Raw genomic sequence first — 72,089 nt, forward strand, 5'->3', positions numbered from 1 at the left:
ACAGAGGAGAACTTAGGGTACTTTCACACTTGCGTTAGAGGATTCCGGCAACGGAACTGCCTGCCGGATCCGGAAATCCATATGCAAACGGATAGCATTTGTTTACGGATCCGTCTGACAAATGCATTGAAATACCAGATCCGTCTCTCCGGTGCCATCCAGAAAAGCGGATCCGTTATTTATTTTCTCACATTTTTAAAGGTCTGTGCAGACCAGCAAACCAGATCCTTTTTTCTGGAACACTTGGTACTGGATCTGGCATTAATACATTTCAATGGAAATTAATGCTGGATACGGCATTCCGGCAAGTGTTCCAGAATTTTGGCCGGAGAGCGTTTTGGTGTCCGCCTCTAAAGTGGAATGGAGACGGAACGGAGGCAAACTGATGCATTCTGAGCGGATCCTTTTCCATTCAGAATGCATTAGGGCAAAACTGATCCGTTTTGGACCGCTTGTGAGAGCCCTGAACGGATCTCGCAAACGGAAAGCTAAAACGCCAGTGTGAGAAGGGATAAAACTGAAGCGTTTTTTTTTCCGGTATTGAGCCCCTTTGACGAAACTCAATACCGGAAAACTTTAACGCTAGTGTGAAAGTACCCTAAAGAGCTGCTGTCCCTATCAACCAACCAGACCGCAGCTCTCATTTCTCTTAGGCAGAGTGCAAAAATGAAAGCACAAATGGGATAGGTTCAGTCCCGTTTTTAAACTGCGCTCTTTTTTCGCTACCTTCCACTGTTTTATGTTATGATATATAAATGCACAGCTGCCATGTACAGTTCGCCTTCCCTAACACCCGAACTACATTTCCCATCGACCACCGGGCGCTTGTAAGCAATGAAACTGCTTCAGATTGGCTCCGGATGAACCGGCTCTGCTATTGGCTGTTGCTCGCACAGCGGCTTGTTTGGTTTTCAGTTGTACAGTGTGACAGAGGCGGCTGTGGACCCGCGGAGTGTGCAGCGAGCTGCGGTTCTGATCCAGTCCGGTGCGTATACAGCTTGTTACCTATTAGAAAGTGCCTATAAACCCAGCTGACTGTTGCTGCCTATGCAATATGTAGTTCAAGACATGACAGGTTGCTATGGGGAACTTTTTACATAGTAATGATAGGGTAAATGGTATAATGTTTCTTCTGAACCCCCTTCTTCTTAATGTCATTTCACCCCTGAAAAAAAATAACCTCATTCCATTCATATGGTGTGAAAAAAAATACTCCACCGCCAAAGGTATGGCAAAATATAGGTAGATATCTGCTGGGATTGGTGGCTACGGTTTATTAAAGGGCCCCTCTGATCTAGAACATCCATAGGACAGTTGACATGTCAGATCTGTGGGGAGGGTCCGGGGGCTGAGATCACGAGTCCTGTGCCCCCCGTTCTGTATAACAGGAAGCTGTATGGATCCATGAGAAATGTTCCAGGTTGGACATTTTCACATGTAGCAGGTTTCCTGTCTGGATTTGTGGGCGGAAAATCCACAGATTATTACAGTAGCTGCAAAGTGAATGGGATATTAAAAAAATTTCATCCGCACACGCTAAGGCCAGACCCTGATAAACGAGTTCAATGTGTCAGTATTATCCAATACATTCCCGAACTGTAAGGCCCCTTTCACACGGGCGAGAAAATCGCAGCATGTTCTATATTCTGCGTTTTTCACGCAGCCCCATTCACTTCTATGGGGCCAGGGCTGCGTGAAAAACGCATTGCATCCGCAAGCAAGTGCGGGTGCGATGCGTTTTTCACTGATGGTTGCTAAGGCCACTTTCACACGGGCGAGTATTCCGCGCGAATTGAACGCATTGCACCCGCACTGAATACCGACCCATTCATTTCTATGGGGCTGTTCACATGAGCGGTGATTTTCACGCATCACTTATGCGTTGCGTGAAAATCGCAGCATGCTGTATATTCTGCGTTTTTCACGCAACGCAGGCCCCATAGAAGTGAATTGGGTTGCGTGAAAATCGCAAGCAAGTGCGGATGCGGTGCGATTTTCACGCACGGTTGCTAGGAGACGATCGGGATGGAGACCCGATCGTTATTATTTTCCCTTATAACATGGTTATAATGGAAAATAATAGCATTCTGAATACAGAATGCATAGTAAAATAGCGCTGGAGGGGTTAAAAAAAAATAAAAAATTATTTAACTCACCTTAATCCACTTGATCGTGAAGCCGGCATCTCTTCTGTCTCCTTTGTTGAACAGGACCTGTGGTGAGCATTAATTACAGGAACAGGACCTGTGATGATGTCACTCCGGTCATCACATGATCTTTTACCATGGTGATGGATCATGTGATGACCGGAGTGACGTCGCCACAGGTCCTTTTCCTGTAATTAATGCTCACCACAGGTCCATTTCAACAAAGGAGACAGACGAGAAGCCGGGCTTCGCGATCAAGTGGACTAAGGTGAGTTAAATAATTTTTATTTATTTTTTTAACCCCTCCAGGGCTATTTTACTATGCATTCTGCATTCAGAATGCTATTATTTTCCCTTATAACCATGTTATAAGAGAAAATAATACAATCTACAGAACACCGATCCCAAGCCCGAACTTCTGTGAAGAAGTTTGGGTTTGAGTACCAAACATGCGTGATTTTTTTCACGCGAGTGCAAAACGCATTACAATGTTTTGCACTCGCGCGGAAAAATTGCGGGTGTTCCCGTAATGCACCCGCACATTTTCCTGCAACGCCCGTGTGAAAGGGGCCTAAAGCCCCTTTCACACGAGCGTGACAGATTAGGTCCGGATGCGTTCAGGGTGCGTTCAGTGAAACTCGCACCATTTGGCAAGCAAGTTCAGTCAGTTTTATCTGCGATTGCGTTTAGTTCAGTTTTTTCCACGCGGGTGCAATGCGTTTTGATGCGTTTTTCAGGCGCGTGATAAAAAGCTTAAGGTTTACAAACAACATCTCTTAGGCCTCTTTCACACGGGCGTTGCGGGAAAATGTGCGGGTGCGTTACGGGAACACCCGCGATTTTTCAGCGCGAGTGCAAAACATTGTAATGCGTTTTGCACTCGCGTGAGAAAAATCGCGTATGTTTGGTACCCAAACCCGAACTTCTTCACAGAAGTTCGGGCTTGGGATCGGTGTTCTGTAGATTGTATTATTTTCCCTTATAACATGGTTATAAGGGAAAATAATAGCATTCTGAATACAGAATGCATAGTAAAATAGCGCTGGAGGGGTTAAAATAAATAAATTATTTAACTCACTTTAGTCCACTTGATCGCGAAGCCCGGCTTCTCGTCTGTCTCCTTTGTTGAACAGGACCTGTGGTGAGCATTAATTACAGGAAAAGGACCTGTGGTGACGTCACTCTGGTCATCACATGATCCATCACCATGGTAAAAGATCATGTGATGACCGGAGTGACGTCATCACAGGTCCTGTTCCTGTAATTAATGCTCACCACAGGTCCTGTTCAACAAAGGAGACAGACGAGAAGCCGGGCTTCGCGATCAAGTGGACTAAGGTGAGTTAAATAATTTTTTATATTTTTTTTAACCCCTCCAGTGCTATTTTACTATGCATTCTGTATTCAGAATGCTATTATTTTCCCTTATAACCATATTATAAGGGAAAATAATAATGAACGGGTCTCCACCCCGATCGTCTCCTAGCAACCGTGCTTGAAAATCGCACCACATCCGCACTTGCTTGCGGATGCTTGCGATTTTCACGCAACCCTATTCACTTCTATGGGGCCTGCGTTGCGTGAAAAATGCAGAATATAGAGCATGCTGCGATTTTCACGCAACGCATAAGTGATGCGTGAAAATCACCGCTCATGTGAACAGCCCCATAGAAATGAATGGGTCGCTATTCAGTGCGGGTACAATGCGTTGAAAGTGGCCTTAGCAACCATCAGTGAAAAACGCATCGCACCCGCACTTGCTTGCGGATGCAATGCGTTTTTCACGCAGCCCTGGCCCCATAGAAGTGAATGGGGCTGCGTGAAAAACGCAGAATATAGAACATGCTGCGATTTTCACGCAACGCAGAACTGGTGCGTGAAAAACAACGCTCATGTACACAGACCCATTGAAATGAATGGGTCAGGATTCAGTGCGGGTGCTATGCATTCACGTCACGCATTGCACTCGCGTGGAAAACTCACTCGTGTGAAAGGGGCCTGAGGCACTATTTTGCAAGCACGTTCAGTCAGTTTTGTCTGCAATTGCGTTCAGTTCTTTTTTTTTTCTCGTTCATTCCATTGGGGGACACAGACCATGGGTATAGCTTAGAGATATTACTAGGAGGGACACTATGCAAAAAAAGAAGCTCCTCCTCCTCGGGCTATACCCCCAGGCACCTCCAGGAGAACTTCAGTCTTTGCTTAGTGTCCGTTCAAGGAGGTTGACATTTATTCTTCTCCTGTTTGTTATTTTTTTCTGGTTTCAGATGGGGACGCAGGTCAGCATTGCGCTTTCCTGGCCCCTGTGGAGGGTCTGCCACGGTCTTCTGAAGGTTCCTGGCTACCTCCCATTCCCCCACAGAAGAAAAGTGGATCCAGACTCGACATGTTAGCTCTGGCATCCCACCAGCTGCTGGGACACCTGCTGCCTACCCTCCACCAGAGCACTGCTCTCCTTGATTGGAGTCAGACGTCTGAAGAGGTGAATCCCTGCTGGTCTGGACATCGAGGGAGCATGCTGTGCAGATAAGTATTGCCTGCTTCAATCTCCCTCCTTTCCCCCCCCTCCCCCCACCCCTTCATGTCGTCTGTCTGGCGCTCTGTGACCTGAGGTGAGCTAGAGAAGGACCGGCTGGGGGCATTTTTTCCCGTTGGGAGGGGGCCTTTCTGGGGAGGGCTGGTGATTCCACTGATACCTGCCTGCAGCTCAGACTATGGCCGCATCGGCGGCAATCTTGGCACTGAAGGAGTGTATTTTATCTTATGGCCGCTGCGCTCTCTGCAGCTCCCGCCGGCCTGCTCCTCCCGATATTAACCCCCGCTGCGCCGTTTCTGGCGAAGGGGTGTATTTGAAATGCGCGCGCGCGCTTATTTCGCGCCGCAATGACGCGTCCAAGGGGGCGGAGCCTCGGCGTCCAGCTCTGTCTCTCCCTACGCCGGAGACTCTGCTGGATTGCGGCCGTGCAGCTCCTCAGTTCTCGGTGACCGGAGACTTCTGCTGTTGCCTGGGTGGTAGGAATTGCAGCAACCTGGTAGGAAATCTTTTTTGGAATACCATCATGCCTAAACCTGGGGCCCCTAAGCCTTCCAAGGCTTCCTCTCAGGCTCCACTGGAGTCATGTAAAATATGCCTTAGGCCTTTTTCTGTCACTGGTTCCTGTGACTCATGCCCTGCTCCCGGACAGGATCAGCCTCCTTCTCTTGCTCAGCCCGGTCCTCCCTCTGCCCCTGCGGATCCAGCGGTACCCGCCTGGGCCTCCGCCATGTCTAATGCGGCAGCTGATCTGGCCTTAGTTGCCAAGGCAGCCATGTCCTTCATGGAGCGCATGGCGGCTACTACTCCAGTGGCATCCACCACTCCATCCCCTCTCAGCGACTCTCACAGAGGGCGTCTGACTTCTAAAAGGCAGCGTGAGCGGCAGCATTCCTCCTCGGATGACTCCGCTTCTCCCCCTCGCCTTGAGGCATGCCCGGTTGACTCTCCCCCTCGCAGGGAGCGCAAATCCGATGGGGAATTGTCCGGATCGGACGAAGTCACGGAGCGGGAACCCCTGCCTAAGCTTTCCACCATGGTAACCGAGTTGGTGGCAGCTGTCCGTGACACTTTTAATATACAAGGGGATTCTCCTCCCTCCACTAGTCGGGAGTTCTCCCTTTTTCCACCCAAGAAACAGGAGTCCGCCGTGTTCCCTATTCACGAGGAATTCACTGCGGTCCTATCAAAAGCTTGGGATCGACCTAATCAAAAATTTTCGGCCACCAAGCGTATGGATACGCTTTATCCTTTTCCAGCTGACACAGTGGAAAAGTGGACTTCTTCCCCTAAGGTAGATCCTCCGGTGGCCAGGTTAGCCAAGAACACGGCCCTTCCCGTCCTAGACGGTTCCTCTCTGCAGGATGCGGTGGACAGACGTTGGGATTCGCTTTCCAAATCCATCTTCTCGCTGGCGGGCGCTTCCCTGCGACCGGCCTTTGCGTCGGCTTGGGTCGCCAGAGCCCTTACAACGTGGTTGCAGCGCCACCACCAGGATCTGTCAGAGCAGGACGCCTCTGCAGATACTCTGGATTTTATCATCCAGATGTCTCAAGCGTCTAAATATCTCTGTGAGGCTTCAATGGACATCGGCTCCCTCTTTGCCCGTATTTCGGCCCTCTCTGTCATTCAGCGCAGGGAGGTCTGGCTGAAGGTGTGGGATGCTGATGCCTCATCCAAGCGATCCCTCGCTAACCTTCCCTTTGAAGGGTCCAGGCTCTTTGGGGCTCAACTAGATGAATTCATTTCTGCCGCAACAGGGGGCAAGAGCACTCATCTACCCCAGCCCAGGACCAAGCGTCCCTTTCGGTCTCGGCCTTCAGGTTTCCGGGGCCAGTCCTTTCGTCGCTTCTCCACTGCCAGGACGCCGTCGTCCTCATCGGCAGGGGGGTCCCAGGACTCCCGCAAGAAGCCTTTCTTCAAGCCCCAGCCTTCTTGGCGGCCTCGGGCGCAGTCAGCCCGTCCTCCTGCTCCCAAGCAACCCTCCGCATGAAGGGGTGCCCCCACCCCTCGTGGTGGGGGGCCGTCTGCTCTCCTTTCAACAGGTCTGGAGGGCTCACGTTCAGGACGCCTGGGCTCTGGAAGTGGTGACGTCCGGCTACAAGTTGGAGTTCGCGTCCAGCCCGCCGGAACGTTTTTTCCCTTCTCGCGTTCCGGGGGATCCAGCCAGGGCCTCGGACCTCTTTTTTGCGGTCTCCTCTCTTCTGGACCGTGGTGTCATTTCCCCCGTTCCCCCAGAAGAGCAAGGGACAGGTTTTTACTCAAACCTGTTCGTTGTTCCAAAGAAAGAGGGGTCAGTGCGTCCAATCTTGGATCTAAAACTTCTCAACAAGTTTCTACGGGTGCGGAAGTTTCGCATGGAGTCCCTTCGCTCCGTTATTGCTTCTCTGCTTCCAGGAGAATTTCTCGCGTCTGTGGACATTCAAGACGCCTACTTGCACGTCCCTATTGCAGAGTCCCACCATCGCTTTCTGCGCTTTGCCATAGGGGGGCGTCATTACCAGTTCGTCGCCCTACCTTTTGGGTTGGCAACCGCCCCTCGAGTTTTTTACGAAGATTCTGGCGCCTCTCATGGCGCTTCTTCGCACCAGGGGCATCTCTTTGTTACCATACCTAGACGACATCTTGATAAAAGCTCCGTCTCTTCCACAGGCCGAGGACAGCATCCGAATCACGGTTCAATCCCTGGAACGGTTCGGATGGCTGATCAATCTCCCCAAGTCCTCTCTGCACCCCTCCCAGAGACTCTCGTTCCTGGGGATGATCTTGGACACCTCGATTTCTCGGGTGTTTCTTCCAGATTCCAAGGCTTCCCAGATTCGTCTGGCAATGGTGCTCCTTCTACGCTCTCCACGTCCCACCATTCGGGAGTGCATGCGGGTGCTGGGCCTTATGGTCTCCTCTTTCGAGGCGATTCCGTACGCCCAATTTCACACTCGTCCGCTACAACAGATGATCCTTGCCCTCTGGAACAAGAACCCTCGGGGTCTAGACACTCCTGTTCGTCTGTCCCGGCAAGTTCGAGCGTCTCTCCCTTGGTGGCAGTCTCCCCTGAACCTATCGTCAGGAAAGTCCTTCCTTCCGTTCTCCTGGACGATAGTCACCACCGACGCCAGCCTCATCGGTTGGGGAGGTGTTCTCCGGAACCTCACAGTTCAGGGTGTCTGGTCGACGGAGGAATCCCGTCTCCCGATAAACGTTTTGGAATTGAGGGCGATTTTCCACTCCCTCTCCCATTGGACTCCTCTCCTGGCGACTCGCCCGGTGCGGGTTCAGTCGGACAATGCCACGGCTGTGGCTTATGTCAACCATCAGGGCGGGACTCGCAGTCGGGCAGTAATGCGGGAAGTAGCGAGGATCCTCTTATGGGCGGAGTCTCATGTTCCAGTATTGTCGGCAGTGTACATCCCGGGAGTCGACAATTGGACGGCGGATTTTCTGAGTCGCACCAAGGTGGATCCGGGAGAGTGGTCTCTCCATCCGGAGGTGTTCGAGGACATCTGCCACCGATGGGGCCGTCCGGACGTAGATTTGATGGCTTCCCGGCTCAACCACAAGGTGCCGGTGTATCTTGCCCGCGCTCGAGACCCACGGGCGGACGGGGTGGACGCGCTGGTATTTCCATGGCAGCGGTTCAGCCTCCTTTACGTCTTCCCTCCGATTCCTCTGTTGCCGAAGGTGCTGCGCAAGATCGAGGCGGAGGGGATACCAACCATTCTCGTCGCTCCGGATTGGCCTCGTCGCGCCTGGTTCTCCAGCGTCGCTCGTATGTTGGCGGACGTCCCGTGGCCTCTGCCCGACAGAGAGGATCTCTTGTCTCAGGGGCCGCTCTTCCACCAGAATTCACGGCAGCTGCGTTTAACGGCGTGGCTGTTGAGACCGCCATCCTGAGGAAGAGAGGCTTCTCTGATGCGGTGGTAAGAACCATGATCAGGGCTCGAAAGCCGGCTTCTTCACGAATCTATTATCGCACCTGGAAGGCCTTCCTGGTGTTTTGTGAGAAATCGGGCTACTCGCCCCTACGTTTCTCTGTCCCAGTGGTGCTGTCTTTTCTCCAGTCCGGCCTCGACATGGGTCTGTCGCTCAGTTCTTTAAAGGGTCAGGTTTCTGCTTTGGCTATCTTTTTTCAGAGGTCCATTGCCTTTTTGAGACCTGTAAAAACCTTCCTGCAGGGGGTGGCGCATTCGGTTCCTCCGTATGTGCCTCCCTTGCCCCCCTGGGATCTCAACTTGGTTCTGCGCGCCCTTCAGGCGGCGCCTTTTGAACCTCTGAGGGAGATCTCTCTGGTTTTACTCACCTGGAAGGTAGTTTTTCTGGTGGCCATAACCTCCATCAGGCGAGTTTCGGAGCTGGCCGCACTTTCCTGCCGGGAACCTTTTCTGGTCTTTCACCAGGATAAGGTGGTGCTCAGACCGGTGCCTTCTTTTTTTGCCCAAGGTGGTTTCTCCCTTCCACCTTAACGAGGATCTTGTCCTGCCCTCTTTTTGTCCTTCTCCGGTGAACCCCAAGGAATGCGCTCTCCACTCCCTGGACGTCGTCAGGGCCCTGAAGGTGTACCTGGGGGCTACCGCTTCCTTCCGGCGTTCAGACTCTCTCTTTGTGATTCCTGAAGGGTCCCGTAAGGGCCTGGCGGCTTCCAAGGTCACCGTGGCGCGGTGGATCCGTTCCGCTATTGCTGCGGCATATCGCGCTCGCGGCCACGTTCCGCCGTCGCGGATTACCGCTCACTCCACAAGGGCAGTGGGTGCTTCCTGGGCTAGACGCAATCGCGCATCCGTTTCCCAGTTGTGTAAGGCGGCCACTTGGTCGTCCTTACATACTTTCACAAAGTTTTATCAGTTACACTCTCTGGCCTCGGCTGATGCTGCTCTTGGGCGCAGGGTATTGCAGGCTGTGGTTCCGGTTTGACTACTGGACGTTTATTCCTGGCGGTGTTGGATTTGTTCTTTTTTCCCACCCCATGGACTGCTTTGGGACGTCCCATGGTCTGTGTCCCCCAATGGAATGAACGAGAAAAGGAGATTTTTGTGAAACTCACCTGTAAAATCTTTTTCTCGTAATTTCCATTGGGGGACACAGCTCCCGCCCCCTTTTTTTGGTTTACGCCTTAGGGTGTGCTGTGTGATGGTTTCCATAATGTTTTGTTTCCGTTCTCCTTCTCCTACTGCTTTTGCAACGACTGAAGTTCTCCTGGAGGTGCCTGGGGGTATAGCCCGAGGAGGAGGAGCTTCTTTTTTTGCATAGTGTCCCTCCTAGTAATATCTCTAAGCTATACCCATGGTCTGTGTCCCCCAATGGAAATTACGAGAAAAAGATTTTACAGGTGAGTTTCACAAAAATCTCCTTTTTTCCTGTTTTGATGCAACCATCAGTGAAAAACGCATCGCACCCGCACTTGCTTGCGGGTGCAATGCGTTTTTCACGCAGCCCTATTCACTTCTTTGGGGCCAGGGCTGCGTGAAAAACACAGAATACAGGGAGTGCAGAATTATTAGGCAAGTTGTATTTTTGAGGATTAATTTTATTATTGAACAACAACCATGTTCTCAATGAACCCAAAAAACTCATTAATATCAAAGCTGAATATTTTTGGAAGTAGTTTTTAGTTTGTTTTTAGTTTTAGCTATTTTAGGGGGATATCTGTGTGTGCAGGTGACTATTACTGTGCATAATTATTAGGCAACTTAACAAAAAACAAATATATACCCATTTCAATTATTTATTTTTACCAGTGAAACCAATATAACATCTCAACATTCACAAATATACATTTCTGACATTCAAAAACAAAACAAAAACAAATCAGTGACCAATGTAGCCACCTTTCTTTGCAAGGACACTCAAAAGCCTGCCATCCATGGATTCTGTCAGTGTTTTGATCTGTTCACCATCAACATTGCGTGCAGCAGCAACCACAGCCTCCCAGACACTGTTCAGAGAGGTGTACTGTTTTCCCTCCTTGTAAATCTCACATTTGATGATGGACCACAGGTTCTCAATGGGGTTCAGATCAGGTGAACAAGGAGGCCATGTCATTAGATTTTCTTCTTTTATACCCTTTCTTGCCAGCCACGCTGTGGAGTACTTGGACGCGTGTGATGGAGCATTGTCCTGCATGAAAATCATGTTTTTCTTGAAGGATGCAGACTTCTTCCTGTACCACTGCTTGAAGAAGGTGTCTTCCAGAAACTGGCAGTAGGACTGGGAGTTGAGCTTGACTCCATCCTCAACCCGAAAAGGCCCCACAAGCTCATCTTTGATGATACCAGCCCAAACCAGTACTCCACCTCCACCTTGCTGGCGTCTGAGTCGGACTGGAGCTCTCTGCCCTTTACCAATCCATCCACGGGCCCATCCATCTGGCCCATCAAGACTCACTCTCATTTCATCAGTCCATAAAACCTTAGAAAAATCAGTCTTGAGATATTTCTTGGCCCAGTCTTGACGTTTCAGCTTGTGTGTCTTGTTCAGTGGTGGTCGTCTTTCAGCCTTTCTTACCTTGGCTATGTCTCTGAGTATTGCACACCTTGTGCTTTTGGGCACTCCAGTGATGTTGCAGCTCTGAAATATGGCCAAACTGGTGGCAAGTGGCATCTTGGCAGCTGCACGCTTGACTTTTCTCAGTTCATGGGCAGTTATTTTGCGCCTTGGTTTTTCCACACGCTTCTTGCGACCCTGTTGACTATTTTGAATGAAACGCTTGATTGTTCGATGATCACGCTTCAGAAGCTTTGCAATTTTAAGAGTGCTGCATCCCTCTGCAAGATATCTCACTATTTTTGACTTTTCTGAGCCTGTCAAGTCCTTCTTTTGACCCATTTTGCCAAAGGAAAGGAAGTTGCCTAATAATTATGCACACCTAATATAGGGTGTTGATGTCATTAGACCACACCCCTTCTCATTACAGAGATGCACATCACCTAATATGCTTAATTGGTAGTAGGCTTTCGAGCCTATACAGCTTGGAGTAAGACAACATGCATAAAGAGGATGATGTGGTCAAAATACTCATTTGCCTAATAATTCTGCACACAGTGTATAGAACATGCTGCGATTTTCACGCAACGCAATATTTCTTACGGACATATTGGAAAAGTATTTACTATGAGCTGTAAAATTTTGATAATTACCTCAGAAATATTCTAATCAAGCCTCAAAAAAATCACCGACACCTTCCTCTTTTTTTTTCACGGACACAGGAAAAAAGTTTCCCCTGTGGATAGGGGATAAATGTTACAACCGATTTGTCATTGAAAATCCCTTAAAAAATGAAATGATCCTCAGGCCTCATTCACATTTCTGTGTTTGTTTGAGGTTCATGGATAAATCCATTCGTGTTTCGTCTATGAAGATATCCATGTTTGGTCCATGTGTCTGTTTTTTTGTCCTCTGTATTCCACGGACACTGCTCAGCTGAGAAGTACTTTCTATAGAATACGTGAAACATTGAAGAACACAGATGCCATCCTTGACATGTCGGTGGCTTTTCATGGACCCATAGACTTCAGTGGACGTGTTTGGTCTGCATCAGGGACCAACGTTTTTTAGTAAAAAAATAAATATATATATATATATATATACACAGGAAAAATGGCGGCACTGGAACACAATCAAAGAAAAAGAGGGTGCACGTATCCAGGGGATTAGGCTTCTTACCCCAATATGTAATCCAGAAAAGTAGGCGGCACTCCGAGAAAGATGACAAGTGAACTTTATTCACCCAGGTGGTGCAACGTTTCGGTTCTTCACTAGAACCTTTTTCAAGCAAAGTAACAACTCAAAATCACAACATTATATACAGGTGAATTAATTAGCATGTTCAACATGTGACCACACTCCACCCAGTGGGTGTGTTACAAAACATGATCAGCCAATACCAACAGTGTATATATCCAAAAAGAAAAAAAGAGAAACTAAATGTACATACATTGAAGCATACATGAGAAAAATATATTTTGCATATAGAAATCATTAGTGATATACATATTTGTAGACAGTGTATCCATAATCACAAACTGTACCGATCAATTACAGAGTCGATCCGCCCAATAGTGCACTGTGATATGATAAACTATAAGGAGACATAGCAGAGAGGATGGGGAAACGATCGAAAAAACATACAAGAGGGACAAGAAGAAACCTGCCATGCCGTTGTTCCGCGTTGTTTGTATTCCACTGCGCAAACGCAGTATCGCACCATTCAGGGATATCCAGGCCGAGGACTTCTGATGTCATCAAAAACCGGCCGCAGCGTCATCTTACAGAGTCTCGCCCCACGCGCATGCTCAGTGGACACGGTCTGTTCCCGGCACCATCTTACTTGATGGAAACAGATCGCTGCGTCTATTAACTCAGTGTAATACATCCTAGCCACTTAATCAAAGGGTATGGGCAACCCAGAAAGAAGGGGACAGTCTAGAAACCAGAATGTCACCCATCATATCCACATGAAGTCATGCTGCGGTCACGATCTCGCGGTCCCTGCAAGAACGACATTGTGGTTACTGAGTGCCCTCATACCCAAGAGGGATCTCCTCTATTGGGCATACGGATGTCACAAAGTATAGACAGCAGCTAAATATCTTATAACTCAAGTTACCCCTGGTGCTTATCAGGATGCGCAAACGGCAAATAAAAACATTTTTGCAGGTGACTAAAAGGTAATGAAAATAACCATGAAGGACAAAAAATACGTCCCACATAACCCTCTTCTCTATAGTATGTTTCGATCACCCCGACCGTCTATGCCAATCCTCAAATGGTGAAGTGTGAGTGATCTATATGAAAAAAAGAAGAAAAAATAGTTAATTGTTAGGCGAGAAAAAAATATATATTTAAATTGAGTTAATTAACTCCCTTAGTGTATACACGAGACGCCTACTGACATCCGACCTGACTTCAGGGGCAAGCCAACCTATAAAACATCCCCAAAATTGTAATCTACATTTAAGCCATGAGGCTTCAAACTACCCAGCCTGTGAATCCAGCTCAGCTCTCTGTGTCTCAATGCCTTGGATCTATCCCCACCTCGCCTAGGTTGGGGAATCTGGTCCACTATCCAGCATTTCAGGTCGCCCTCCTTATGTTTGGCTTCCGTGAAATGCTTGGATACCGGTAGGTCTTTCCTTTTTTTTCTAATACTCAAACGGTGGTTATTAAGGCGAGTTTTCAATTCCGTTGTCGTCTCCCCTACATATAATAAATTGCATGGACAAGATAGTACATAGACAACGTAGCTGGAGTCACAGGTTAGGTGAAAAGGAATTTTGAAAGATTCTCCCGTCACAGGGTGTATAAAGACCTTCCCCTTACGAATGTATCTGCAGTTGACGCAGTTGAGGCAGGGATAACACCCCAGACCCAACTGCGCCAACGTAGTCTGTTTTAAGGATCCCTTTGAGCCTATATCTGCCTTCACCAACTGATCCTTCAAATTCCTGGATCTACGGTATGAGAGAAGAGGTGGGCGTTGGAATTCAGAAATGTCACTAAAACTAGTGCCTAGTAGGCCCCAATGTTTGTTCAAAATTTTATTGACCGAAGGACTATGTTCACCATATACCGAAATAAAAGGAATTCTGGCCACCTTGTGTGTAGTTTTACGTGGTGTTAAGAGGTCAACTCTATCCAAACTCTGTACTCTGTTGATGTGTTCTTTTAACAGCCGCTTAGGATAGCCCCTATCCTGAAATTTATGGGCCATGGAGCTCAAGGTCTCTTCTAGTTTAGTCTCATTAGATACTATACGTTTGGCTCTAAGAAACTGGGAGAAGGGCAATGATTGTATCATTTTCCTAGGATGAGAGCTGTTGAAACAGAGCAACGTATTCACATCAGTGGGTTTGGTGTACAGTTCGGTCTGCAGCACCCCTTCCTTGAACACCACTTTAGTGTCCAAGAACTGGATCTCAGTTGCGGAGTGAATGAGAGTAAACTGCAGATCCGAATCATGGCTATTAAGAAAGCCATGAAAATCGATCAACTCTATCTCAGAACCTGTCCATATGAGGAAGATGTCGTCGATGTATCTCCACCACCTCAGCACATGTCTGAAGTGGTGGGACAAATAGACGACATCTTCCTCATAACACCGCATAAAAATATTTGCGTAGGTGGGGGCCACATGGGACCCCATTGCCACACCCCGCTGTTGTAAATAAAATGTATCTCCAAATAAAAAGTAATTGTATTGCAGTACAATCCTGAGCAAATCTACAATGAACTCACTGGCCTGTGGGGTGTATGTAGATGTTCTCAGCATTTTTTCAACTGCCTGAATGCCCCTCTCGTGCACTATCGAAGTGTATAGTGACGTGACATCAAACGATGCCAATAGTATTGTGGGTATCTGTGTCAGGTCAATGTCATGAAGTTTAACAAGGAAATCTGATGTATCTTGTATGTAGGAAGAGCCACCAGTTGAGAAGTCACGTAAAACTTTATCCAAAAAAATTGCAATGCCACTAAAAATGGAGTCATTACCCGAGACAATCGGTCTTCCCGGGGGGTCGATGAGGGTCTTGTGAATCTTGGGCAGCACATAGATCACCGGGGTGACCGGATGTGCCACCTCAAGATAGTCACAAAGACCCTCATCGATGATGCCTGCCGTCATGGCTTCCCTCAGGCATCTATTTATAATACCAGTAATCATGAATTTGGGATCCGAGTCTAAGACTCTGTAGACATATGAATCCCCCAACTGGCGCATAATCTCACCTACATACTTCTCAGTGTCCATCAGTACGACTGCACCCCCCTTGTCCGCAGGCTTTAGGGTAAGGGTGGGATCAGTTCTGATGGACCTGAGAGCCTCGGCCTCGGCAGTGGTCAGATTGGGATGTCTGAAGTCAACATCACCCTGTAAGGATGACCTGAGTTCAGAGATACCCCGTCGGACCGCAGCAATGTATGCTTCCACTGCCGGTTCATTGATGATTGGTACAAAATTGCTCTTATGGAATAGTTTCAAAGACCCCATGGTGAACTCACTCAATTTGGGTCTAACTACCCCATCCTTATTGTGCGACCACACTGCTAATTTAATGCGACGGAAAAAGGAAAATAAATTACATTCCAACTCAAACCAATTAGTGCGTGAACTAGGACAGAATGAAAACCCCTTTGAAAGAACACTCACTTGAATGGGGGTTAGTTCTTTGGAGGATAGGTTGACTACAGTTACTTTCTCTTTACTATGTTGGTCTTGGATGTCGTGGGTCGAACCTTGTTGTTCCGTAATTTGCCTGCACCTCCTGTGTCCACGTCCACCCCTCCTGATGCGTCGCCGTGTTCCTCCGGTTTTCGTAGAGTTGAGTCTAAAAAAGACTGTTTTTCATTAAATACGTTGCTCTGTTTCAACAGCTCTCATCCTAGGAAAATGATACAATCATTGCCCTTCTCCCAGTTTCTTAGAGCCAAACGTATAGTATCTAATGAGACTAAACTAGAAGAGACCTTGAGCTCCATGGCCCATAAATTTCAGGATAGGGGCTATCCTAAGCGGCTGTTAAAAGAACACATCAACAGAGTACAGAGTTTGGATAGAGTTGACCTCTTAACACCACGTAAAACTACACACAAGGTGGCCAGAATTCCTTTTATTTCGGTATATGGTGAACATAGTCCTTCGGTCAATAAAATTTTGAACAAACATTGGGGCCTACTAGGCACTAGTTTTAGTGACATTTCTGAATTCCAACGCCCACCTCTTCTCTCATACCGTAGATCCAGGAATTTGAAGGATCAGTTGGTGAAGGCAGATATAGGCTCAAAGGGATCCTTAAAACAGACTACGTTGGCGCAGTTGGGTCTGGGGTGTTATCCCTGCCTCAACTGCGTCAACTGCAGATACATTCGTAAGGGGAAGGTCTTTATACACCCTGTGACGGGAGAATCTTTCAAAATTCCTTTTCACCTAACCTGTGACTCCAGCTACGTTGTCTATGTACTATCTTGTCCATGCAATTTATTATATGTAGGGGAGACGACAACGGAATTGAAAACTCGCCTTAATAACCACCGTTTGAGTATTAGAAAAAAAAGGAAAGACCTACCGGTATCCAAGCATTTCACGGAAGCCAAACATAAGGAGGGCGACCTGAAATGCTGGATAGTGGACCAGATTCCCCAACCTAGGCGAGGTGGGGATAGATCCAAGGCATTGAGACACAGAGAGCTGAGCTGGATTCACAGGCTGGGTAGTTTGAAGCCTCATGGCTTAAATGTAGATTACAATTTTGGGGATGTTTTATAGGTTGGCTTGCCCCTGAAGTCAGGTCGGATGTCAGTAGGCGTCTCGTGTATACACTAAGGGAGTTAATTAACTCAATTTAAATATATATTTTTTTCTCGCCTAACAATTAACTATTTTTTCTTCTTTTTTTCATATAGATCACTCACACTTCACCATTTGAGGATTGGCATAGACGGTCGGGGTGATCGAAACATACTATAGAGAAGAGGGTTATGTGGGACGTATTTTTTGTCCTTCATGGTTATTTTCATTACCTTTTAGTCACCTGCAAAAATGTTTTTATTTGCCGTTTGCGCATCCTGATAAGCACCAGGGGTAACTTGAGTTATAAGATATTTAGCTGCTGTCTATACTTTGTGACATCCGTATGCCCAATAGAGGAGATCCCTCTTGGGTATGAGGGCACTCAGTAACCACAATGTCGTTCTTGCAGGGACCGCGAGATCGTGACCGCAGCATGACTTCATGTGGATATGATGGGTGACATTCTGGTTTCTAGACTGTCCCCTTCTTTCTGGGTTGCCCATACCCTTTGATTAAGTGGCTAGGATGTATTACACTGAGTTAATAGACGCAGCGATCTGTTTCCATCAAGTAAGATGGTGCCGGGAACAGACCGTGTCCACTGAGCATGCGCGTGGGGCGAGACTCTGTAAGATGACGCTGCGGCCGGTTTTTGATGACATCAGAAGTCCTCGGCCTGGATATCCCTGAATGGTGCGATACTGCGTTTGCGCAGTGGAATACAAACAACGCGGAACAACGGCATGGCAGGTTTCTTCTTGTCCCTCTTGTATGTTTTTTCGATCGTTTCCCCATCCTCTCTGCTATGTCTCCTTATAGTTTATCATATCACAGTGCACTATTGGGCGGATCGACTCTGTAATTGATCGGTACAGTTTGTGATTATGGATACACTGTCTACAAATATGTATATCACTAATGATTTCTATATGCAAAATATATTTTTCTCATGTATGCTTCAATGTATGTACATTTAGTTTCTCTTTTTTTCTTTTTGGATATATACACTGTTGGTATTGGCTGATCATGTTTTGTAACACACCCACTGGGTGGAGTGTGGTCACATGTTGAACATGCTAATTAATTCACCTGTATATAATGTTGTGATTTTGAGTTGTTACTTTGCTTGAAAAAGGTTCTAGTGAAGAACCGAAACGTTGCACCACCTGGGTGAATAAAGTTCACTTGTCATCTTTCTCGGAGTGCCGCCTACTTTTCTGGATTATATATATATATATATATATATATATTCTTGTGTGAACAAATACATTAAAGATAATGGGTATGTGCACATGGAAAATGCGGACAGCACATGGAAAATGCGGACAGCACATGTCGGTGAAAATCAGAAATTTGAACAAGGCCTTAATCCACATCATATGTCATATAACTGTTTATTAATGGTGGTGTTTTCTTTTTCTTTCCCAGATCCATTTAATTTGTGCATATTGCAAACATGGCACTGTCACCACCCAGAGACCACCGAGAAAGCAGGTGAGCCACAGGGATGCAACACAGTTCTTTGGATGTATGCCATAATGTGATATAATATTTCTTTGCTCCCCCATTTCTTTTTGTCACACCTTTAAAGGGGTCTAATTGTATTATGTAGTGCAGGTAAGTAAGGATGGTGCCTGATATAGATGAGGGGACAGGGTGCAGGGCTGTGCACTATGGACAACTCTCTGTCAGTGTGCTACAACAAGCATTACACCAGCAGTGGTTCCACCAAACCATGTTCAGCTCATCATCACTGGGGAACATTTCATTTCTAAAGAGTAATCCACTTAATGTGACAGTGACGTCGCTTGCCTTCAAAAATGGGATGATGGCAGCAGCTGACACTATGGTGGATAATAGAGCACCACAAATTTGACTTGGAGGAGGCCTCTCTGGTTTCACTTCTCCTCTCCTTCTCAGGTACCAAGCCCCCCACACTCCAGACTCCTCTGTATCCTACAGCTTTACCCCTCAGCCAGTTGACTCCACCCCTCTGCCGCCAATTAACGAGCGCCTGGCATACCTGCGTCCGTCCCGCGAGCTGCTGGAGTATTACCGCCGGAAGATTGCAGAATTTGATGAAGAGCATGAAGATCTAGTGAAGAGGCTGGAACAGTACAAAGCTACTTATGAAGAGCAGGTGAATTAGCGGGTTTGGTCACAACAAGGATGGGATGTGATGAGCTCATGTCAGCCATTCTTGATGTATACAGTGTCATTAATGGGGTGTTCCCACCTTAGGTGTATTTCCATCATATGTACGTTCTGCAAATTATAGAACATGTCCTATTCTGGTCTGTATTGTGGACAAGAATAGTAATTACTAGTTATGGGAGTAAGAAAAATGCAGATTGCATGTGGCAGGTTCCCATATTTTGTGAATCAGTGGTTTGTCGACCGCAGTACTGATACGGTTGTGTGCATGAGCCCTAACTGAGAATCCCTTGGAACAGTGGCCCCCAACCTTTCTTATCATGATACCCACATTCAAAACAGAGGGATGGTTGCAAGCCACACTTAAAGGGGTTATCCAGTTTCAAGAAACCCACCCCCCACTTGTGCTGGGTTGTTGGGGGACAAGCCTCCATCGCGGGTGACGATAGGGAGGCCCTGCCTGCGATTGGCTGCTCCCGCCAACACTGGATGTTTTCATCCGTGTGCAGGGAGAAGCAGCAGCGGCGATGAGGAGAGCGGGTTAAGTATATTACCGGTGAGGGGCCCGGCACGTGTGGGGTGGGGGGGGGGGGGGGGTTTCTTGAAATTAGATAACCCCTTTAACACAGAGATTGTAGAAACCATGAACCAACAGGAAACGTTTAAAAATAACAGTGAACAGTTCAGTGTGACCCAGTGCTTCATGTCTTCTGCTGGTCTTTCAAAATCTGGATTAGGGCTCATGCACATGAACGTATTTTCTTTCCGTGTCTGTTCTGTTTTTTTTTCGTTTTTTTTTTTTTTCGTATTTCCGTTCCGCAAAAAAATAGAATATGTCCTATTATTGGACAAGTATAGTAAAGTTCTATTTAGAGGTCAACTGTTCCGTTCCGCAAAATACGGAATGCACACAGACGTCATCCGTATTTTTTCCAGATCAGTTTTTTGCGGACCGCAAAATACATACGGTCGTGTGCATGAGCCCTTATGGTTAGTGACAACCATATGCATGCTGTCAATTGGGTTCTATATTTAGACTTCAGTATTTTCATGGCTGAAAATCTAGATTCCCTCTGTAGTGCCCCCAGTAGTTATAATGTCACCTATAGTGCCCCAGTAGTTATAATGCCCCCTATAGAGCTCCTAGGAGCTATAATTCCGCCTATAGTGCCCTTAGCAGTTATAATGGACCCTGTATTAACCCCAGTAGGTATAATGCCCCCGTAGTGACCTCAGTAGTTATAATGGTCCCCTAAAGTGCCCAGAGCAGTTATAATGCCCTTTGTAGTCCCCAAGTAGACCCCCAGCAAGTTTAATGACCTTTGAATCGCCCCCAGCACGTTTAATGCCCCTCTGAAGTTGCCTCGGTAGGTTTAATCCCCCTAGTACTTACATTACCTACCCCCCCCCCCCAGTGGCCTATAAGAATAAACCGTGTGTAGTGAGCTATTGACTCCCATGTCCAGTCGTTAGACATAGAACAGCAGCAGGCCTCTCTCCTACACTTACATCATCTGAGCAAGCGTTGTGAACTACTGGTTGGGGATCACTGCTTTAGAATATCAAAATGTCCTCCATGGTGATAAATGCTGCAAAGAAAATACAGTATTCAAATGTAATTCATGGTTGCATTGAGCCTGTCAGAGCGTTCTTTGCTCTAGCTCAGGGATGGCCAACCTGCAGCTCTCCAGCTGTTGCAAAACTACAACTCCCAGTATGCCCAGTCTGCCTACAACTATCAGCCTACAGCAGGGCATGGTGGGAGTTGTAGTTTTACAACAGCTGGAGGGCCGCAGGTTGGCCAGCACTGCTCTAGCTCATTGTGAGCGGGGGAGCTCAGTCCTTGCCATTTTTATACAAATTTGTTCTCCAGTTTTTTTTATCTGCAGACAGGACAACTTGATTCTCTGTCAATTACGCACAGTCTCACGGGTGACATAATAGAGAATATGTCTACTGAACAGTTACTGTCACTTCTCATTGACAGCACAAGCTTCAGTGGGAGATGCGCCAACGCGAAGAGGAGATTGCAGAGCTTCAAAGGGCGCTGAGCGATATGCAGGTTTACCTCTTCCAGGAACGTGAGCATGTGTTGCGGCTGTACTCCGAAAATGACAGGCTAAAGATCAGGTCAGGGGTCTCTGACAGCGATGTAACTGATGATCTCTATAAGGGCTCTTTCACACTTGCGTTGGCCGGATCCGGCGTGTACTCCATTTGCCGGAATTACACGCCGGATCCGGAAAAACGCAAGTGAACTGAAAGCATTTGAAGACTGATCCGTCTTCAAAATGCGTTCAGTGTTACTATGGCAGCCAGGACGCTATTAAAGTCCTGGCTGCCATAGTAGTAGTGGGGAGCAGTATACTTACAGTCCGTGCGGCTCCCGGGGCGCTCCAGAATGACGTCAGAGCGCCCCATGCGCATGGATGACGTGTCCATGTGATCACGTCATCCATGCGCGTGGTGCGCCCTGACGTCACTCGGGAGCCGCACGGACGGCAAGTATACTGCTCCCCCGCTCCCCACTACACTTTACCATGGCTGCCAGGACTTTAGCGTCCCGGCAGCCATGGTAACCACTCTGAAAAAGCTAAACGTCAGATCCGGCGATGCGCCGAAACGACGTTTAGCTTAAGGCCGGATCCGGGTTAATGCCTTTCAATGGGCATTAATTCCGGATCCGGCCTTGCGGCAAGTTCAGGATTTTTGGCCGGAGCAAAAAGCGCAGCATGCTGCGGTATTTTCTCCGGCCAAAAAACGCTCCGGTCCGGAACTGAAGACATCCTGATGCATCCTGAACGGATTTCTCTCCATTCAGAATGCATTAGGATAAAACTGATCAGGATTCTTCCGGCATAGAGCCCCGACGACGGAACTCTGTGCCGGAAGAAAAGAACGCAATTGTGAAAGGGCCCTAAATTAGCTTTTTTTATTATTTTTTTTTTTTATTTATTTAATTATTATTTTTTTTTTTTAAAACATGATTAATTACACAGGCTTTGATAAAGAGTGGCATGGTGTGACTGTTGCCAAGCTGCTTCTCCCCCTCTCTCCTGTTAAGGTGGATTTAGCCAACTGTCAGGAAGGAAGCGTTCCTTTCCGACATTCGGCTGCTTGTTCAGTGGAGAGGTTCCTCTCCTCCATGGTATGACAGTATTACAGCTGCATTGTTAATGGGCAGCAGATCCCTGTTTAGACACCACGATCTGCTGCCCAGAAACGATTCACCCGATGAATAAGTTTCTCGCACGTTCATCGGATCATCAGCAGTACCTTTACATGGGCAGATTGTCGGTAGTGAGCATTCGCTGAAACGTTTGTTCCCGATAATCTGCCCAATATCTCCCTCTGTAAATCCACCTTTAGACTAGTGTTATGTATAGAAGGGATAGGTCATCAATATCAGATTGGCGGGGGTCCAACACCTAAAACCCCGCCAATCAGCTGTATGAAGGAAAGGCGCGCAGAGTGCGGTCTCCCTTCTCTCTTCCTGCTCGCTGCCTACAGCGCGCAGGAAGAAAGAAGGGAGACCGCACTGTGCACGCCTTCCCTTCATGCACGTGATCGGTGGGGGTGTCGGACAAACCCTTTGTAGCCTGATCCTGCAGTCATGTTACTCCGCTCCCTCTTCTTGATAACCTGCTGACAGAGGAGGGGGGCAGAGCCCATGACTACAGGATCAGACCAGGTAGGGTTTGTTTGTAGTTTTTAACCATGAAAGTACCTAGGTCTGAATATGACCTGTATAAACAAAACAGATTTTTTATTTTTTTTTGTTAAAGGGGTTGTCTCCCCTCTTCAGTGCAGGACTTTTGGCTCTCTAGGGGGTGGGGCCTGTTGGTGTGACTGGCGGCGCTTGGACGCAGTATCCCCGCCCCTTGTCTGGGTGTGCGCACTCCCAAGGATGATAATGAGTCAAAAACACCTTCGGTCTGCTGAGTAAAACCGCAGCCTCAGCGCAGCCCCCCGGTGGCTTCACTAGCTTGCCGCCCTCTTTTGTTCTCTTGAACTGCTCCTTGGTTTCTACCATTGCCGGGAGCAGCTCACAGTACATGAGGTGGCCGGGATGGTAGGGAGCTACTGCGCATGAGCGGCTATGTGCGCTCGCTTCTGTGATCCCAGCCACCACTGAAGACGTAGCTTTACAACCAACTGAGCAGACGCGGCCACTTGTTGGATTGCAGCTGTGGCCGTAACCCCTGACAACAAGCATTCTATAAATGACACTTTACTAGAGGAGGAGACAATATAGTATGAAGAAGTATATTAGTAAGTTCTTTGTCATAGCGTTCTATTTAACATATAAACTAATGTTCTAAGTGAGACAACCCCTTTAAGACCATTTTCTAAGTTGTCCCATTTTTGGATATATTGAAGCAATATACTGTAATTGGTTGCAGTGGTGTACATTAATGATATGTCTGTAAAAATAAATGTGAGCACCAGTGAGAGCTTGTACGATCAATAGAATATGTAGCGCACAACTTCCCATCTCCCTGAATGTCTGACATTTTGGGTTGGCCCATTTACAGATTTATTGGTTGATGCATAAAATTCCATGTAGCATTATAAGACCTTTCATATTCTTGTATTTTACTGTAGAGAACTGGAGGACAGGAAAAAAATCCAGCAACTTCTTGCCTTGGTTGGTACCGGCAGTGGAGAAATCACTTATTTTCATAAGGAGCCACCAAACAAGGTGAGAATCGAAGATTCAGCAATCCTTCCATAGTTTTCCAGACAGGATTTTAGGTAGAAGTATTAAGCTGGCCATACACATTAGAGAGAAGTTGGTTGACGGGTGAACAGCAGTTAAAGGGCTCATTCAGACGACCGTATTTATGTGTCTGCATCTGTTCCCCAACTTTGCGCAACGGATGTGGACTTATTCATTACAATGGGGCCACAAAAGATGCGGACAGCACACCATGTGCTGTCTATATCCGTTCTTCCGTTCCACCACCCCGCAAAAAAGCTAGAGCATGACTTCTTGTCAGCAATTGCAGACAAGAATAGGCATTTCTATCATTGGGCTTGCAGTGTGCATTCAGCAAAATTCGGACACAGTAGGTATCTGTGTTTTGCGGACCCGCAATTTGCAGACCACAAAACACATAGGGTTGTCTGAATGAGCCCAAACAATCATCTGGTCAATGTTCATTGCACAGACATGTCCATACATGTTTTAGTACATGGTGCCTGTTAGGCCCCATTCATACGACTGTATCCGTTTTGCGGTCTGCAAAATGGACAAGAATAGGACACGATAAAGCGATCGAGTACTCTAGCTCCTTGATAAAACCCACAGGTTTTATTGAACAGATAAAATGACACCATGTTGCACAACACCATGTCTTTCCTAAGCGTTTTGAACCCTGCGGTTCTTAATCTGGGGGCCATACACGTTCAATGAAACCTGGCAATGGACAAAAGATCTTTCTGGGGAAATTCTTTCATCGGAATATTATACGAAAATATTAAATATGGCCGACTTCTTTTCAAAAGATAATACTCTGTCATTGGTTGGCTAAAACAAACATTCCATTTGGTCGAAATTATCTGTTTTAGACTAATGTGTATGGCCACCTTCGGGCTTCCTTCGCACCCTTTTTTTTGGGGCTTGCAAAAATCATTATCATTTTTTTGGTCCCATATTTTTTTTTTTTTTATATGCTTTTTTTTTCTCCAGGCTTTTTTTTTCCTGTAGAGAAGTCTGAGGGGAATGCCTGCAAAAAAATCAATAACTAGAGTATTCAGCCTTTTGAAAAAAATGCCATATGAGAAAAAAAAAAAGACAAACAGAAGTGAGAAAAATGCTAAGAAAAATGCACTGCGTTCTGATGTATTTTTTTTGCGGAAAAAAATAGCAAAACGCTGTTTGTGACACAACCCCTAAGGGGATTGTTCATCTTGTAGTTCTCTAGTCTTCTTATAATATGACCAATTCCAGCAACAGACCACATCATCACTGGCTTGTCTTTTCCTGCTTCTTATATTCTGCAATACCGGACTATGGACTGTAGGTGTCATTACAGTCTATGCTCTATAGTGCTTGTATTTTGCTTACTTTTTACTGATTTCCCTCCTGTAGGTCACTGTACCCCAGCGTTCCATTCAGACAGGAGATCCACATGAAAGGATAGAGCACCGTCCATGCCGGTCAGGAACAGGTAAAATAAAAAAAAACGCTGTTTCAATGTGATCAATCGCAAGTTTTAACTAATTGATCGAATAGCAAATTGAAGGGCAGAGGGAGCACTGCAGTATGAATTTTCAATGAATCGGAAGAGCTCTTGTGAGCCAAAACAGCAGTACTACTCCTCCCCTAATTTTCAGATTGGGATGGGGCATTTTTAAGGAGGACTTGAAATCCCATAAAGTATCATCTTCATGTCCCCATCTTAAAGAGGACCCGTCATCCCAAAATGCAATGCAATCTGAAATGACCATGTTAAAGCAGGAGTATCTGAGCAGATTGATATATAGCTTTGTTTGAAAAGAGTCAGTAAAACCTGTAGTTTTTACATTCATATTTTTTGCTTTTTTCTGCTTCCTGTGAACAGCTATCAGTACAGGAGGGAGGTGATTTAGAACATTGTGTGCATACAGAGATTGCTGTCAGTCACAGATAACACCTCCTCCCTGTACCGATAGCTGTTCACAGGAGGTGGACAGAGCAAAGATAGAAATGTATAAAATACAAGTTTTACTGAATCTCTTCCCATAAAACTATATATCAATCTGCTCAGCTCCTCCTGCTCTATAACATGCTGCTTTCAGATTGCATTGCATTTTGCAGTGACAGGTCCTCTTTAACCCAAAATGATTGCATGTCCAATGATTAAGACTCAATTCTCTCTGTAGCTGGAAAACGACTTCAACTCAAACCATCTGGGAAGAGTGACAGAGCCCTCGCACAAGGAAAGCCTGACGACCAAACGCTTTTGCTCCAGGTCAGGCCACAGTCATTTTTTAAAAGTGGAATCATGATACTTTTATTTTTTTTATTACTTTTAATAAATAATGACCTGACAGAGGGGACACCGGCCTCTGTCACTTCCAGTCCAGACTCTAATTGCTAATCTCATTCTCGACCACTCGCTTCACACTTTAGGTGGAGGCATTGCAAGCCCAACTGGAGGAACAAACCCGTCTCTCCAAAGAACAAGTGGAGGCACTTTTGGATGATAGAAAGATACGCATGGAGGAGGCTCAGGTTCAGCATCAACGAGACCAAGCCAAAATCAAAGAGACGACTGACAAGTGAGTTTCAGCAATAGGCAGCAGTATAATAGTATATACATTCTTGTACAGAGGGAGCAGGACTATAGTAGTTATATTCTTGTACATAGGAGGCAGTATTATAGAAGTTATGTGCTTGTACATAGGAGGCAGTATTATAGTAGTTATATTTTTGTACATAGGAGGCAGTATTATAGTAGTTATATTCTTGTACATAGGAGGCAGTATTATAGTAGTTATATTCTTGTACATAGGAGGCAGTATTATAGTAGTTATATTCTTGTACATAGGAGGCAGTATTATAGTAGTTATATTCCTGTACATAGGAGGCATTATTATAGTAGTTATATTCTGGTACATAGGAGGCAGTGTTATAGTAGTTATATTCTTGTACATAGGAGCCAGTATTATAGCAGTTATATTCTTGTACATAGGAGGCAGTATTATAGTAGTTATATTCTTGTACATAGGAGGCAGTATTATAGTGTCGGGTATATAAAGCAAATGCTTTATATAAAGTTAAAAAAAATTTAGCGGATCAAAAGAAAAATTATGCAAACGATATTGATCCGGGAGATGGACATAATCATCTCACGAGTTCGATCAAGAACCTGATTATTTTGTGCAATCAGTAAAACAGGGTACAAGCGTCTATGTAAAAATATAAATGGTTTATTATACAATAGTTTAATACAATCAAAAATGAATCAATATAAATTTCAATAATATACAATGATATGCAGTACCCAGAATTCACCACTATATGATGCCAACAAAACAAGACTCAACCAACACAAGAATATTATGCAATACAGCTTTAAATTTGTGAGAGAGATACAATCAATGGATTTTGCGGAAAACTCAATCAAGAAGATGACAGATACGAGCCCTTGCTCCACCAAAATTGATGACCAAACTCAGATAATGGTAGTATTGCATCAAAACTTATAAATTATTGGCTTGATATCAAACTAGGGAATATTAAGATTCCCAACAGAGTTTCTCCAATATTATCTCCTTTATTCAGTTATATGCATCGTAACTGAAATCAGAGAAAATACTGATGTAGCTACTAACGTTACACGTCCGCAAATGAGCGGGTATCTGACTAAGTATCAAGCCAATTAATTTAGATCAATACTACATAAAACAAAAATATACATTACCCAAGGGTCAAGTGATGTGCAGAGTCTTGGGGCAGCCAGCTCTCAAGAGTTTTTCCCGATAATCCAAATGATTCTCCAGAGATCTATAATCCAAATGTTTCTTTGTGTTTGTTTTTTTTTCTCCTTTCCTCCTTTTTTTTCTTTTCTGGTAACTGGTTTCTTAACCCAAAACTTATCAGATGAACACGCCCTCCGAGTTTGGAACTTCCAATCATTGTTGGATGGGTGTGTGCATTGATAAGGAGCCTGACGTCATAATACTACCCAGAATGCACTTTTGCTACTGATGTAGTATTAACTGCTCATATCTAGGTGGCACTGTTGTCTAAGCAATAGGCATCATACCATTAAGGGTTAACTCATACATGCCTGATATATTCACTACTACACCTCTGACGTCTGGAGGCCTTGTCTCAGGGCCGAGGAACAAACTTTGATACATGAATGTATACTTTGAGAAACATCTAGACAATTCTCACACTGTGAAATTCATGTTCAGATATGAAAAACAATGAAGCCTCAGTATCTGCAGGTGCGGTGTATCTTCTAACTTTCTAAATGTATAATATATTGTTACTATAACACTAGCTTTTGAACAGCACAGTAATCTTCTCATGGACTTATTTTGGCCTACATGAAAATCCATACAAAACAGTAAATATAAATCAACATTGCTCTTAAAGGCAATGAATACCCATTATAACTAAAATAAGTAGATATAACTGTTTACACTTATGAAAAAGCACAACAATAGTAGTTATATTCTTGTACATAGGAGGCAGTATTATAGCAGTTATATTCTTGTACATAGGAGGCAGTATTATAGTAGTTATATTCTTGTACATAGGAGGCAGTATTATAGTAGTTATATTCTTGTACATAGGAGGCAGTATTATAGCAGTTATATTCTTGTACATAGGAGGCAGTATTACAGTAGTTATATTCTTGTACATAGGAGGCAGTATTATAGTAGTTATATTCTTGTACATAGGAGGCAGTATTATAGTAGTTATATTCTTGTACATAGGAGGCAGTATTATAGTAGTTATATTCTTGTACATAGGAGGCAGTATTATAGCAGTTATATTCTTGTACATAGGAGGCAGTATTATAGTAGTTATATTCTTGTACATAGGAGGCAGTATTATAGTAGTTATATTCTTGTACATAGGAAGCAGTATTATAGTAGTTATATTCTTGTACATAGGAGGCAGTATTATAGTAGTTATATTGCTGTACATAGGAGACAGTATTATAGTAGTTATATTTTTGTACATAGGAGGCAGTATTATAGTAGTTATATTCTTGTACATAGGGGGCAGTATTATATTAGTAATATTCTTTTACATAGGGCCAGTATTATATTAGTAATATTCTTTTACATAGGGCCAGTATTCTTTTACATAGGGCCAGTATTATAGTCATTATATTCTTATACATAGGAGTAAGTGTTATAGTAGTTATATTCTTGTAAATAGGGGCAGTATTATAGTAATTATATTCTTTTACAGTATTATAGTGTGTTAATATAAGAACAAAAAAATGACTTAAGGCTCTTTCACACCTGCGTTATTGTCTTCCGGCATAGAGTTCCGTCGTCGGGGCTCTATGCCGGAAGAATCCTGATCAGGATTATCCTAATGCATTCTGAATGGAGAGTAATCCGTTCAGGATGCATCAGGATGTCTTCAGTTCCGGTACGGAACGTTTGTTGGCCGGAGAAAATACCGCAGCATGCTGCGCTTTTTGCTCCGGCCAAAAATCCGGAACACTTGCCGCAAGGCCGGATCCGGAATTAATGCCCATTGGAAGGCATTGATCCGGATCCGGCCTTAAGCTAAACGTCGTTTCGGCGCATTGCCGGAGCCGACATTTAGCTTTTTCAGAGTGGTTACCATGGCTGCCGGGACGCTAAAGTCCTGACAGCCATGGTAAGTGTAGCGGGGAGCGGGGGAGCAGTGTACTTACCGTCCGTGCGGCTCCCCGGGCGCTCCAGAGTGACGTCAGGGCGCCCCAAGCGCATGGATCACGTGATCGCATGGATCACGTCATCCATGCGCATGGGGCGCTCTGACGTCATTCTGGAGCGCCCCGGGAGCCGCACGGACTGTAAGTATACCGCTCCCCCGCTCCCCGCTCCTACTATGGCAACCAGGACTTTAATAGCGTCCTGGGTGCCATAGTAACACTGAAAGCATTTGGAAGACGGTTCCGTCTTCAAATGCTTTCAGTACACTTGCGTTTTTCCGGATCCGGAGTGTAATTCCGGCAAGTGGAGTACACGCCGGATCCGGACAACGCAAGTGTGAAAGAGGCCTAAGCTAAAAAGACTTAAATTCCCAATTATGAAATGTGCCACTTTTGTTCTGGATCTAAGAGAATAACTGGCCATACCCTTTTTCCTTTAGGTTAAACAAGACTCAGAAACTCCTCTATGAGAGCACAAGAGATTTCCTGCAGCTGAAGTTTGAGGGTCGAGCCAATGAGAAGTCTTGGATGGCTGAGAAGGATCGGTTGCTACAGGAGCTTGACCGGTGTCGAGAGCAACTGGCAAAGTATCGTGACCCAGAGCAGGAGAGAGAGCAAGAGATTGAGATACTGAGACTGTCACAAGCTGAGAGAGTGGCGCGCACGTCACGCAGTGAGGAAGTGAAGGTGATTAGACTTTGAATACAGTTTACCCTCTATGTTTTAATTTTAAAGGAAACCTGTCACCTCGATTTGGGGTATAGAGCTGAGGACATGGGTTGCTAGATCGCCGCTAGCACATCCGCAATATCCAGTCCCCATAGCTCTGAGTGCTTTTATTGTGTCAAAAAAACGACTTTATAGATATGTAAATGAACCTTAGATGAGTCCTGTCTCCTCCATGCTTGAGAGATGAGTCCAGCGCTAGCTCGCGCATCGCGAGATTACAGCGCCCTAGCTTTGTGATTCGGAGGATGCGGGGCGGTGCTGGGCTCCTTCACAGTGGGCGTGGCTGGGCTTCGAAAAACGTTAGTAACAGCTCCTTGGGCTTCTTACTTGCTATATATATATATATATATATATATATATATATATATATATATATATATATATATACACACACACACAGAGTGGGCCATTTATATGGATACACCTTAATAAGATGGGAATGGTTGGTGATATTAACTTCCTGTTTGTGGCACATTAGTATATGTGAGGGGGGGAACTTTTCAAGATGGGTGGTGACCATGGCGGCCATTTTGAAGTCGGACATTTTGAATCCAACTTTTGTTTTTTCAATAGGAAGAGGGTCATGTCACACATCAAACTTATTGGGAATTTCACAAGAAAAACAATGGTGTGCTTGGTTTTAACGTAACTTTATTCTTTCATGAGTTATTTACTGACCACTTATAAAATGTGTTCAATGTGCTGCCCATTATGTTGGATTGTCAATGCAACCCTCTTCTCCCACTCTTCACACACTGATAGCAACACCGCAGGAGAAATGCTAGCACAGGCTTCCAGTATCCGTAGTTTCAGGTGCTGCACATCTCGTATCTTCACAGCATAGACGATTGCCTTCAGATGACCCCAAAGATAAAAGTCTAAGGGGGTCAGATCGGGAGACCTTGGGGGCCATTCAACTGGCCCACGACGACCAATCCAATTTCCAGGAAACTGTTCATCTAGGAATGCTCGGACCTGACACCCATAATGTGGTGGTGGGTGCACCATCTTGCTGGAAAAACTCAGGTAACGTGCCAGCTTCAGTGCATAAAGAGGGAAACACATCATCATGTAGCAATTTCGCATATCCAGTGACCCCCTTAGACTTTATCTTTGGGGTCATCTGAAGGCAATTGTCTATGCTGTGAAGATATATATATATATATATATATATAATCTTTTTTTATTTTTATTTAACATCTTTATTATTAACAGTACACAAAAATATAATTAGAAATTGGTATACATTTTTCAAACCCCCCCAACCCCCCTTGAATAAATAAGGAGAAGGGAGGAGAGAAAAGGGGGCAAAAAAATAATAACAATTAGAATAAATTACAGTTGTACAGTCAGAATTACCAACCGTCCCATATCTTAACCCATTTCTAAATTCCATATATATATTTTTTTGACACCATAAAAGCACAGAGAGCTATGGGGAATGGATATTGTGGATGTGCTAGCAGCGATCTAGCAGTCCATGTCCTCAGCTCCATACCCAAAATGCAGGTGACCGGTTCCCTTTAAGTAGTCTTCTTTCTGTCATGCATACTGTAAATTCTTGTGACATCTTGTCTGATCCTCTGTGTAGAATTTAACAGAACAACTCGCACAAGCTCACCGTCTGTCTGACATGTACCGGGAACAGTGTGTGGCCTTGGAGGACGAGCTTGGAAAGATTCGGGAGGAAGGAGATGTGGGGCGAGAAATCTTTAAGGTGAGACCAGTGAGCAGTAGAAACTACTTCCAATATCTCCACCAATACATCTCTTACCAAGAATCCTGAATGGGAAACCTTCCTTTTATGTGTAAATATGTGCCGTTCATGAGCCTAGGATAGCTGAGTGAACACTTTGAGGGAAAGGTTTCCATGAAGCAGATAAGAATCTAATGTATAGAACAACTCAACCCAAAAACTAATATTTACCTTCAAAGTAAACTGTTGTTTTCCGTTCAACACTTGGGCTTTACTTCTTCGCTAACCCTATAAGTAAACAAGCTTAAAAAAATAGGGGTAAGGCTTCTTACACACTGGTGTTAGGATTGTCTGGCAGGGGAACAGCCTGTCGGATCCATACTAACGTTTGCACACGTCTGCTGCCGGAAGTGCAGCCTGGCCCCATTCACTATAATGGGGACAAGCCTGCCGGACAATCCTAAAGTGTGAAAGAAGCCTAATAAAAATTACTGCCTATACCACTGTCCCCGTCTGAATGAATTGATGCATAGTTATGTAGGGAAAGAGTCAAAACATTTTTTTGTAACAGACCATCTCCATGAACAGCTCTCAGTACACAGGGAATGATTGTACCAGCTCAGGAGGCAGTTGTAGGATGAAACTGAACATGTGCGGCCATCTCAGTGAGCAGGACAAAGAAATAAGAAAAAGAACAAACAGAAGATGGCGCTACACGGATACATTTTATTGAATAACTCAGTGGCGATGCTAAATTTTTAATTACATGCAATTACAAAAGTATTTAGATCCAGGTGCTGGTTTGAAAATTGTAGAATATTTTTCGTAGGACAACCCCTTTAACCACCTCAGCCCCCAGTGCTTAAACACCCTGAAAGACCAGGCCACTTTTTACACTTCTGACCTACACTACTTTCACCGTTTATTGCTCGGTCATGCAACTTACCACCCAAATGAATTTTACCTCCTTTTCTTCTCACTAATAGAGCTTTCATTTGGTGGTATTTCATTGCTGCTGACATTTTTACTTTTTTTGTTATTAATCGAAATTTAACGATTTTTTTGCAAAAAAATGACATTTTTCACTTTCAGTTGTAAAATTTTGCAAAAAAAACGAGATCCATATAGAAATTTTGCTCTAAATTTATTGTTCTACATGTCTTTGATAAAAAAAAAATGTTCGGGTAAAAGTTATAGCGTTTACAAACTATGGTACAAAAATGTGAATTTCCGCTTTTTGAAGCAGCTCTGACTTTCTGAGCACCTGTCATGTTTCCTGAGGTTCTACAATGCCCAGACAGTACACATACCCCACAAATGACCCCATTTCGGAAAGTACACACCCTAAGGTATTCGCTGATGGGCATAGTGAGTTCATAGAACTTTTTATTTTTTGTCACAAGTTAGCGGAAAATGATGATTTTTATTTATTTGTTTCCTTACAAAGTCTCATATTCCACTAACTTGTGACAAAAAATAAAAAGTTCTATGAACTCACTATGCCCATCAGCGAATACCTTGGGGTCTCTTCTTTCCAAAATGGGGTCACTTGTGGGGTAGTTATACTGCCCTGGCATTCTAGGGGCCCAAATGTGTGGTAAGTAGGTAAATGACCTGTGAAATCCGAAAGGTGCTCTTTGGAATGTGGGCCCCTTTGCCCACCTAGGCTGCAAAAAAGTGTCACACATCTGGTATCTCTGTATTCAGGAGAAGTTGAGGAATGTGTTTTGGGGTGTCTTTTTACATATACCCATGCTGGGTGAGATAAATATCTTGGTCAAATGCCAACTTTGTATAAAAAAATGGGAAAAGTTGTCATTTGCCAAGATATTTCTCTCACCCAGCATGGGTATATGTAAAATGACACCCCAAAACACATTCCCCAACTTCTCCTGAGTACGGAGATACCAGATGTGTGACACTTTTTTGCAGCCTAGGTGGGCAAAGGGGCCCATATTCCAAAGAGCACCTTTCGGATTTCACAGGTCATTTTTTACAGAATTTGATTTCAAACTCCTTACCACACATTTGGGCCCCTAGAATGCCAGGGCAGTATAACTACCCCACAAGTGACCCCATTTTGGAAAGAAGAGACCCCAAGGTATTCGCTGATGGGCATAGTGAGTTCATGGAAGTTTTTATTTTTTGTCACAAGTTAGTGGAATATGAGACTTTGTATGAAAATAAAAAATAAAAATAAAAAAATCAGCATTTTCCACTAACTTGTGACAAAAAATAAAAAATTCTAGGAACTCGCCATGCCCCTCACGGAATACCTTGGGGTGTCTTCTTTCCAAAATGGGGTCACTTGTGGGGTAGTTATACTGCCCTGGCATTTTCCAGTGGCCCTAATGTGTGGTAAGTAGGTAAATGACCTGTGAAATCCTAAAGGTGCTCTTTGGAATATGGGCCCCTTTGCCCACCTAGGCTGCAAAAAAGTGTCACACATGTGGTATCGCCGTATTCAGGAGAAGTTGGGGAATGTGTTTTGGGGTGTCATTTTACATATACCCTTGCTGGGTGAGAGAAATATCTTGGCAAAAGACAACTTTTCCCATTTTTTTATACAAAGTTGGCATTTGACCAAGATATTTCTCTCACCCAGCATGGGTATATGTAAAATGACACCCCAAAACACATTCCCCAACTTCTCCTGAGTACGGCGATACCAGATGTGTGACACTTTTTTGCAGCCTAGATGCGCAAAGGTGCCCAAATTCCTTTTAGGAGGGCATTTTTAGACATTTGGATACCAGACTACTTCTCACGCTTTGGGGCCCCTAGAATGCCAGGGCAGTATAAATACCCCACATGTGACCCCATTTTGGAAAGAAGACACCCCAAGGTATTCAATGAGGGGCATGGCGAGTTCATAGAAATTTTTTTTTTTTGGCACAAGTTAGCGGAAATTTTTATTTTTTATTTTTTTCTCACAAAGTCTCCCTTTCCGCTAACTTGGGACAAAAATTTCAATCTTTCATGGACTCAATATGCCCCTCACGGAATACCTGGGGGTGTCTTCTTTCCGAAATGGGGTCACATGTGGGGTATTTATATAAATGTCTAAAAAATTTTACGCATTTGGATTCCGTGAGGGGTATGGTGAGTTCATGTGAGATTTTATTTTTTGACACAAGTTAGTGGAATATGAGACTTTGTAAGAAAAAAAATATATAATTCCGCTAACTTGGGCCAAAAAAATGTCTGAATGGAGCCTGACAGGGGGGTGATCAATGACAGGGGGGGTGATCAATGACAGGGGGGGTGATCAATGACAGGGGGGTGATCAGGGAGTCTATATGGGGTGATCACCACAGTCATTGATCACGCCCGTGTAAGGCTTCATTCAGACGTCCGGATGCGTTTTGCGGATCCGATCCATCTATCAGTGCATCCGTAAAAATCATGCGGACATCTGAATGGAGCTTTACAGGGGGGTAATCAATGACAGGGGGGTGATCAGGGAGTCTATATGGGGTGATAACCACAGTCATTGATCACGCCCCTGTAAGGCTTCATTCAGACGTCCGGATGCGTTTTGCGGATCCGATCCATCTATCAGTGGATCCGTAAAAATCATGCGGACGTCTGAATGGAGCTTTACAGGGGGTTGATCAATGACAGGGGGGTAATCAATGACAGGGGGGTAATCAATGACAGGGGGGTGATCAGGGAGTCTATATGGGGTGATCAGGGGCTAATAAGGGGTTAATAAGTGACGGGGGGGGGTGTAGTGTAGTGGTGCTTGGTGCTACTTTACTGAGCTACCTGTGTCCTCTGGTGGTCGATCCAAACAAAGGGGACCACCAGAGGACCAGGTAGCAGGTATATTAGACGCTGTTATCAAAACAGCGTCTAATATACCTGTTAGGGGTTAAAAAAAACACATCTCCAGCCTGCCAGCGAACGATCGCCGCTGGCAGGCTGGAGATCAACTCTCTTACCTTCCGTTCCTGTGAGCGTGCGCGCCTGTGTGCGCGCGTTCACAGGAAATCTCGCGTATCGCGAGAGGACGCGCCGGCGCGTCCACCCAGAAGAGCAGGGCCGCCGCAAAGACGCAATCCTGCGTACGGCGGTCCTGAGGAGGTTAAGTTAGAAAAAGCGGAGAAATAAATGTATAAAATACAAGTTTCACTGAATCTTTTCCCACAAAACTATATATCAATTTGCTCAGCTCCTCCTGCTCTAGAACATGCTGCCTGCATTACACAGTGACAGGTTCCCGTTAAACCAGACACAATGTCCTCTAGGGTTAGCTCATCTGAATGTGATGATACCTTTCACTTAACGATCCATTGATTTATTCTGATCATATTGATCCATATGCAAATGAGCAGTTAAATACATCAGGCCCAAGCTACTGTGTGCACTCTTGCCCCTCCTGCTACCCCTCAGCCCGTCCCTCTCCTTCATGACTTACAGGACCAGGATCCTGCATAGTCATATTGACTGGCCCTGTTAGTCAAGAAGGAGAGGAAGTAGGAGCTGGTAGAGAAGCAAGGGTGCAGTGGATCGCCAAGTGTAAAGTATCATTACATTCAGCTGAGCTAGCCTTACAAGACATTGTGCCTGGTTTATCAGTGAATTTCCTGCTGACAGATTCACTTTAAAGGGACACTTCCATTAGACAGGGGTATTTTTAAAACTTAGTGTTCATTTTTTTAAGAGTTTTTGGTGATTTACCTTCTAAAATATTGTTTTCTGTATAACTCAAGACCTACTATTTAAATAGGTAATCCATTGTCAGTCTTGTGCTGCTGTGAGAGGATAAAGTTATCTGAAAGATAATCCTCACGATAATAGTAGGTGTAGAGTTAGGATGCTGTTTGGGCCCTATTAGACCGCATGATTTTTCGCCAAAAATGCTTGTTCTTGATAAATGGCCTGTATAATTGAGCAACCAATCAGTGTAATTAGTGTAATGCATGGGTGTCAAACATGCGGCCCGCGGCAAAGATATTCATTGCTCTGGTTACGCTACCATAGCAGGCAGAGCGGACGGCACCAGTAACGTCACTCACGGACGTCGCGCGTCTGCTCCGCCTGCTTCATTCATAAAGTGGGCGGAGCAGGCGCCAGTGAGTGACGTTACTGCTGCCGTCCGCTTTGCCTGCTATTGAAGCTTAAGTAAGTGCTTTATTTATAAACGTGAATCCTTATCCTGTTATTAAGTTGAACTAACGCTGCCCTCTCCCATGTTCCCATGTTCCCCTGTATCCCCATAGCACTTACTTAAGCTTCAATAGCAGGCAGAGCGGACGGCACCAGTAACGTCACTCACTGACGTCGCGCGTCTGCTCCGCCTGCTTCATTCATAAAGTGGGCGGAGCAGGCGCCAGTGAGTGACGTTACTGCTGCCGTCCGCTCTGCCTGCTATTGAAGCTTAAGTAAGTGCTTTATTTATAAACGTGAATCCTTATCCTGTTATTAAGTTGAACTAACGCTGCCCTCTCCCATGTTCCCCTGTATCCCCATAGCACTTACTTAAGCTTCAATAGCAGGCAGAGCGGACGGCAGCAGTAACGTCACTCACTGACGTCGAGCGCCTGCTCCGCCCACTTTATGAATGAAGCAGGCGGAGCAGACGCGCGAAGTCAGTGAGTGACGTTACTGGTGCCGTCCGCTCTGCCTGCTATGGAAGCGTGTTCGTAAGTGCTGTGGGGATACAGGGGAACATGGGAGAGCGCAGCGTTAGTTCAACTTAATAACAGGATAAGGATTCACGTTTATAAATACTTCGGTGAGCAGAGGGCCGGTGTATTGGGGGACACTGTTATGAGGGGGATCTGTGGATGACATATAGCAGTGTCATCCACAGATCCCCCCCCCCCCCCATAACAGTTCCATCCACAGATCCCCCCACCTCATAACAATGCCATCCACAGATATCCCCCCCCATAGCAGTACCATCCACAGATATCCCACCCCATAACAGTTCCATCCACAGATCCCCCACCTCATAACAATGCCATCCACAGATCCCCCATAACAGCACCATCCACAGATACCCCACCCCATAACAATGCCATCCACAGATCCCCCCACCCCATAACAATGCCATCCACAGATATCCCACCCCATAGCAGTACCATCCACAGATCCCCCATAACAGTGCCATCCACAGATCCCCCATAACAGTGCCATCCACAGATCCCCCATAACAGTGCCATCCACAGATCCCCCATAACAGTGCCATCCACAGATCCCCCATAACAGCACCATCCACAGATCCCCCATAACAGCGCCATCCACAGATCCCCCATAACAGCGCCATCCACAGATCCCCCATAACAGTGCCAACCATAGATCCCCCATAACAGTGCCATCCACAAGTCCCCCATAACAGTGCCATCCACAGGTCCCCCATAACAGTGCCATCCACAGGTCCCCCATAACAGTGCCATCCACAGATCCCCCATAACACGCCATCCACAGATCCCCCATAACAGTGCCATCCACAGGTCCCCCATAACAGTGCCATCCACAGATCCCCCACATGACAGTGCGTCATCCACAGATCCCCCATAATAGTGTCATGCACAGACCACCATTAATTCAAAGCCCACCAAAAGCACAACTTTTGGTTAAAAATATTTTTTTCTTATTTTCCTCCTCAAAAACCTAGGTGCGTCTTATAGTGAAGTTTAATATTTGTATATATATATATAGGTCTCACTTGTGTTATTGGGTAACGGGATGTTGGGGGTCAGCAGTCATGAAACAACAATGTTGTTCTATGAAAATGTACGATTTTTTTTTTATTATTTTTTTTATGCGGCCCACATAAACTTAAATTTTTTTTTTTTTTGGCCCATGTTAGCCTTTGAGTTTGACATTCTTGGTGTAATGTATGATGCTCTCATTGAGTGACTACAGGGATGCACTCTCTGGCTGCAGTGATGATCTGACAGAAAAGGTTAAAGAACGTGTCACCATGAAGGCAGCATGTTATAGAGCAGGAGGATATATAGTTTTATGGGAAAAGATTAAGCTTTTTTTTAGCTCAGTTGCCAAGATGTGCTGTTTTATGAGTGATTGATAGCCTTCTCTGTATATTCAGTGATATCTGTCAGTCACTGATAAGATGGCCCACTTGGGCCATTGCGCTTAGAAAAGAAAATAACTTTTAATGTATAAATTACAGGTTTTCCTGAACCTTTACCCATAATACTATATATCAGTGTGCTCTGCTCTGTAACATTCTGCCTGCAGATTTTATTACATTTTCTTCAAAGTAGCCCTCCCACAAAAATGTTTATTCCCCGACGCGTTAGAAAGGTACATGATGTAAACTGTAGTGAAGGTAATCTTCTTACCAGTGACTGTATATATCAGTTATAACCTCCCCTCTGATCCTCAGCTGTGTCAAGTTATCAACACTCTGATCTCTAACTGACACAGGACAGGAAGTCAGTTACTTCTCTATCCATTCCTATGAGAGGGACATTGAGGATCCCATAGGAATACATAGAGAAACTGGCTTCCCGTCCACATATAAGATGCTGTGTTATTTGGAGAGTCAGAGTGCTGCTCACAGGGCACAGCTGAGGATCAGAAGGGAGGGGATAACTCACAAATACAGTCACAACAGTTTATGTCATGTATCTAACAGGTCAGAGAGTAACATTTTTTGTGGGAGTGCTTCTTTAACCCGAAGGGGTTCTACAGTTTGTTTTAACTGATCTATCCTCTGGATAGATTATCAGCATCTGACCAGCGGGGGTCTGACACCAAGTGAACAGAATTTAGCCGCGCCCAGGCCAGTTGATACTAGTCGTGACGTCACTGGGCCAGCGGTAAACAGTGAGAAGGCCGCGGCGCTGCTGGAGCGCCGCTGCCTTTTCAAACAGCTGATCGGCGGGGGTCCCGGGAGTTGGACCCCCGCCGGTCAGATGCTGATAATCTATCCAGAGGATAGATCATCAGTTAAAACAAACTGTAGAACCCCTTTAAGGTGAAAAGTGGCTCGGTACTGAAGGGGTTAAAGAAGCACTCCCACAAAAAATGTTAGATGCTGATGATCTATCTAGATAGATCATCAGTTAAAACAAACTGCAGAACCCCTTTAAATCCCAGGCCGATTTTTGCAAATCTGACGTGTCACTTTATGTAGTACTTATCCAAGCCATTCTGAGATTTTCTCGTGACACATTGTACTTTAGTACAGTGGTAAATTTGAGTCGATATATTTCACCTTTATTTAGAAAATAATCCAAAATTTACCAAAAATTTAGAAAAATTCTCAATTTTCTAAATTTTAATTTTTTTTAATTTTTAGACAGATAGTAATACCTCATAAGATAGTTATCAAATCAACATTCCCCATATGTTGCCTTATGTTGGTAAAATTTTGTAAATTAGAACGTTAGAAGGCTTAGTTTAGAAGCTATTTGTAAAATTTTGGGCAAAATTTCCAAAACCGTTTTTTAAGCACCAAATCAGTTATAACGTGATTTTGAGGGGCTTACGTAATAGAAACCACCCATAAATGACCTAATTTTAGAAACTACACCCCTCAAATTATTAAAAACTTATGTTACAAACTTTGTTTACCCTTGAGGTGTTCCACAAGAATTAAAGGAAAATGGAGGTGAAATTTCAAAATATCACTTTTTTGGTTGATTTTTTTCATGTTAATAAATTTTTTCTTACAACACAGCAAGGGTTAACTGCAAAATAAACAATATATATTACTCTGATTCTGCAGTTTACAGAAATACCCCATATGTGGCGGTAAACTGCTCTATGGATGCATGGCACTGGTCAGAAGGAAAGGAGCACCATATAGATTTTGGAGGCAGATTTCGCTAGAATGGTTTTTAGGCACCATTTTGTATTTGAAGAGACCCTGACTTACCCCTACAGTGGAAACCCTCAAAAAGTGACCCCATTTTGGAAACTACACCCGTTAAAGAATATATTAAGGGAGGTACTGAGCGCTTTGAAGCCTAAGCGTTTTACGGAATTTGGAAACACTTGGCTGTAGAAATGAAAAGTTTCATTTCTTCCAATAAAATGTTGCTTTAACCCCAAATTTTTCATTTCCACAAGGGGTAACAGGAGAAAAAGCACCCCATAATTTGTTACCCATTTTCTCCTTAATACGGCAACACCCCAAAAGTGGTGGTAAACTGCTGTGGGGGCTCATGGCAGGACTCAGAACGGAAGGAGCGCCATATGGCTTTTGCAGTGCAGATTTTGATGGATTGGTTTATGGGTGCCATTGTTTTTTTTTTTTTAAAGGGAACCTCTCATGTGGATATTTGATTATAATCTAACTAATTATATACAATCATTAACTACCAAAAAGTGCCTTAGATGTATTCACTTACTGGTGTGACAGATGGTTACCTCATAATATACACACACAAAGATGCTGCATGCTAATGAGCTGATTGGAGTCCAGCGTGATGTCAGTGAGTCCAGCGTATATTTAATTCAGAGCTATAGCCACTCCCCTGCCCACCTGCTGCTGATTTTATATGGAAAATAACTGTCAATCAGCAGCAGGTGGGCGGGGAGAGTCAGGAGCTCATGAATATTCAGGACTCATCATTATCAGCTGGAGCTTTTCAATACAAGATGTTGGCAGATTGACTGGGTCAATTAAAGAAAGTGACCCAGCATTGTGCTAAGAGAATCAATCACTTATTTATGTTGCCCTTAGTTAGGACACCATAAAACTGGTGACAGGTTCCCTTTAAGTGATTGTCTTATGTAGGGGCTCATTTTTTGCAGGATGAGGTGACTGTTTGATTTGTACCATTTTGGGGTACATAAGACTTTTTGATCGCTTAGTATTAAACGTTGTAAGTCAAGGTTAAAAAATATGGCTGTTTTGGCATAGTTTTTAAAATTTATTTTACAGCATTCACCTGAGGGGGCACATAATGTGATATTTTTATATAGCAGGTTGTTACGGACACGGCGATGCCCAATATGTCTATCATTTTTATTTTTGTTAAGTTTTACACAGTGAAATCATTTTTGAACAGAATAAAATCTTGCTTTTGTGTTGCCATTTTTTGAGAGCCCTATTTTTTTTATTTTTTGGGCGATTGTCTTAGGTAGGGGCTCATTTTTTGCGGGATGAGATGACTGGTACCATTTTAGGGTACATAAAACTTTTTGATCACTTGGTATTACACTTTTTGTGAGGCAAGATGACCAGAAAATGGCTTATTTGACACTGTTTTAATTTTTTTATGGCGTTAACCTGGCTGGGTAGATCATGTGATATTTTTATAGAGCCGGTCGATACGGACGCGGCGAAAACCGAATATGGTTACTTTTCTTTTTTTTCCCAATAAAAAAAAAAAAGAAAAATAGAATTTATTTTGGAAAAAGGAAATTTTTAAATTTTATTTTTTACTTGAAACGTTTTGTAAAACTAAATTTTTTTTATTTTTTCACTTAAATTTATGTCCCACTCTGGGACATCAACTTTTGGGGGTCTGATCCCCTTTACAATGCATTATAATACTTCTGTTTTGTAATGCACTGGCTGTAAGTGTATTACACACTGTGTAATGCACTTACAACTTCCTGCCTGTGAGATCCAGTGGGCTGGATCTCACAGAAGGCAGCCACGATGCCTGAGGAAGGCATTGGGTCCCCGTCACAGCAGCGCGGGGAACCGATGGCCACCCCGCACCCGGCAGGATACCGCACATGCCACGTTCAGGGCTGACCGTGGCAGTGCAAGGGTTAATGCCGGCGCATACAGCAGGGGTCCGGCTATCAGTGACTGCCGAACCGCTACAACTGATCATACATGTACTGCGCTGGTATCCTACGGGTTAAGGGAGCCCGTCTGCCATGCTAGATGTCCAAAAAAGAGGACCATAAAGAGCCAGGGCAAGAAGTAAAATGCATGCAGTGACTTCAGAAATGATGTGATAAAAATGTTGATGGGAATGTCCCTATAAGTTAAAGGCAATTTGCCTGGACCCTTATCAGGGCTGCCTGATTGGCACGTTATGCAGCCAGGGGAGTATACGGACTGGCACTACGAAGTATAGCTGTTGTGTTCCCATTAACAACTTCTAAACCTTTAGTGCTTTATTTCCTGGGAGAGTGCAAGTAAGATGACAATGCTCTCTCTCACTTCTTGATACGCTAGCTATTCATACAATAGCTGAGTTTGCTTAAGGAGTTTTTCCTAACCTTTTATAGTTTACATATCACACAAAAGCAGATTTCCTTCAGCTTGGATAACCTCTTAAAGGGGTTGTCTCACTTCAGAAAATGGCATTTATCATGTAGACAGAGTAATTACAAGACACTTAAAGAGGTTTGCCAGTCTCCTATATTGATGACCTGTCCCCTATGACCCAGAGCAGGTGTAATTGCTCCTCCTTTACACACCACCTGCTTCTTCACATTGAAGTGAATGGGGGCGCCATACTAATTACACCTACTCACTGCTGCAATGTCGACGGCAAGCAGGTAAACAGTGAACAGAAGGAGCGCTGCTTTCTCTTCAAAGAGCTGATCAGAATGGGTGCCGGGAGTCAGACCACCACTAATCTCATATTGATGACCTATCCGGAGGATAGATCATCAATATAAGAAACTGGACAACCCCTTTACTAATGTATTGTTTTTCTCCATATTGCCTCCTTTGCTGGCTTGATTCATTTTTCCATCACATTATACACTGTTCATTTCCATGGTTACAATCATCCTGCAGTCCATCATTGGCCGTGCTTGCACACTATAGGAAAGAGCACTGACTAGGGCTGAAACGATTCGTCGATGTAATCGAGGCAAAAAAAATCCTTGATGCAGTTTCCCTGCATCGAGGATTTGTTTAAATCACGTGACCACGGAGCGTGAGTGAAGTGAAGCTTCTCACTTACCGCTCCGTGGCCTCCCGACTCGGCACCGCGCTGCACTGGCCAGGGCCTTGCGTGCACACATCGTCAGCGCGCTGGCTGACGCTGTGTGTGACTTCAGGTCCCTCCCAGTGCATGCTGGAATGAAGACGGGTCTCCTGCGGACTCCATGTGTCAGCGCACGCCTCACTGCCAGGAAAGGTAAGTATATAGTTAGCGCCAGCGGCAGGGGGCACCTGTGATTTGACACGGAGGGGCTGATCTGATGGGAGTGGGGGACATGGTGGGCGGCATGGAGGCACTGGTGAAGGGGGACATCATGGCAATCTGGATGGCATGGAGGGGCTGATGGCAGTGCCATCATCGGGGCACTGGGGGACATGGCATGGAGTGGCTGATGGCAGTGCCATCATGGGGGCACTGGGGGAGTGGGGGACATTGCAATGGATGGCATGGGGGTCTGGCTCTGATTGCAGCAAGGGAGGGTCTGCTTGCGGCATGGGGGGACTGATTTGAGGGCAAGGCTGACTGACTTGGGAGGGGTCTTATCAAAATGCTATGTCACTGTGTAGCATTTTTTTGTCCTGATCCCCATTAGTCAATGGGCATCCAGCTATGCAGCCAGTGAACTTCGGCAGCCTGTTCTTCCACCGGAATAAACTGCCGGAGTTCACAACATGACTTAGATACACATTCTGGCAGGAGAACAGCCTGCTGGAGTATACCGTATTGGGTATAGCTGGATACAAACAGCTATATGCTCTCATTGACTATAATGTGGTCCAAGGCCATCTGGCCATGTTCCGGCATACAATTGCACACACATGAGGCTTCTTTCACAGCTGCGATATACATTCTGTCAGAAGAACAGCCTCATGTGTGTGCAATTATGTGCTATACCACTGTGAAAAATATTGTTTTTATAAAGAAATACGTTATTTTAAAAAGGGTTTTTCTTATTAGAGTACTCGATTAATCGATAGAATAATCGCTTACTGCAGCCCTAGCACCGACCTATGTGCACTTTCGCAGTCCCTGCCACCAGAGAGCTGTGCAAGCTTGTACTCCTGGATATGATCAGTGTATAATGTGATGGAAAAATGAATCCAGTCAGCAAAGGAGGCAATATGGTCAATCACAATACATTAGTAAGTGCCTTGTATTAACTTTCTCTATATGATAAATGTCATTTACTGAAGTGACACAGCCTCTTTAAAGCTTGTATAATTACAAAAGATATGTCATCAGAATGTGGTATATTATTTAAGGGCTGTTATCATGACGGGTCTGCTGACCTATTGCTCCAAATGGCACAAAAAGACTTGGTGGTGAAATTATTAGGACAATTTCTAGCTAACACATTTAGGCATTTTCTATTCAAGGGTATCATGTCCTGTCGGTGCCGGGCCAGTGCCCTCTTGTAGAGTGTATTGGGGCTTGTGTGGATGCCTTCAATTGGGCTTAGGTCCCACACTAGGTACATTTATAGGAAGTTGCAGAACAACTGCCTTGAAACATGAGACTTATTCTTCATCACGCTTCCAGTTCTGGTAAGGGAGTGTCAGTCACTCAGGCATTTCTGCTGAGATTATCAATGTAAACTATACTTACAATGACCCAGTAATACATGAGATTACGAAATAAATGTAAGTGTAACCTCACCATAAAGCTACAGTTTAGGGAATTGCTTTATAAGCAGTTCCCAGATTTACTTATATTAGCAGATTTCTTGGAGACAGAATTGTTTGCCTATACTGAAATATCATCCGATAAAGGCTCTTGGTTTTGGTTATGATTGTAGTTAGTGGGCGGTTGGCTGCTGCCTAAGCAAGGGACACATTTTTGTCTTTGCTAGACATTTTAGGCAGGGACCACTAGCCCACCTACCCACTAATCAGGTAGGGACTTTAGCTAGGGCTTTATAGGTCTCGTCATTATCTAAGTAACCCAGACAAGAGTTCCTGCTTCTCCATTGCTAATAAACGGCAGCCAGACGGCACCTGGCAAAGACATATAATACATCTCGTTAATCCGTGTCGGTTAAGATCTTTGTTTACCATTCTGGAATTACTGGCTTAGAGGTGCATTTGGTTATGTCGTATCATTTGTTTTGGCATGTCTCACCGCCTTGCTAACAGTAATGTGTACACTTATTTTAACCTCCCTAGCGGTAATCCTGAGTGTGGCTCGGGATTAATTTACACTGCAAGAAGCGGTAACCCCGAACCACACTCGGGATTAGCATGGGTTAATTAGAACGGGGCAGGAATGGATGCGGACGTGTGTGCTGTCCACATGAGCATTTCCGGAGCACGGCGCAAACTTCCGGCCGCAGCTTCGGAAGAATGTACCGCTTCAGGTACGAAAATACTACACGAATTAGACCGCCAGGGAGGTTAATTATATTTAGTAAAAGTTATGTTTTAAAATAATAGCCCAGGTCTTTTTGGGAGAATTTGTTGATATTTGGAGAGAGACCGTACACCTGTATGTTGCATTTCAAGCAGAGGTTTCATTATTTGTTGTCTGTATTGTGGACAAGAATACTGATTTCAAGTGATGGGAGTGAGAAAAATACAGATTGCATGCAGAAGGTGTCTGTATTTTGCGGATCCGTGGTTTGTGGACCGCAATATATATACAGTTAATGGAATACGTCACAGATTTATGTCATTTGAATATAGCCTCACGGTAAGTCCTCTTGTACACACCCGTATGTAGTTTACAGTCCGCAAAAAACTGATCCGCAAAAAATACGGATGACATCAGTGTGCGTTCCGCAAAATACGGAATGCACACTGAACAGCTGGCCCCTAATAGAACGGTACTATACTTGTCCGTAATGCGGACAAGAATAGGACATGTTCTATTTTTTTGCGGACTGGAAATACAGAAATGGAATGCACAAGGAGTAACTTCTGTTTTTGGCGGACCCATCGAAATGAATGGTTCCGTATACGGACCGCAAAAAAAAAACTGGAACGGACACTGAAAGAAAATACGTTCATGTGCAAGAGGCCTAACTCTTCAGGACATCCCAGAATCAGTATCGGTTCTTACCATCTCTTTTTGGTCTTATTCAGACAGGCTACACAATTAGAGATCTAGCATGGGCCAGTATTAACCCGCAGTCATGTGATCCCAAATGAGGGCATTCGGTCCAACTGTAGACACATTGCAGCTCATTTGTCTTTGGCAGGGTGCAAAATGACCCTTTCCCCATACATGTTCTCGTTCCCCAGGTTTTTAATCACACCTTGTCGTTCCAGGAACGTTCAGATAAAGTGGCCAAACGGCTGCAGCTCATGACTCAGAGATACGAGGCTCTGGAGAAAAGGCGCAACATGGAGGTAGAAGGCTTCAAGACAGACATCAAGCTGCTCAGACAGAAGCTGCGGGACGTGGAGAAGCAGCTCTTTAAGGTAAGTTAAATGCTAGTCAAAATAAAATGTTGTGTGTAGGTACTGTTGGTATGCAGATATCTACCTTTGATTTCTTGGAAAGGGAGATGGCGGGGTGACAGCTGCCATCCATATCAGCTGCTTCCTGGTCACCCAAGAGCTCCTCCCAATTACCACTCATGGTCAGATGACCTGCCCCTTTTGATCCCTCTCATGGGTGCAGAGTTTTGCCTAATCATTCTCTCACCAGAATCTGAAGCATAATTTGATATTAGTGAGCCAAGATGTGCAGTGGTGATAAACTGGGCAAATCACCCCCACCCCAATGGTTTCAGTGTGGACAACACAGCTATATGTAGTTCAATAGGCAAATCATAAAAAAAATAAACCTTGCATGTTGTTGGATGTGCTAGTTGATGTATTTCTGAGATGTACTCACTGAGGACGGCCACCATACTACAGGGGTGCAGGGTCCCTTTAAAAATCCATTCTGTGCTACTCTTGAGGAAGAAAACTTAAAATCTCGCTCTTCAGGTCACCCTGAACATCGGACCAGACCAGGATCTCGCTATCCTCAGTGCGGTACGGCAGGGAAACAAGCGAACCCACAAAATTCAAGGAGAATTGCGGAACTTGAAAGCCAAGATCTATGGACTAGAAAATGAGCTGAGGGTTGGATAAGCTGAACTTCTCTCAAGGACGCTTCATCTTATTTTTTTTCTTTTAATGAACCAGGAGTGGTTTTTATCACAGGACAAAGGTCAGAGCCCAAGGAATTACAAGTGCGAATTACAGTTGACCTGCAGAAGGCAAATTGACTGCTGTGAATGTGTGACTTTATTTATAAGATATAATTTGGTAAAGCAATAGTATGTAAAGTGTCCATTTACATGGGTTTTGTAAAAGTGCGTGGAGCTATTGATTCATTGCATACTGATTAAAGAGTGTTTTATTGCGGGCACTAACATGGGGTTCTCTAGAATATATCTGTGTAAAGGTTTGTCTATAGGTGCAGATGGGAACACATGTAGGTTTATTACCCCATGCAAGGAGTATGTGCCTCTATAGAATGTACCTAGAGGAGACCTGATACTTCAGCCATATGTAAGAGTCTTCCTTAGCAGACTTACCTGCTCTCACATAGCCAAAGGTAAGCTACATGCCATCCATTAGGCACATCGTAGTCTGCTACGTAGGAGGATGTAGTGATGCACTTCCCTGAGCCGGACGTACTTTTGTCACAAAGTTGTTTACTTTCATTGACATCAACTGATCTTCAAACAATGGTAAGAAAGTCTGTTTTTGGAATATTTTAATATATATGTTGTGAACCATATCAGAAATGTGATTTGCTTTGCTTTGTAGTTGGTGTTTTGTTTGTTTTTGTGGCAGTTATGTGTCTGTGGTTACCTTTTCTCTTTTATTGCTGTGTGGCTACAGCTAATGACGCGAAACGAGGTTTGCTTCACCTACTATGCCTGCTGGAACATGCACCGGAATACTTGTAATAAATGTCATTTTTATAACGTTGAGGAAAAGACGATTTTTTTCCAGTGATATATTTCATACAGTTACTGGAAAACTTACCTGGAGACTGGAAGCATTTGGTTGAGATTCCAAGGGACCCGTGTAAAAAAAAGTCCCAGCAGACCAGTCTGAACGATGCACACCCTCCACAGATGTGATATGCTTATTGGACAGAAGATTATTGATGTTATTTGAGGCATTTAGTTGTCTATGGTTACAGACTGCTATGTGGTTACAGATAATGACCACCAGGTGACGCTGTAACACACAACTCAATGCAAATAAATTAATTGAAGTTTTACAGTATATATCTCCAAAAAAGCATCCAAGAAAGAACAGCTCTCAACCTGGTGGTCCTGGCCATTCTATAAATTAACCCCTTAAAGGAAACCTGTCACCATGATTTTGCGCATAGAGCTGGGGACATGGGCTGCTAGATGGCCACTAGCTCATCTGCAGTACCCAGGTCCCATAGCTCTCTGCGTTTTATTGTGTTAAAAAACCGTTTTGAGTGATATGCAAATTACCTGATATGAGTCCTGTAGCCGGAGATGAGTCAAGCGGAAAGGAGCCCAGCACCGCCCCGCGTCCTCCGAATCTCCTCCTTGCCGGCTGACGTCACAGAGCTGGAGCGCCGAAATCTCGCGATGCGCGAGCTAGCGCATGCGTAGTTCGTTCCCTGTGCTGATGCCAGCACAGGGAATGAACATGATGCCGACACTGCGCATGCGCTAGCTCGCGCATCGCGAGATTTCGGCGCTCCAGCTCTGTGACGTCAGCTGGCAAGGAGGAGATTCGGAGGACGCGGGGCGGTGCTGGGCTCCTTTCCGCTTGACTCATCTCCGGCTACAGGACTCATATCAGGTCATTTGCATATCACTCAAAACGTTTTTTTAACACAATAAAAGCGCAGAGAGCTATGGGACCTGGGTACTGCAGATGAGCTAGTGGCCATCTAGCAGCCCATGTCCACAGCTCTATGCGCAAAATCATGGTGACAGGTTTCCTTTAAGGACTCGGCCCTATTTCACCTTCTGGACTTGGCCATTTTTTGCAAATCTGACCAGTGTCACTTTAAGTGCTGATAACTTTAAAACGCTTTGACTTATCCAGACCATTCTGAGATTGTTTTTTCGTCACATATTGTACTTCATGACACTGGTAAAATGAAGTAAAAAAATATCATTTTTATTTATTAAAAAAATACCAAATTTACCAAAAAGGTGTAAAAAATTGCAAATTTCCAAGTTTCAATTTCTCTACTTCTATAATACATAGTAATACCTCTAAAAAATAGTTATTACTTTACATTCCCCATATGTCTACTTCATGTTTGGATCATTTTGGGAATGATATTAAATTTTTTGGGGATGTTACAAGGCTTAGAAGTTTAGAAGCAAATCTTGAAATTTTCCAGAAATTTTCAAAAACCCAATTTTTGGGGACCAGTTCAGGTCTGAAGTCACTTTGCGAGGCTTACATAATAGAAACCACCCAGAAATGACCCCATTCTATAAACTACACCCCTCAAGGTATTCAAAACTGATTTTACAAACTTTGTTAACCCTTTAGGTGTTCCACAAGAATTAATGGAAAATAGAGATACAATTTCAAAATTTCACTTTTTTGGCAGATTTTCCATTTTAATAATTTTTTTCCAGTTACACAGCAAGGGTTAACAGCCAAACCAAACTCAATATTTATGGCCCTGATTCTGTAGTTTACAGAAACACCCCATATGTGGTCGTAAACTACTGTACGGGCACACGGCAGGGCGCAGAAGGAAAGGAATGCCATACGGTTTTTGGAAGGCAGATTTTGCTGGACTGTTTTTTTTTACACCATGTCCCATTTGAAGCCCCCCTGATGCAACCCTAGAGTAGAAACTCCATAAAAGTGACCCCATCTAAGAAACTACACCCCTCAAGGTATTCAAAACAGATTTTACAAACGTCGTTAACCCTTTAGGTGTTCCACAAGAGTTATTGGCAAAGGGAGATGAAATTTCAGAATTGCAATTTTTGGGCAAATTTTCCATTTTAATCTATTTTTGCCAGTAACAAAGCAAGGGTTAACAGCCAAACCAAACTCAATATTTATGGCCCTGATTCTGTAGTTTACAGAAACACCCCATATGTGGTCGTAAACAGCTGTACGGGCACACGGCAGGGCGCAGAAGGAAAGGCAGATTTTGCTGGACTGTTTTTTTTTTTTTTTTACACCATGTCCCATTTGAAGCCCCCCTTGATGCACCCCTAGAGTAGAAACTCCAAAAAAGTGGCCCCATTTTAGAAACTATGGGATAGGGTGGCATTATTGTTGGTACTAGTTTAGGGTACATATCAGGGGTGTGGAAATTTAAAAAAAAAACTACTTGTCGAAGGACTAAAGTGGGGGCTCAATCTACTTGTCCCTCATGACCATCTACTTGTCCTGAACTTATACTAACGTTATACTGTATGGGGGCGGGGGCCAGAAGGCGATGTTATACTGTATGGGGCGGGGGCCACAAGGAGACATTATGCTGTATGGGGCGGGGGCCACAAGGAGACGTTATGCTGTATGGGGGCAGGGCCACAAGAAGATGTCATGCTGTATGGGGGCGGGGGCCACAGGGAGATGGTATACTGTATGGGGCGGGGGCCACAGGGTGACGTTATACTGTATGGGGGCAGGGGCCACAGGGTGACGTTATACTGTGCGGGGCAGGGGCCACAGGGTGAAGTTATACTGTGCGGGGGCAGCCGCTTGGTGACGTTATACTGTATGGGGCACTAGGGCAGCCCCAAGGTGACGTTATACTGTATGGGGGCAGCCCCAAGGTGATGTTATACTGTATGGGGGCAAGAGGGAGACGTTATACTGTATGGGGGCCACACGGAGACGTTATACTGTATGGGGGCAACAGGGAGACATTATAGTTTATCAAGTGCCACGTGCAGTGCAGATTGCAGGCAGGGCCAGAGCCTCAGAAGAAAGACAGCACAACCTTTATTTCTGACACCCCTGCAGATGAGCGTTCCTCCCGGAGCCTGTCCACATCGCAGCTCCCGGCCGGCCTGACCTGCAAGCGCTGACTGGGGTCACATAGCATTATACTGATTTATGATGCTATGTAACCCTTACAGTTCTGGAATGTATTGGATAACACTGACATAATGCTGTCAGTGTTATCCAACACATTCCAGAACTGTAAGGGTTACATAGCATCATAAATCAGTATAATGCTATGTGACCCCAGTCAGCGCTTGCAGGTCAGGCCGGGAGCTGCGATGTGGACAGGCTCCGGGAGGAACGCTCATCTGCAGGGGGCCGTGGGGTCTCTCACTCCTCTTCTCCCATCTTGGCCTGCAATTACTCAGTCTCTGGAGACGGTGTGCTGACTTACTGTGCGCTCCTGTGCTGGCAGGTGGGCGGAGACTTCGATACAGGAGCCGGGAGGAGCGGGGGCCGCCTGCAGGAAGTGATATGTACGGTACTCATATGCACGATGTAGGGGCAGGCTGACATAGATGTAGGAGCGGTCAGCTCGCGGCTAGCATATGACCGCTCCTATTACTGCCCAACCGACATGTCCCTGCTACTTGCCCGCACAGGGCTAAACAACTGTTCAAACTACTTGCCCGGCGCCCGGAACTGCATGTCCCGGGCGTCGGGCGATAGGAATTCCACACCCCTGCATATGATTTTTGGTTGCTCTATATTACACTTTTTGTGGGGCAAGATAACAAGAAATAGCTGTTTTTGTTATTTACAACATTCATCTGTCAGGTTAGATTATGTGATTTTTATAGACCAGGTTGTCACGGATGCGGCGATACCTAATATGTATACTTTTTTATTTATTTATGTAATTTTTACACAATGATTTCATTTTTGAAGCAAAAAAAATCATGTTTTAGTCTGAGAGCCATAATTTTTTCAGTTTTTGGGCGATTATCTTTGGTAGGGTCTAATTTTTTGAGGGATGAGATGACTGTTTGGCACTATTTTGGGGTGCATATGACTTTTTGATCGCTTGCGATTAAGCTTTTTGTGATGTAAGGTGACAAAAAATGGTTTATTTAGCACAGTTTTTATTTTTTACGGTGTTCATCTGAGGGGTTAGGTCATGTGATATTTTTATAGAGCCGGTCGATACGTACGCGGCAATACCAACTATGTGTACTTTTTTTTTATTATTTATGTAAGTTTTACACAATAACAGCTTTTTTAAAACAAAAAAAAATTGTTTTACTGTCTCCATATTCTGAGCCATAATTTTTTCAGTTTTTGGGCAATTGTCTCAGGTAGGGGCTCATTTTTTGCCGGATTAGGTGACGGTTAGATTGGTACTATTTTGGTGGGCAAACGGCTTTTTGATCGCTTGCTGTTGTACTTTTTGTGATGTAAGGTGACAAAAAAAATGGTTTATTTAGCACAGTTTTTATTTTTTACGGTGTTCATCTGAGGGGTTAGGTCATGTGCTATGTTTATAGAGCCGGTCGATATGGACGCGGCGATACCTAATATATATTTCCCTATTTTTTACAAAAAAAAAATTACTTTATTTGGGGAAAATGAAGTTTTTGTTTATTTTTACTTGAATTTTTTTGGGGGGGAAACTTTATTTTTTAAACTTATTTTTTTTTCACTTTTTTTTTTTTGTCCCACTTTGGGACTTGAACTTTTGGGGGTATATTCCTTTACAATGCATTCCAATACTTGTATTGGAATGCATTGGCTGTATGAGTAATACTGTGTGTATTACTCATACAGCTTCCGGGGCCTGTGAGATCCAGCCCCCTGGATCTCACAGGCTCTTTACGGGAAGGCAGCGCGCTGCCTTCCATGCCATCGGGTTCCCCCAACAGCCCCATGGGGACCCGATGGCACCACCGCCGCAGCAGGTAAAAGCCGCAAACCGCAGGTCTGAATTGACCTGCGGTTTGCGGCGATCACTGACACGGGGGGCAGGCACTGTGTTCCGATCACCACCGCCCGGTACGTCATGGGTCCCTAAGGGGTTAAAGGGGTTGTCAGGAGATAATTTTTGCTCAGAATGACATCATTAAAATAGAAAAATGGATACTCATCTCACAGATTCCCCACCCCCAGCTCCCATTTTGGTGCTTACAGGGTCCCTTCTGGTCTTTGCTTCTTGGACTCTTTTGACACACATGAAATATCCACCTAGCCAAGTAACTGCACCAACCAGATGGCAATTTTATCAGCTTGTAAGATAATACTATTGACATGAGTGAAACAGAAATTTACCAGCTGTGACTGACCAGGATGTAGAAATATTACAGCTCTGCTGCTCTATAGGGTGAAACAAAGCAAACATATTTACACTGTGACAATCTCATATATAAAGCTGAGTGTGTGTGTCCACTAAAGGAATCTGCAGCGTCGCATTTACAATCACGAAATTTGATATACAGGTATATCAGGTGTCCGGGAAGGTTTTAGAGCAGGTCTCAGCTCTCTAGGACGTACCTTTCCCGAGATATTCCCAAAAAATGCATTGGCCAATAGAAGCTTGGTCACATGACCCTTATCGGCCAATAGATGCTCTCAGGTCCTTCAGCCTCCACATACAGTTTTACTCCAGGTTTCCATAACAACCCAGCCATTTTTCTTCACTGCTGTAGGAGAGCTTTAAAGGAAATCTGTCACCAGGATAATCGCTATTGAAGTACAGCTATGGCCTAATAGCACTTAGTACCTTATTTCAAGATGTGCCTTTGTTCCAGCAATAGATGTTTTTATCCTCTGAAAATCCAGTTTATTTGATATGCAAATGAGCCAGTAAGGAGCCTAGGGGGGCGTCACTCTTGCAGGAAGGAGCCCAGACATGCCTCCGCCACAATGTGTCCACCCTCAAAAGACTTAAAACCCCGCCCCCAGGTCCCTCTAAGCCACGCCCCTGATCCGGTTCCCACTCCTGAGCCGACGAGGAATTGAAAAAATGAAGGTAAAAATCAACTTCTGTCAGCTGCAGGGGAGGGAGGGTGACTTTCTCCCTGCAGCTCACACTCACTTAGGCTCCATTCAGACGTCCGTAGTGCATTGCGGATCCGCAATACACCCAGCCGGCACCCCCGTAGAAATGCCTATTCTTGTCCGCAATTGCGAACAAGAATAGGACATGCTTTATTTCTTTCCGGAGCTGCAGACCGGAAGATCGGTGCTGTGCTCTGGAAATGCGGATAGCACACTGTGTACTGTCGGCATCTCTTCCGGCCCCATAGAGAATGAATGGGTCCGCACCTGTTCCGCATAATTGCGGAATGGATGCGGACCCATTCTACGGACGTGTGAATGGAACCTTTAGAGTGAGCTGTTCAAAAGAACACCCCCCCTATCCGGTTAGTCCACGCCCCCTCCCACTTAGCCGGCTGAGATTAAAAAAATGAAGTTAAAAATCTACTTCTAGGTCCCGCTAAACCACGCCCATATCTGGTTAGGCCACACACCCTCCACTCCTTAGCCGACAGGGATTTAAAAAATGAAGGTAAAAATCAACTTCTGTCAGCTGCAGAGGTAGGTGGGAGGGAGGGTGACTTTCTCTCTGCAGATCACACTCAGACAGTACAGTGCTGCTGTATTAGAGTGAGCTGTTCAAAAGGACACGCCCCAGATCCAGTAAAGGCCACTGTTAAGGGGGCGGGCCCCTGTGGAGGTCACTGTCAAGGGGGTGGTGTGCTGTGAAAGTCACTGTTAAAGGGGAAGGCTGCTGTAAAGGTCAAAGTTAAGGGGGTGGGCTGTTGTGGAGGTCCAATTTAAGGGATGGGGGACTGTGCGGGCGTCAGTGTTAAGGGGTGGGGGGCTGTGGAGGTCACTTTTTTGGGGGCGGGGTGCTGTAGATGTCACTGTTATAGTGGATAGTATTGATATCTTTTAACGACACACACACAAACATTAAGGCTGGGTTCACACTTGAGCGTTTTACAGCGCGTTCAAACGCGCTGTAAAACGCTCAACACATGAAAACCAATGCTTCCCTATGGCCCTGGTTCTCACTTGAGCGTTTTACAGCGCTGAAAAACGCGCTGTAAAACGCCCTACGCTCAAACAAGTACTTGAGCTTCTTTGGGGCGTTTTGACGCGCGTTTGTGGCCATAGGACATTGCAGTCAATCACACAAACGCGCGTTTACTATTGCAAAAAACGCTCGTCAAAAACGCGCGTTAAACGCGCATATCAAAGACGCTCAGGTCTGAACCCAGCCTTAATGAAATAGATTAAACCGGGTCCTTCAGCTAGTACTGTATATAATGAAAACATTAGATCAACAAATAAGCCTGAAAAAAAAAAAAAAAAACACAGCTAGGGCAAAAACACTAGAAGTGATGCCTTTCATCTAAAACCTATGTGCGTCTTATATGGCGAAAAGTACAGTAATCTTTCATTTTCACAGCCATGTGTTTCTAAATTCTATGAAACACTTTTGGTCAAAGCATTCACTTCACCCCTTGATCAATTCCTTTAGGGGTGTAATTTCTAAAATGAGGTCACTTTTTGGGGTTTCCTTTCTAGGGGTACCTCATAGTGTCTTCAAATATGACATGGCACCCAAAAACTATTCCGTCAAAATCTGCCCTCCAAAAACAATATTGCACTCATTTACTTCTGCGTCCTGCCAGGTGCCCATGAAGAGATTTTCAACCACATATGGGGTGTTTCTGTAAACTGCAGAATCAGGGTAATAAATATCAAGGTTTGTTTTGCTGTTAACCCGTGTTACAGGAAAAGTGGTTTAAAATGAAAAATCCACACAAAAAAAAATTACATTTTTAAATTTCACCTCCATTTTGCTTCAATTCCTGTGGAACACCTAAAGGGTTAACAAAGTTTGTAAAATCAGTTTTGAATAAACTGAAGGGTGCAGTTTCTAAAATGCCATCATTTTTGGGTGGTTTCTATTATGTAAGCACCTTAAAGTCATTTCAGTGAACTGAATTGGATCTTAAAAACATGGGGGATCATTTATTAAGCTGAAGCTGCGACTTCTCCCCGCTCACGCCAGGTCTAAAAAAGTAGGCGGGGAAGGGGACAGGCCGAGAAGCCATTTTTTACGCCTGTTGCAGGTGTAGAAAAAGGTCTAAATGTAAGACAGCTAGGAAGCAATTATAATTTTTTTAATAGTTAAAAAAAAAAAAAAAAAGATTTTCCTCGCTAGGGGGAGCCAGTGTAGCGAGTGCTCCCTGTTTTTGACCTCCCGGATGGTGGTCACATTTGCCTGCTGTTTACACAGAGAGATGTGCTGCACAGAAAAAGTGATTATTGGTGCCAGCCGAAAGACACTATCACTGGATGAATGAGCCTTTCCTAGTTCTTTGGGTGGAAGCTGGCACCGTTGGGGTACAGCCACATATATATAGATTTTTTTTTTTTTGAACCCTGGTATCGGGAGTGGATCGTAAAAGGAAAGAAAGTATAAAGGACAGTTAATTCTTTTTTTTTTTTTTTTTCCTTCCTTTTTTCAAAAACAGCATAAAAAATGATGACCCTTACACAGGCAGTTTTGGGGAATGAGCAAATGCTCATTAATTGGCCTAATTATTGTTCCAGTGTTCTGTACAGCGGCATAAGCACTTCACTCTTTCTATAAGCAGTAGAAAGAGTGAAGTGCTTATGCCGCTGTACAGAACACTGGTGAGACCTCACTTGGAGTATTGTGCGCAGTACTGGAGGCCATATCTCCAGAAGGATATAGATACTCTAGAGAGAGTTCAGAGAAGAGCTACTAAACTAGTACATGGATTGCAGGATAAAACTTACCAGGAAAGGTTAAAGGACCTTAATATGTATAGCTTGGAAGAAAGAAGAGACAGAGGGGATATGATAGAAACTTTTAAATACATAAAGGGAATCAACTCGGTAAAGGAAGAGAGCATATTTAAAAGAAGAAAAACTACCACAAGAGGACACAGTTTTAAATTAGAGGGGCAAAGGTTTAAAAGTAATATAAGGAAGTATTACTTTACTGAGAGAGTAGTGGATGCATGGAATAGCCTTCCTGCAGAAGTGGTAGCTGCAAATACAGTGAAGGGGTTTAAGCATGCATGGGATAGGCATAAGGCCATCCTTCATATAAGATAGGGCCGGGGGCTATCCATAGTATTCAGTATATTGGGCAGACTAGATGGGCCAAATGGTTCTTATCTGCCGACACATTCTATGTTTCTATGTAAAAGGACCATAATGGGAATCTGTCACCAGCGACTTCCTTTTCCAACTGTATGCATTGACACATAGCTGTGGTTCATCTGATTAAAACGCTGTTTTTCTTTTGTTGATCCAAGGCTCTGTTCATGAGTGATAATCCTTTTTCTTAATATGAGAATTAGGCCTTTGGTTCAATGAGGGCCTAACCATTGCTCTTGTTATACCCAAGCTCCACTTCTTTCTGCTTTGATTAAAAGGTTCAGGCAATGGCAAAGCAGTGAGGGAGAGACTGGCCAAATTACACATTTTCGGTTTCAGCAAATTTTCAGCAACAGGGGCGGACAGGGAACATAAAGTGGCCCCAATGTTATAGATCGGTCCAAATTGACAGCAGGTGGGGCTAATACAATTTGGCAGAGTCAGGAATAACGTAGTGCAGCACAGAATACCATCCCACAGAGCCAAATAAGACAGTGCAGCACAAAATGCCTCCCCAGAGCTTGAACCTCTGTGGTGGCCATCAATAACTGCCAGGTTCTGTCCTCCTCCTCCAATTGTCTCTAATTAAAATATGGAGCAGAGAGCTTAAGAGGTGAGATGTGGGCCACAACACCAAGCCAGCCTTACTTTCAGCATGCTATAATCTCAAAGAACAAAAAGTGAAAGTTTTGATCCAAATAATAAAAAAAATACCAATTTTATTGTTACAAGACAAATCAACAAAAGCGGAATGTAGAAAAAACTACTGGGAAAATGGGGGCACCCCACTGCAGAGAGCACCATGGTACCACAACCAACAATAAACTAGCAATGACTTAGATGAGATGATATCAAAATGACAAGCGTAACATAATTAGCAAACACATACTCTTGGACATGGTGTAAAGTACTGTGGCGTGGCCAGGATGATTACCACCTCGAGGTGTGTTTCGCCCTCTGGCTTCGTCAGGAGGTGTTTGGGAATTAAAATATCCATGTATATACACTGCTCAAAAAAATAAAGGGAACACAAAAATAACACATCCTAGATCTGAGTTAATTAAAAACTCTTCTGAAATACTTTGTTCTTTACATAGTTGAATGTGCTGACAACAAAATCACACAAAAATGTAAAAAATGGAAATCAAATTTTTAACCCATGGAGGTCTGGATTTGGAGTCACACTCAAAATTAAAGTGGAAAAACACACTACAGGCTGTTCCAACTTTGATGTAATGTCCTTAAAACAAGTCAAAATGAGGCTCAGTAGTGTGTGGCCTCCACGTGCCTGTATGACCTCCCTACAACACCTGTGCATGCTCCTGATGAGGTGGCGGACGGTCTCCTGAGGGATCTCCTCCCAGACCTGGACTAAAGCATCTGCCAACTCCTGGACAGTCTGTGGTGCAACGTGACGTTGGTGGATAGAGCGAGACATGATGTCCCAGATGTGCTCAATTGGATTCAGGTCTGGGGAACGGGCGGGCCAGTCCATAGCATCAATACCTTCATCTTGCAGGAACTGCTGACACACTCCAGTCACATGAGGTCTAGCATTGTCTTGCATTAGGAGGAACCCAGGGCCAACCGCACCAGCATATGGTCTCACAAGGGGTCTGAGGATCTCATCTCGGTACCTAATGGCAGTCAGGCTACCTCTGGCGAGCACATGGAGGGCTGTGCGTCCCTCCAAAGAAATGCCACTCCACACCATTACTGACCCAATGCCAAACCGGTCATGCTGGAGGATGTTGCAGGCAGCAGAACGTTCTCCACGGCGTCTCCAGACTCTGTCACATGTGCTCAGTGTGAACCTGCTTTCATCTGTGAAGAGCACAGGGCGCCAGTGGCGAATTTGCCAATCTTGGTGTTCTATGGCAAATGCCAAACGTCCTGCACGGTGTTGGGCTGTAAGCACAACCCCCAGCTGTGGACGTCGGGCCCTCATATCACCCTCATGGAGTCTGTTTCTGACCGTTTGATAAGACACATGCACATTTATGGCCTGCTGGAGGTCATTTTGCAGGGCTCTGGCAGTGCTCCTCCTGTTCCTCCTTGCACAAAGGCGGAGGTAGCGGTCCTGCTGCTGGGTTGTTGCCCTCCTACGGCCTCCTCCATGTCTCCTGATGTACTGGCCTGTCTCCTGGTAGCGCCTACATGCTCTGGACACTACGCTGACAGACACAGCAAACCTTCTTGCCACAGCTCGCATTGATGTGCCATCCTGGATAAGCTGCACTACCTGAGCCACTTATGTGGGTTGTAGACTCCGTCTCATGCTACCACTAGAGTGAAAGCACCGCCAGCATTCAAAAGTGACCAAAACATCAGCCAGGAAGCATAGGAACTGAGAAGTGGTCTGTGGTTACCACTCCAGAACCACTCCTTTATTGGGGGTGTCTTGCTAATTGCCTATAATTTCCACCTGTTGTCTATCCCATTTGCACAACAGCATGTGAAATTGATTGTCACTCAGTGTTGCTTCCTAAGTGGACAGTTTGATTTCACAGAAGTGTGATTGACTTGGAGTTACATTGTGTTGTTTAAGTGTTCCCTTTATTTTTTTGAGCAGTGTATATAGGAGATCGGACAGTCATTAATGGTATATTAACCTCACCGGAGCTGTGCAAATTGATACACCATCATGGTGATGCATCACCAGGCAGCATGCACAGAGACATACAAGTCGGTCACAGCGTGACGACTAGATATGACGTTAGATGCATGCGATCCAGGCTGCATGTCATCACGGCATGCAGCGTACCAACAGGGCACGTCTGTGCGCAGAATCAATTCGGGTAAACATTTTGCATTTAATGCCATAAAGTGCAATGTGATCAATGTACCATGATAATGAGATAATACTGATAAAAAGTACACAAAATGACAGTGATCATCTAAATAATCAATAAATAGCAATGTGCTGTATTAAACAAAGTGCAAGTGCACGTAATCAATCACTGAAAACGTGATCAGTTTGTGATAATCGGTGATGACGGTCCTGGATTTTACACTAGGCTGATACGCAGATAGAGTAATTAAACCATCCTATAATAAAACAACCAGAATGAACCTCCCATAAAACAATGAATACCCAAGACAGTTAAAAAACGCTTTTGAAGTTCACGGCTTCATTTAGCCCATTGAAGGATACCCTCCTGTCTAATAAGACAATCCACCGCGTCACCTTTTTTTAATATAGCCTGTTTTAAATCTCCCCCTCTAGAGCCCAGATGTATTTTGTCTATATCCCGTACTTTGAAGCCTTTGGGATTGCTATTATGAAAATCCCGAAACTGATGTGGGATAGTCTAATGTCAACAGCTTCACCAGTAGTTCTACCTCCTGTCACAATCTTATTGACATGCTTCAATATCCTAACTTTAAGTGGTCTAGATGTGACACAGATATGAATCGAGTCACAGGGACAAGTGGCAAAATAGATTACAGCTTCTGTGTGGGATGTAATATTATGGAAAATGTTATATCCATGTTGTCTGGTAGAATCCCAGAACATTTCTACATATTTGCATGACGTACATTTGTCACATAAATATGACCCTCATTTTGGGCCTTTACTACCAAAAGGGCAGTTGCCCATTGATGGAACATAATGAATGGAAGTCGGAATGTCCTTCAGGTTGTGTGAACGTCTTCAGGTAATGGATGCATATGAGTGTAATGCAGAAGCCAAATCACTACCGGAGAGTAAAATAGACCAATGCCTCTGGAGAATCTCCCGCATCTCAATCCAATTGGCATTGAATGTTGTGATGAATCTCGTTTTTGATTGATATTTCTTGATTTCTGTTTACTCGCCAATAGAAAGTTTCTCTTAGGGTCCATTCACATGTCCGTAGAATGGGTCTGGATCTGTTTCCGCAACGTTCATTCTCTATGGGGCCGGAAGAGATGCGGACAGCACAGTGTGCTGCATCCGCATTCCCGGAGCGCGGCCCTGCTCTTCCGGTCCGTGGCTCCAGAAAAAAATAGAACATGTTCTATTCTTGTCCGCAATTGCGGACAAGAATAGGCAGTTCTATGGGGGTGCCGGACGGATGTATTGCGGATCCGCAATACACTACGGACGTGTGAATGGACCCTTAGTATGCTTAGTTCTTTGATACCCTCTTTTGATGTCCTTGTAACTATAACCACGTTCTTGGAACCACGATGAAATAGAGCCCGCATGTTTTTCAAAACTATTGTGGGAAAGAGAAATCGTACATACTAGGGGTCACGATTCCTTGGTTTCATGGTCTAGATTTGTAGGTAATATTTATTTTTATCTGGCAGGGCTCGACGTCACGCTTGATGACTTTTTTAGAGCACCTCAAATCCAATGACTTCAATATTAAATTGACATGGCAAATCAGCCTGCAACAGGCACAGTATCTGGACATTCTGATTGAAAAGGATACCAATGGATACATTTTTACTGACATTTTCAGGAAATCTACAGCCACTAACTCTTTTACATGCCTCTTCTTCCCATTATTCCAAAATCCGCAAAGCTATTCCAGTAGGTCAGTTTCTTCGACTACGACATATTTGTTCAACTGATAATCATTTTGAAAAACAAGCGGCCTCTCATTACGGTTCCAAGAACGTGGCTATAGTTACATGGACATCAAAAGAGGCTATCAAACAGCTAAGCATACTAAGGGCTCTTTCACACCTGCGTTATTGTCTTCCGGCATAGAGTTCCGTCGTCGGGGCTCTATGCCGGAAGAATCCTGATCAGGATTATCCTAATGCATTCTGAATGGAGAGAAATCCGTTCAGGATGCATCAGGATGTCTTCAGTTCCGGTACGGAACGTTTTTTGGCCGGAGAAAATACCGCAGCATGCTGCGCTTTTTGCTCCGGCCAAAAATCCTGAAGACTTGCCGCAAGGCCGGATCCGGGATTAATGCCCATTGAAAGGCATTGATCCGGATCCGCCCTTAAGCTAAACGTCGTTTCGGCGCATTGCCGGAGCCGACATTTAGCTTTTTCAGAGTGGTTACCATGGCTGCCGGGACGCTAAAGTCCTGACAGCCATGGTAAGTGTAGTGGGGAGCGGGGGAGCAGTGTACTTACCTTCCGTGCGGCTCCCCGGGCGCTCCAGAGTGACGTCAGGGCGCCCCAAGCGCATGGATCACGTGATCACATGGATCACGTCATCCATGCGCATGGGGCGCTCTGACGTCATTCTGGAGCGCCCCGGGAGCCGCACGGACTGTAAGTATACCGCTCCCCCGCTCCCCGCTCCTACTATGGCAACCAGGACTTTAATAGCGTCCTGGGTGCCATAGTAACACTGAAAGCATTTGGAAGACGGCTCCGTCTTCAAATGCTTTCAGTACACTTGCGTTGTTACGGATCCGACAGGCACCTCCGGCAACGGAAGTGCATGCCGGATCCCAACAACGCAAGTGTGAAAGAGGCCTAAGAGAAACTCCCTATTGGTGAGTAAACAGAAATCAATAAATCATCAAAAAAACAAGATTCATTAAGTCATTTAATGCCAATCGGATTGAGATGCAGGAGATTCTCCAGCGGTATTGGTCGATTTTACTCTCCATTAGTGATTTCGCTTCTGCATTTCATACTGTAACGCACCAAGTTCATCAGTTAGGATCTCAACTGCGGAGGCAATGGACATCCACTATTACCCCACCGCTCTTGTGTTGGCTGTGAGATTTTGCGGTTACTCAGTATGTACCCCAGGCGGCTCTCTCAGTCTGAAGCGGAGAGTTTGGGGTAACAAAATCATTTACCGCTATCTAGGTAATTAATTTTACTGATGGGAAGGAAGAACTCACACAATTGCAGGGGTCTCAGGTTAGTGTATAGTTTGTTCCCTGATTAGAGTTAGTATATAGTATGTCCTCAGTTCAGAGTTAGTATATAGTATGTCCTCAGTTCAGAGTTAGTATATAGTATGTCCTCAGGTCAGAGATAGTATGTAGTATGCCCACAGTTCAGAGGTAGTATATAGTATGCCCTCAATTCAGAGTTAGTAGATAGCAATACCGACTCACAACAGCAGGGGACCTCCCCACTCTGAGTTCCAGGATACCAATCAAGCCTGTTAGCAGGCATATACTTGCGATTTGTTGTTTCCTAAAGAGGGAGCCAGCAGTGGGGGAGGCGGTGGCAAAAGGTAGGCAGTCCTTCACGGTGTAGGTAAGGTTCCGGTCCAGATATGGGGATGAAGTCCTCAGATACAGTGGAGCTAGCAGGGTGCGCACTCCATTAGTGGAACACCCTGCATAGCTTGTCTCTTCTATTTAAGTGCCGGACGATAAGTGGGCGGAGCCAGAGGACGGCCCGGCGGCCACTGCGTTCCACGCTGGAGTGCAAGCCAGCGTATGAACACAGACAGCCGATGCGTTCCACGCTGGAACGCAACCCAGTAGCTCATTATAGGCGGCAGTTGCGTTCCACGTTGGAGCGCAATCCTGCGTACTGTTACAGTACCCCCCCCCTTAAGGGACCCCTCCGGGGTACCCCACTAGGGGAGGGTCGGTTGGGAAATCTTCTATGGAACAATCTTTGGAGTCTGGGAGCATGAACGTTCTGCTCCTCTTCCCAAGAGTCATCCTGGGGACCATACCCCTTCCATCTAACAAGATACTGGATCTTCCCCCGTCTTCTCCTGGAATCAAGGAGCTGCTCGACTTCAAATTCCTCTTCTCCTAGGACATCTATCGGGGGCAAGGGTCGATGATCATTTGATGGGAACGGCCTAGGTCTAAACGGCTTCAGTAGTGACACGTGGAATGTGGGATGTACCTGTAATCGAGGAGGAAGGGTGAGTCTCATCGTGTTGGGGTTAATAACCTTTTCTATCGGAAAAGGACCCAAGAATTGTCTTCCCAATTTCTTGGAAGGTACCCCCAACCGAAGGTTTCTTGTCGATAACCAAACCGAGTACCCGACCTGGTAGGGAGGATTTTCTCTTCTACGACGGTCGTAGTAAAACTTCTGTCTTTCCTTTGCCTGTTGAAGGTTGTCCTTTAGCGTGTTGAGGGTAGTTTTCAAAGTAGTCAGATAATCGTCTGTGGCTGGAACGTTTGTAGGGAGACTGATTTGAGGAAGAGACTTAGGGTGAAATCCGTAATTAGCAAAGAATGGACTATGTAATGTAGAGGAATTCGTGGAATTATTATAGGCGAATTCAGCGAGAGAAAGTAAACCGAAAAGAGCAGTGACATCTGAGAAACTGTTCCAGACACTGATTCACCCTTTCCGTCTGCCCATTAGTTTGGGGGTGATAGGCGCTAGACATTCTGTGGTCGATTTGAAGTCTGGAACAAAGCGCTCTCCAAAATTTAGAAACGAATTGCGAACCCCTGTCTGATATGACCTGGCTAGGAATTCCATGTAGCTTAATAATGTTAGACAGGAATACCTCGGCCGTTTCCTTGGAGGAGGGTAGCTTCTTGAGAGCCACAAAGTGTGCCATCTTAGTCAGCAAATCTACTACAACCATGATGGTGTTGTTTCCTCTGGAAAGAGGAAGTTCAACGATGAAATCCATCGAGACCCATTCCCAGGGTCTGTTGGCGATGGGAAGATTCATTAGGAGACCATAAGGTCGGTTCCTGTCACTTTTACATGAGGTACAGATCTCGCACGTGGAAACGTATTCCTCAATTTGTTTGGTCATCTTTGGCCACCAGAAGTTCCTGCGTATCAGGGTTGCGGTTTTGGTAATGCCAGGATGTCCCGCGAGGGGTGAATCATGGCAGAGTTTGATCACCTGGGTGGTGAGGGAGGGTGGTATATATAGTTGGCTGTCCCTGTAAAGGAGACCCTGTTGGTTCTGCAAAAGCTCTGGGGGGGTGTTAGCCTGGTCATTAATTAGAGCATCTTTGAGATGGGTTTCCAACGTTATGGTGGCGAGGACGAGTTTCTTCGGTGGTATGATGCATGTGGGAGCCGTGTCTGTAGTGTGAAATTCAGCCAAACGTGACAGGGCGTCGGCCTTCCCGTTTTTTGAGCCTGGTCGGTATGTAATTTGGAAGTTAAACCTGTCGAAAAAGAAGCTCCACCGTACTTGACGGCCTGATAGTGTTTTATTGGTTTTCAGGTATTGTAGGTTACGGTGATCCGTGTATATTGTGATGGGGTGTATTGAGCCTTCAAGTAAATGCCTCCAGTTTTCCAAGGAGCATTTTATGGCAAGGAGTTCCTTCTCCCCTATGAGATAATTGAATTCGGCGGTGTTTAGCGTCCGGGAGTAGAACCCTATAGGATGTAACGGGGTTGAGAAGGAGCTTCGCTGAGACAGGACAGCTCCTATGGCTGCTTGGGATGCGTCTACTTCCAACACGTAGTGATGGTTCGGATTCGGGAGGGTCAGTATTGGTGCGGACGTAAACCTGCTCTTTAATAACTCAAACGCTGATTGAGCATCCTGTCACGGAACCATGAACCAGACGTACAACAAGGGATAAGTGAAAATAAGAAGGCTTTATTGAAAATAAAGCTGTAAAGCAAAAGTCCAAACGGATGGCGAAACCGAAGCAGAGTCTTTGCGAAGCCAGAGGTCAGGAACCAGAAGGGTAGTCAGACGAAGCCAGGATCAGGAACCAGCAGGGTAGTCAGACGAAGCCAGGATCAGGAACCAGCAGGGTAGTCGGACGAAACCAGGATCAGGAACCAGCAGGGTAGTCGGACGAAACCAGGATCAGGAACCAGAAGCAGCAGCAGTCTAGAAGCATGTGAACACAGGAGGACCAAGCAAGGAACTGAAGCCACAGACCTCCTATATATATGAGCTAGGCATCCAGCTCCTCCCAGTGGGAAGGAGGAGCCGCAGGGTGGGAGGCTACAAGAAACCCAGAAACCAAGATGGCCGCCAGCACATGTCAAACGAAGGAGAACAGCAAGAAGGTAAGACCATGACACATCCTTAGACCAAACGAACTTCGTGTTGACACTAGTTAAGCGGGTTAGAGGTTTAGTGGTAGCGGAGAAATCCTTAATAAATTTCCTATAGAAATTTGAGAACCCCAGGAACCGTTGAAGAGCTTTCCTGGAATCCGGAATCGGCCAGTTTTGAATGCAAGTGATCTTAGAGTGATCCATCTGGATACCTTTGGGTGAGATTATGTATCCGAGGAAGGGAAGAGAAGTAGTCTCAAACACACATTTTTCCTGTTTGACGTATAACCGATGGACACTTAACCGTGCGAGAACCCAACGGACATGTCTCCTATGATCGTGTAAGTTATCAGAATACACCAGTATGTCATCAAGATAGATGATTACACATACATCCAGTAGATCTCTAAAGATGTCGTTAATGAAGTTCTGGAACGTGGCAGGGGCGTTGCACAACCCGAAGGGCATCACTGTATACTCGAAGCGTCCGTACCGAGTGCGGAAAGCTGTCTTCCATTCATCACTCTTTCTGATCCTAATTAAGTTGTATGCACCTCTCAAGTCCAGCTTGGTGTAGATTGTCGCTGTTTGTAATCTTTCTATGAGTTTGGATATTAGCGGCAGGGGGTACCGATTTTTGATTGTTACTTTGTTCAAAGCTCTGTAATCAATGATGGGCCTTAGGCTTGAGTCTTTGTTTCTCACGAAGAACATCCCTGCTGCTGCTGGGGAGGTTGAAGGCTGAATAAAACCTTTTCGTAAGTTCTCTTCCAAGTACTGTTTGAGGTGAACAAGTTCTGGTTGTGCCAATGGATAAATTCTACCCGTGGGTATCTCACTACCCGGCAGAAAGTCTATGGGGCAATCGTAAGCTCTATGAGGCGGAAGAGATTCCGCCTTCTTTGCGCTGAATACCTCAGCGAAGTCTGCGTATTGACTGGGGACCTGGTTCACTCCCACATGCATGAGAGGTTTGAGAGGGAAGCAGGTCTCCATACAATAAGGTGACGTAAACTGAACTCTCCCTTGTTCCCATAGGAGGGTAGGCTGATGTAGTTGCAGCCATGGCAACCCAAGGATCACGGGAAACAATGAAGAGTGTATGATATCAAGGGATAAGAATTCTGTGTGGTTATTTTCGCATGTCACCATGAGGGGTTGAGTTTGACTGTGAATAGGTCTAGAAGTGGTACCGTCAATGAAACTCACGGATATCGGAACGTCTTTTTCCATGTGGGGAATTTTATTTCGCTCTATCAGATGCATGTCGATAAAATTCCCCAAGGCACCCATGTCCACCATGGCTTCAATGATAATCCGGTTTTGGTCCCACTGTAAAGTGAGAGATGTGTATATGTAACCACCAGTGCTATTATTTGTATTGCCTAAGGTACAAGATGTCCTGTTCTTACCTTCGCACTTCTTACGTATCGCGGGACATCCGTCAACTGTATGGTCGGCAGACGCACAGTATAAACAGAGGTTGAGGTTATGTCTCCTGGCTTTCTCCCTCTCAGTCAGAGGTCCACGAATCGCCCCAATCTCCATCATCTCTACAGCAGGACCCGGGCTGGACGGTCTTGGGTTGGGCGTGAAGCCTGAAACTCTCTCGGCTCTGCGTTCTCTCAGACGTCTGTCAATGGTGGTGGCCTTCTGCATCAAGGCATTAAGTGTAAGAGGTAAGTCTCCTCGGGCTAATTCGTCCTTCAAGGCCTCGGAAAGACCTAGACGGAACTGATTCCTGAGGGTGAGATCATTCCATTCTGTCTCCCGAGCCCAGCGGGTGTATTCCGCAATAAAGTCCTCTACAGGTCTTCTCCCTTGTTTTAGACTGCGTATAGCGGTCTCAGCGGTCAGTTGTTTACTATGGTCCTCGTAAAGTAGAGACATTTTTTCAAGGAATAGAGGGAAAGATTCCAGGACCGGGTCTTCCTTTTCTAAATAAGTATTGGCCCACGCTCTGGGTTCCCCCCTGAGGTATGAGATCATAGTAAGTACTTTTGTTCTGCCGGTTGGGTAAGTCCGGGGCCGCAGCTCAAACATTAGTTTGCATGCGTTCAGGAAATCTCTGAACTGCTTTCGGTCACCCGAGAATAACTCAGGTGGGCTGACCTTGGGTTCTGGTCCCTCACGGGGGTGTCCTGGCCCCTGAGTGACAAGTTGCCGTAGTGACTTATTTTCTAGCTGGAGATGTTGTACGGTCACATTAAGGGTCTCCACCCTCTTGGTGAGGGTGACGAGGTGACCTGCAACCTCCGCTGGATCCATGATGGTTCCACTAATATGTAACGCACCAAGTTGATCAGTTAGGATCTCAACTGCGGAGGCAATGGACATCCACTATTACCCCACCGCTCTTGTGTTGGCTGTGAGATTTTGCGGTTACTCAGTGTGTACCACAGGCGGCTCTCTCAGTCTGAAGCGGAGAGTTTGGGGTAACAAAATCATTTACCGCTATCTAGGTAATTAATTTTACTGATGGGAAGGAAGAACTCACACAATTGCAGGGGTCTCAGGTTAGTGTATAGTTTGTTCCCTGATTAGAGTTAGTATATAGTATGTCCTCAGTTCAGAGTTAGTATATAGTATGTCCTCAGTTCAGAGTTAGTATATAGTATGTCCTCAGGTCAGAGATAGTATGTAGTATGCCCACAGTTCAGAGGTAGTATATAGTATGCCCTCAATTCAGAGTTAGTAGATAGCAATACCGACTCACAACAGCAGGGGACCTCCCCACTCTGAGTTCTAGGATACCAATCAAGCCTGTTAGCAGGCATATACTTGCGATTTGTTGTTTCCTAAAGAGGGAGCCAGCAGTGGGGGAGGCGGTGGCAAAAGGTAGGCAGTCCTTCACGGTGTAGGTAAGGTTCCGGTCCAGATATGGGGATGAAGTCCTCAGATACAGTGGAGCTAGCAGGGTGCGCACTCCATTAGTGGAACACCCTGCATAGCTCGTCTCTTCTATTTAAGCGCCGGACGATAAGTGGGCGGAGCCAGAGGACGGCCCGGCGGCCACTGCGTTCCACGCTGGAGCGCAAGCCAGCGTATGAACACAGACAGCCGATGCGTTCCACGCTGGAACGCAACCCAGTAGCTCATTATAGGCGGCAGTTGCGTTCCACGTTGGAGCGCAATCCTGCGTACTGTTACACATACATATCCATCCATTACCTGGAGATGTTCACACAACTTGAAGGACATTCATATCTGTATGACATCTAGACCACTTAAAGTTAGGATATTGAAGCATGTCAATAAGGTTGTGACAGGAGGTAGAACTACTGCTGAAGCTGTTGACATTAGACTATCCCACATCACTTTTGGGATTTTCATAATAGCAATTCCAAAGGCTTTAAAGTACAGGATATAGACAAAATACACCTGGGTTCTTGAGGATGAGATTTAAAAAAGACTCTATTAAAAAAGGAGACACGGTCGATTGTCTTATTAGACATGGTATCCCCCAATGGACTAAATGGAGCCGTGAACTTCAAGTCCTTCTTGTAAATCCAAAGCGGTTTTTAATTGTCTTAGGTATTCATTGTTTTATGGGAGGTTCATTCTTGTTGGTTTCATTCCTCATCTGCGTTTCAGCCTAGTATAAAATCCAGGATCGTCATCTCCAATATATAAATATGGACAATCTTTGGATATTTGCATTTTCATACACATGGTTTTGTTTATAATCACTTTTATATAATATATAATATTATATAATTATATAATATAATCATGTAAATGTCTATCACAAAGTGATCATGTTTTTGGGGATTAATTACATGCACTTGTTTAATACAGCACATTAAGGGGGTGGAGTCTAGTTGTCTATGTGAGCAGATGTGTCTCCGTGCAGCTCTGGCTAGCTAGACTCCTGATCTTAATCCTGGCAATGGCTAAGCCTGAAAGATTTGCAATTTCTCTTCCTCTTACCCCTGAGGAGATACCCCTACCTGAGAATCACCTAACAATGGTTAAAATCAGTCAGAATACGCAAAATCAGACATTGGACTGCTTTGCGCGCAAGCCTCAAAATGGCGCCTCCACTGGAGCTGCTGAGGGAGTGTCTGAACTACCAACAGAGCAGCAGGTGTTCCAAATGAACGTCTACGCGTTTCGAACAAACATGTTCTTAGTCGTGACCCAGACGTTCATTTGGAACACTGAGGTGATGCTGTCACTGTATGGATCTGTACTATACTGAATAAAGATACCCACAATATTTTCTAACTTCGATGCTGGATTCATTGCTTTATTTGTACACCACTTATAAACCGGGACCATTCTGAATAGGAATCATTGACCACAACTCTCTGGACACGGTCCATCAGCCAGTTTTCAATCCAATTACAAACTATACTTTCCAAGCCTATAGACCTTACTTTACCTATTAAACGTCTGAGGGACAGTATCAAAAGCCTTCGCAAAATCCAGAAACACTACATCCACAGACGCCCCTCTGTCCAAGCTACTGTAGTGCCCCACTAGGTAGGAGTGGGCACTACACAAGGGTCAATTGGGTCATGTGTTACTTCTGCTCACAAGGAACAGTAATATTATATTTAACTATGCATTTAATGTATTTTTCTATGTGTTTTTACATGCAATGTTTTCCCTGTGTCATGCATAGCAGGCCTATTGGGGTGTAGTTAGGCATCCTAGACACTAGAGGGAGATAGGGAGCCCCTAGTATATATAGGTAGGCCCAGACAGGGAGGAGTCAGGTCATAGTCAGGAGTCTGTGGACACAGAAGTGAGAAGGCATCTTAGCCAGAGATATGCTGAGGGCCTCCTCCTGACATGCAGCTGGATAGTCCAGGCTGCTAGTTGCTACCAGGAGGCTAGTGAAGAACTCTAGCCTGCCTGTAGATAAAGTGAGCCTCAGTTAGCTCAGAAGATTACCTCAGTAGTAGGAATGAACCTCCCGGGAGAAACCTGCAGTTACCCATAAACCAAGCAGCGTCCTTGCAACCAAGTAAGATAAGTAACCTGATGAGCAGAGGTACTATAAATTACAGTCAAGAGTCAATACTGGAGGAAGGATTTATTACCAAGGATTAAAGCCAGCTTTTAGGCATCCGGGCCTTGGGATCCAGCCAGCTAGAATAGCTGAAGGGGATAGGGCAGCATAGTTCTGCTAAAGCATTAACTGTTTACCCTCCAAGTATCTTGCAAGATTATACCTGCCATGTGAAGTAAACCTGCTTGTGGAATATTGTTACAAGGGACTGCATCATCATTATCAACTGTAAACTGTCTGTACAAAGTTGGACTGTTTTCCAAAGTAAAGCAACGTTTGGTTCACTATACCACCTGTGTACCTCAATTACTGCTACTATAAAACCAGTGTGCCACCGTTACAGGCACTGGCGTGACGATCCTTAAAGGGACCTTGCCTCA

The 72,089-nt window shown here is 44.9% G+C and overlaps 1 protein-coding gene across 1 annotated transcript; it reads left to right on the top strand.

Moving 5' to 3' along the window:
• The first annotated feature begins 716 nt into the window (after positions 1–716).
• CCDC77 (coiled-coil domain containing 77) lies at positions 717–48,032 on the top strand. Its single transcript, XM_040436430.1, has 12 exons — positions 717–985; positions 18,389–18,454; positions 18,881–19,100; positions 21,102–21,244; positions 23,720–23,816; positions 25,209–25,287; positions 25,982–26,070; positions 26,232–26,380; positions 29,934–30,180; positions 31,814–31,939; positions 47,025–47,177; positions 47,691–48,032. The coding sequence occupies exons 2-12, from the start codon at positions 18,417–18,419 to the stop codon at positions 47,835–47,837; spliced, it is 1,488 nt and encodes a 495-aa protein (XP_040292364.1). The 5' UTR covers positions 717–985; positions 18,389–18,416; the 3' UTR covers positions 47,838–48,032.
• The last annotated feature ends 24,057 nt before the right edge of the window (positions 48,033–72,089 follow it).

The sequence above is a fragment of the Bufo bufo genome, chromosome 1, assembly GCF_905171765.1.
Source record: "Bufo bufo chromosome 1, aBufBuf1.1, whole genome shotgun sequence".
Classification (NCBI taxonomy): Eukaryota; Metazoa; Chordata; class Amphibia; order Anura; family Bufonidae; genus Bufo; species Bufo bufo.

What these genes read in the sequence shown, in the direction of transcription:
- CCDC77 (XM_040436430.1), top strand. Translation starts at nt 18,417, where the DNA reads ATGGCACTGTCACCACCCAGAGACCACCGAGAAAGCAG. An exon ending in AGAGACCACCGAGAAAGCAG is followed by an intron (nt 18,455 to 18,880) that starts GTGAGCCACAGG and finishes TCTCCTTCTCAG; the next exon opens with GTACCAAGCCCCCCACACTC. An exon ending in TCCATGCCGGTCAGGAACAG is followed by an intron (nt 25,288 to 25,981) that starts GTAAAATAAAAA and finishes TTCTCTCTGTAG; the next exon opens with CTGGAAAACGACTTCAACTC.